At 37.8% G+C, this 72,089-nt stretch overlaps 3 protein-coding genes across 3 annotated transcripts; all 3 read left to right on the top strand.

Annotated features, from left to right (window-relative positions):
* Nucleotides 1-5,566: 5,566 nt before the first annotated feature.
* Nucleotides 5,567-12,814, top strand: si:ch211-132p1.2 (proteinase-activated receptor 4). Its single transcript, XM_036567910.1, has 3 exons — nucleotides 5,567-5,897; nucleotides 10,160-10,428; nucleotides 11,967-12,814. Exons 1-3 carry the CDS (start codon nucleotides 5,792-5,794, stop codon nucleotides 12,774-12,776), a joined length of 1,185 nt encoding a protein of 394 aa, XP_036423803.1. The 5' UTR covers nucleotides 5,567-5,791; the 3' UTR covers nucleotides 12,777-12,814.
* A 9,335-nt stretch (nucleotides 12,815-22,149) lies between these two features.
* Nucleotides 22,150-30,162, top strand: LOC118807306 (cysteine-rich hydrophobic domain-containing protein 1-like). The gene is made up of 4 exons (XM_036569298.1): nucleotides 22,150-22,232; nucleotides 25,326-25,397; nucleotides 27,902-28,080; nucleotides 29,446-30,162. Exons 2-4 carry the CDS (start codon nucleotides 25,370-25,372, stop codon nucleotides 29,530-29,532), a joined length of 294 nt encoding a protein of 97 aa, XP_036425191.1. The 5' UTR covers nucleotides 22,150-22,232; nucleotides 25,326-25,369; the 3' UTR covers nucleotides 29,533-30,162.
* Nucleotides 30,163-33,022: 2,860 nt separating this feature from the next.
* Nucleotides 33,023-36,380, top strand: lect2l (leukocyte cell-derived chemotaxin 2 like). Its single transcript, XM_036569297.1, has 5 exons — nucleotides 33,023-33,129; nucleotides 33,254-33,286; nucleotides 33,519-33,618; nucleotides 34,183-34,334; nucleotides 35,799-36,380. The coding sequence occupies exons 1-5, from the start codon at nucleotides 33,099-33,101 to the stop codon at nucleotides 35,966-35,968; spliced, it is 486 nt and encodes a 161-aa protein (XP_036425190.1). The 5' UTR covers nucleotides 33,023-33,098; the 3' UTR covers nucleotides 35,969-36,380.
* Nucleotides 36,381-72,089: the final 35,709 nt, after the last annotated feature.

Raw genomic sequence — 72,089 nt, forward strand, 5'->3', positions numbered from 1 at the left:
TTAAATTTCAGCATCTTGACCACGTCAAACCTCACACACATTGAGCGCTCCATTCCCTGTTTTTGTGTTTGTCTCCTTTATAACTGATTATAATCTGTCCTTCAGCGTATTTGGTGAGTGTTCATGACCACATTGGTCAGTAAAATGGATCAGCATGTAGAATCGGAGCTACTGTGAGCTACTGTGCTTCCTATCACTATATAGACCAAATCAGAATGTTTGTAAACATGAACGTTGGCTGTACTTCCAGGTGGATAACTCATACAGTCAGTGGAAGAAGCAGCTGGTTTTAAGTAGCAGTAAATACATACAGAACAAACTGAACCCATATATAGCCAATTATGGTTATATATGATGCTAACATAACAGCTAGCATTACATTAGCATTATTACATTAGCATTGTAATAGCAGATAAAATAAAGTCTGCTTATAAAGTTACACTTTTTCCATTAAGCACTGATTTGAAAATGAAAGGCTGGTGCTCATGATTACACGGCACACAGTCCAGTTAATGGTGAAGTTATCTGAGTTGATATCAGTTTAAAACAGAATTTAACAGCACCAGAACAGCTTTATTAGCGCACAGGTTTATGAATATCAACAACGACCACATCAGGAGCATATAGTTTACCAGCATTTATTAACAAATATGTAGAGGTGCACACTAACTCAGAGATGTTTCATCAAAAGATCACTGAAAACGTTCTGTTTTTCACCAATGACTTGGTTAAATAACTCTTAAAAAAGTATCAGGATTGGTACAAAATCCTGTTGTAGCAATGCAGCACTACTAAGTTTTTTGTCGTGACATAAGGCCGAAGTGTTCTATTAAAGATGCTCCATGCTGCCTTTATTGTTGGATGCACTGCGATAGTTTTGAACCGCATTCAGAGCATAATTCACATCACTATGGAAGCACTTGTTATTGATTAGTTTCATCAGAGGAACAATAAAAAGCCACTGAGGTGATAAGTATATTCATGGTGAATTGAAATTAAAACGCAGCTATTTTTAAAAGAACATTTTCTTTTTCTGTCAATGTATCTGCTTCACTGTTGACTCTTCATTGGTGTAAGTGTAAGCATTAGAAGTCTCAGTTAATAAATAATTTTTCATCAAATTTAAATCACAATAGAATAATCCAGGGTGTTTCCTGCCTTTTGCCCAATGAGTGCTGACATAGGCTCCGGCCTCCCCCATGACCCAGGAGGATAAGCAGCTTAGATAATGTTTATGTAGGTGTGTGTGAAATAAACAGGAATGAAACTTCACGAGGGAGCCAGCAGGGGGCGCCACCCACCACATGTACTTAAAATGCCCCTAAACTATTTATGAAGTTCTTTAAATTTGGAACATTATTGGGAAGCAGTCACACACAGTCAAAGTACTCTGAAAGAACCAGTGATTTCTGGCACAGTATGACACACTGTTATCTAAAAGACATCAACCAAATTTAACCTTTGAGGTTACTGCTCTGCTGCTGCTCCTTTTCAGCGATGTTGATGTACTTTAGTCCATGTTATGTGTCAGAAACCACCTAATCAGGTCTGTTACAGATTACCACAATTACCACAGGGTCATATTTGAATTGAAAACATTTAAAACAAAAAAGAATGTACATGTGCAACTGCCTAAATAATATCCTTAAAAAGTCATATTTTATCTTATAGCCAGTTAAGATACAGTGAAATAAATGAATACATAAATAAATAATATGTATTGTCCTATTACAAACCATCCTGTATCATATCCTGTGTTCGTCTGAAGCCAAAACATTCAGCAGCGTCTGAAAATATAGAGATAAAAATGAGACATAGCACAGATTCTGTGACATAACAGGGCGGAAAACATCTCTCAGCAAATGAAGCTAGTGAGGATATGCCAGTATGACCTGGACAAGTAAGAAACAGCATGTGATCATGCTGGACCAAGCAGTTGGATTTTATTGGTCTCAGCAACACAGCCGAAGCTGGCCATGTTTAAAGGTGGACTATGAGTGTCATGTGAAACAGCTTTGACCTAATTTTTTTTTCTGAGCTGTGAATCTGTGGTGGAGTAGGCAGATATGGACTGCCTGGGCTTCTAACAAGCAGATGAACATAAACGTATATATGTATTATATTAGCTCACTTATTGTCAACAACAGAGGATTAATCCAAAAGAACATTAACATAAACAATTTAAAACTTCTGCTCTGTAGGTTTGGCCCAAATTACAGTATCAAACTGATGCTATTTTCCCACCTAACAGCAAATGAATCAACCAAGAGAAGTTTGGTGTTTGAATCTGCTTCTTTGGAAAACTATAAAAATGAAGCAAATTACAAACAAAATTGAGGACTCAAGTTCACTACTACCAGTACTACCATGACATATCATTTGCGATTACCAAAAAATTCTACAGATTTTTAAAAATAATTCCTGCATAATTGAGATGTAAACAGAGTGAGTCAGAGTGGTTTGGTGTGAAATGGTTGATTGTAGAGATTTCTTTACAGTAGTAAAGAGGGTCGCCATGGCTACAACACAAATATAGACAATTTATTAAATGTCCAAACCCACCAGTGAACCTACACAAGTTTTTATATGGAATGTCGATGATGGTAGAATAGTGAAGTAGTGTAAATAGCATCCCTTCACTGAATATGTTTGGTTTACTTCAGAAAATGATCAACCAACTTCTAAGACTGAACTTTGCCCCTGAAATATTCTATAAAAAAAACTAAAAGAGAGTTTTTATTCTTTTATCCTGACACTGAAATAACGTGTACTTACCGTCTGTTTTGACTGGATTTTAAATTAATGAAGGGGGTTCGCTGACTTTTGCACATTACTGCGTAAACAGACATACATACATATGGAACATATTTTTTCATTATATGCTTAAATATATAGAAACTGATTCCAAACAGGTAATGGAAACTTACACCCCAGCAATTATCATGGTGCCAACAGCATTACTTACTTTAAACCGTGTGGAATTGCTCAGTAATCTCTAATAGTGTTGTTTTCTAAAGTATGTTAGCATAGCTAAAAACAGTAGCAGCCATCTTGATGCCTGGATTTAGTCTACGTTTATGGACAGCAGTGTGTCATATTGTGTCAGAAACCACTTAGCTGACAGGTAATGAAAGCTTTTTTTATACAAGTAGACTCAGTTTATTCTCTTGAGGGGAAACAGATCTCACCTGTGACCGATAAAGTTCTCACATCCACACTGGTCAGCACTTACTAGAATAATTCCATCTGTTAAACCCCACAGTCTGACACAAACTTCACCCAAGCGGCCACACTTTCAGGAACTGTCCCATGATTCCATTTTCCACTTCGTCAGTTATGAGCCACATTTAGTGTTTCCAAATGAAACAAAAGGACTAATGTTTCACTTCCTTAAAAAGGTGGCTTCATTTCCTGTCACCTTATTAACTGCTGGCATATTTACAGTATCGTCTGATTTATAGAAGAATGAACTCAATTATATGGATAATTAAAGTAAGACCGAGTAACTAAGAGAAGGAAATAGTGAGTTAATGGCCTGGACCAAGCCGTTTGATTTTATTGGTCTCAGCAACACAGCCAAAGCTGGCCATGCTTAAAGGTGGACTATGAGTGTCATGTGAAACAGCTTTGACCTAATTTTTTTTTTCTGAGCTGTGAATCTGTGGTGGAGAAGTTTAGTATGCGTCATCACATATTTTGTACTTTAGTATGTACAAGTGTGATACATATGGGGCACGATATTAATACATACACATACAGTACTCAGCATTTTTTTTTTATTTCCATGCAAAAAAGCTATTAAGCACGTTATTTATTTTTAGTAGATTAGATATAAGATAAGCCGCATGCATAAAGAGTCTAAGGAAAATTAGTGAAAAAACAGGATGTGACCTGGAAGATCTGGTAGACACCAAAACTGCCCCCATCAGATAAACAGCACTTAAAGCTTTCATCTTTGAGAGAGAGGAGAAAATCAAGCTGCTTCAGATCTGAAAACATCCACAGGTGTTTCTGTCCATCCTTCCACTGTGAAAAGACAACTCAGCGCTGTGGGTCTGAAAGGATGTGTAGCTGCCAAGAAGCCTCACTGAGAAAAGGAGACAGACACATCAAACAAAGAAGCTGAACAATGGACTGACCACCCCAGAGTCCACACCTCAACATCACTGAATGTGTTTGGTTTACTTCAGAAAATGATCAACCAACTTCTAAGAATGAACTTTGCCCCTGAAATATTCTATGAAAAAAACTAAAAGAGAGTTTTTATTCTTTTATCCTGACACTGACATAATGTGTACTTAATGTCTGTTTTCACTGGATTTTAAATAAATGAAGGGGGTTCTCTGACTTTTGCACATTACTGCGTAAACAGACATACATACATATGGAACATTTTTTTTTTCATTATTTGCTTAAATATATAGAAAATGATTCCAAACAAGTTGGGACAGTATGTAAAATGCAAATAAAAACAGAAAGAAGTGATTATGAACTTCATTTTGGGAAACATTGGGACAGGAACAATAGACTAGGAGTGTTGTTAAATGTTCAGAAAACATTTTAAAAGAGGCGATGTAATAATGCTTGAGCAAAAAAGGAGCATCCAGGAAAAGCCAAGCACCAACATCTTCTTAAGTTTTTTCTTAAATCTGTTCACAAGATTCTGTTCTGAACGTCAGAATCTTTGTGAAAACAGCATAAGTGGGTTTTAAGAATAACATCCACAAATAACCACAAATAATTGGGAATAACATCCACAAATGCACAGGGGACGTCACATGTGAACAGCATCCACAAATGCTGCCAACCTCTCTAGACTCAAGCTCATCTGAAATGGACTGATGCTTAGTGGAAACAAGTCAAACTTTTAGATTGTTTAGTGAAATAATGGACATCCAAGAAAAGGTCCATCCAGACTGTTGCCAGTATAAAGTTGCAAATCCAGCATCTATCATGGTATGGGGGGTATTAGTGCTCATGACATGGGTAACATGCTGCCGTTTATTTCAAGTCAATGCTTATTTCAACACAACACCAAGAAACATTCTGCACATTACGTCAGCATGGCTGTGAAATCAGAGGAGAGTGTGGGTGCTAGACTGAGCTGTCTGACACCTATTTTTATGTGTGGTGCACTGTGACCTGCAAAACATGACAATGAAGGCCCTTTCAGTGGTGTAGCTAAAGACTTGTATAACCAAAGACTGGAAAAAGTCTAGTTTTGAAGCTGGATCAGTTTGTGTCCTCAGTGCCATGCCTCAACAATTATTAAGTGCTGTTTAAAGGAAGGGCGATGTAAGGCAGTCATAAACATGACATTATAACACTTATATGTAGTTATTATTCTAGTATAGAATATTTCCTTATTCTATATGCTTCACGATCAGACATACACATAATAATATTCTTTCTTTCCAAACACACTGAGTGTTGTCAGTTTTCCAATGACATTATAGTTTTACGTAGACATAACAAACACACACATACACCCACACACACACACACACATACACACACATACACGCACACACACACACGCACACACACACAGCTGCATGTGTTGCATATCCTGAGAGGAAGAAGCTACGTGAGGTGGAGAGGAGACGGCTGGTACTTATGCACTTACGCAGCAATAGCACAAGCAGAAACGAAAGCAGAATGAAGTGAACATCAGACGAGAATCAGTTTATGAGCAGAAGTTCGTGGATCAGCACTGACGAAGAAACCGGCTTTGGAATCTAAAATTTCAGAATCATCCTCTAAAGCTCCACAGATCTCCTCTTTGAGCAGAATGGCTGCGTCTGGTGTTCATCAACTCTTTCTCCTGTTTTTCCTTTTTTCTCTGTTTTCCATCTCTTCTCCAGCTGCAGAAGAGGACTGTACCACCAGGCCTCCCCGTAAGTGTCTTCATATCATCCTATTTTATCATTATCAGATGTATTTTATTGTACATGCATGTTCACTGAATAAAACAGTAGGCTGGATATTTTTGAATGGATGTTTCCGCATGAATAAAACGTTATATTAATACAATTACAAGCAACATTTTGAAGTACATTAAACACTGTTTATGTTATTTAAACATTACAATTCAGCAATTACTTGGTAACTACTATAAAACGAGACTCTCAAAAAAGTACTTTTCCATATATATCATATATAAATGTACTCAATCCATTAGGTTGAATGAGTAACTGGCTCTAAATGTAGGTATTATGATATAAACTGAGTCTGTTTTACAGTTTCTCATTAGGCTGAATGGGATTTTTACCAGTGTTCTGTAAAGAACACAAGGACATGTTTCTGTGATCTGCTGGTACAGACAGTAATGTGCTTTATCAGTTGCTTAATTGTGTGAGAAAGAATGCACATCCAGAGTGATGTGTGAAGACAGGCTGCGCTATATTATTGTGAGCTGGGGAAGGGATTAGGCTCAGTTGAGTGCTGAACTGGCTGTAATTCCCTGCTGCTAAGGAAACACGGATGAGCAGCAGGCGGCAAGAATGTGAGGCGTGTCTTTGGGGAAATTGGAAAAATGTGCGAGTGCAGCAGGGACTGTGCGTACACTGTGCAAATGACTGGGGGTCGGCCTGACCCTCTGGAATCTTATAGAAAATCAGATCTCAGTTTGAGGGACCTTACTTTGTTAGTACAATTCCAAACGTTAGTCAAGTAAAGCCAATTTGATTTGACATTACCAAATTTTATTTCCATACCGAATAAATCTGCACGTTAACAAAAAATCAGTAGGTTTACTGACATAGTCAGCTAAAACATAAGCACATGTATAAACACTATTGGGGTAGTTTCTCCAAAAAAATCAATGAAGGTTGCATTATTATTCATTTTTATTAGTCACTTAATCATTCAAAAAAGTGGTTGACTAGTCATCACTACTATATATTTTTGAGGGAGGGGAATTTTTTCCAATTTTCTCTCAAATATAGTCATACTGAGGGAGTTAGGACTCCCCAATTACACGATACCACCAGCACTAGGAATGCAAAGGCTAGCACAAGCTCCACTGAGTCCTGTGAAGTGCCACCACATCTTTTTTGAACTGCCAAGCAATGTCATTGGAGAACTGCCAGTTCTGTTACGTCAGCTAACAGATGCCTGCACTGGCTAGCATCGCACTAAGTGATGGAGGGAGAGGAAGGGCCATCCTACCCACCCAGGGAGAGGGAGGCCAGTTTTGCTCTCTTGGACTCCCAGCCATGGATGGCAGTAGCACCACCGGGGATCAAATTCCCTCCTGATGATAGGGCCAACGTGCAAACTCAAATCCATTACCATATGTTATAAAAAGTGTTCAGGATGTGTATGAAAAGCATTTTATTTATAGATTGCTAACAGCGAAGGCAGATGCTGTGGTTTGAGCTGTGAGATGTGACTGCAGAAGAGCTTCTGCTGTATTCTAGTGAGTTTCAGTCTCAGACACTCTGCTCACAGAAGTACATAGACTGCCTGATGTAAACCGCATGCTAAAATCACCAAAGCTCTCAGAATCTCGCCTCTCACTAAGAATTTAACCATGAATCTTAAGTTATTATTAATTTTTTTTTATTTTGCCTTTAAATACTATATTAATAAATATTGACTCTGGCTTTCTGCGCTTCCATGCACTGGTTTTATCAGTTTGATGGGACAAAAAATGATTGTTTATCAAGCTAAAAGCTAGTAACAATAAACTGTATCTCTACAGAGAAGCCTTTCAGAGTGAGATATAGTCGCAGAGAACACATTCCTCACTATCCTGTTTTAAAGGTTACTCCCAAATTTAGTTTGAAACATTAGGTAGCAAGTACATGAAATATCCTTGTGAATTTGCCCGTACTGGCAATTCAAGCTAAATGTTCTGCGATGTCAGTCTTTAGCCTTGTCCTGTAAGAGATGGCAGTTCTCTAAAGCGACCCGGTTTTTCACTAGAGCTACTTTTTTTGTTTGTTTTTAGAAGTAAAATCAGTTTCTGTTTTCTGCTTCTGCCAGTTCATTGCTTTTACCCACCGCTGTGTTTCAGGTGCTCTCCTCAACTAGTTTACTACTGCCCACAGTGCCTACTAGTGGATTTATGAGTCTAGTAGTCTATGTAACCCATATTACAAATGACTAATTACTTTGTTCAAACTGTAATGGGATATAAAGTAATGAAGTAGTCAAATATGTTTTCCAAGAAGTAATAAGTCAATGAAATCTCACTACTCATTACTTTACTTCTGAGTTATTTGAGTTAGTTATCTTTATTTATAAGACAAAGTAGTTAAATTAATGTAAAATAAAAATTACAGGGTATTTAGTATTGGCCAACTAATTTAAGGATCCAATATCATAAAATGGAAAATATTAATTATGTAATATTTATAAAAAAAAAATAACCATGAAACAAATCACTAAACAAAATAATAACCTGATATTGTTTTTATGTTCACAGGCCTCTTAATTAGGTCCACCACCTAGTTACAGACTGTAGTCCATCTGTTTCTCTGCAAACTTTGTTAGACCCCTTTTAGCCTGTTCTTCAATGGTCAGGACCCCCACAGGACCACCACAGAGCAGGTATTATTCGGGTGGTGGATCATTCTCAGCACTGCAGTCGCACTGACATCATACCAATAGGATAAAATGGGCGGGGCTTGCCGTTATTCCCTTAAATTCCCAGGCTTATTATATCCTAAGGTTTAATGTTCGGTGACTACATGAAAAAAAAATTCAGCTGAATAAAATTTAAGTTGTAGAAGTGAAGAATGGAAGCCTGGACTCGCCTGCAGAGGTGGTCCTGAAACTTTTGACAACCAGTTGATTTTGGGTGTTTTGCAAATTTTACATGGTGTACATATTGCTCCTAAAAACTGCACCGTATAGCAGGCTGTGTCTCATCTTCCATTCCATTTTTTTTGTGGTTGAACATTTCCTGGCTCTTTCATAACACTGTACACTTTATCTGGGGTTAAAATAAGTTGCAACATACGTATAAAGATTTGTGCAATCTTTGTGGGCCCCTGTGTCATGCGTGAAATGTAATTTTTGATGCACAAGCATTGCGTTTGTGTTATTGTGCTTGTGGGCTTATGTTTGTTGCAATAACTGCTTACAGATACAGATACTTAAAGATACAGAACTGACCACAAGAAAGTTGACCACAGTCAACACTCTTATAAAGTGGAGTAGTATAAGACATAGTTCATAAACAATGTCAATGAACGTTCCTATATGCTGGAATAGAAGATATTAGTCCACAAACTACCTCTATGAATGTTATTTTTTTATCAAAGCTGTGGACTTGAGTCACGAATTTGATGCCTTGAGCCTGGACAAAATTGAGGAAGACTTGCGACTCGACTTTGACACTGACTTGAGCCTCATACTTCAGAAGGACTTGAGAACCAAAGTGGAAGAAATATGGAGAGAGTCTGACTGCAGCTGCTTACTTTCTTGTTTCCTGCCGTAAATTTGATGTACAACAGCATCGTCAAATGTCTGTTACTGTGTTTACACTTGGCTTCTATTTCAAAAGACCAGAGAAGTGTTAGAGTTCAAGGTCACCTCCATAAGCTGGAAACAAGCAAAACATCAATAAGCCCTCACTCAGTGCTTAAACTCCAGGCTTTCTGGAGAAACTTACCAGGCAAACTGACCATTTTCTTTGGTCATTTTGGTTTCTGTTATCATCTTAATTCAATTCAAACTGTTTTTACTTTGCTGCATAAACAAACCTCAATAAACACTCCTATACACTAAAGTAGGAGATATTAGTCCAAAAACAACCTCAATAAACACTCTTTTGCACTAGAATAGGAGATATCAGTCCATAAACAATCTTAATAAATACTCCTTTGCACTAGAATGGGAGATATTAGTCCATAAATAATCTCAATTAACACTCCTACACACTAGAACAGGAGATATTAGTCCATTAAGAACCTCAATTAACACTCCTAATCACTAGAACAGGAGATATTAGTCCACGAAGAACCTTAATAAACACATTATACAGTAGAATAGGAGATATCAGTCTGTAAACAACCTAATTGAACACTCCTATGTGCTAAAATAAGAGATATTAGTCTGTAAATGACTTCTGTAAGCAGTATGATAGAAGTTATTACTCATTTAGTCAACTATTTAGTTGCTAATCACTCTTTTTTCATCTTTTCCTCAGGAGGGCGTTCCTTCGGGTTTATGCCTGGCTGTAACAAAACTTTGACCGAGAACCAGAAGAAGGTGCTCCAGTCTAAAACCACAGTTTTGCTAGTTCCTCTGCTCTACCTCCTAGCCTTCATTGTGGGCCTCCCTGCTAATCTCCTAGCCTTGTGGGTGCTGCTCTTTCGCACCAAGAAGTTTCCATCCACCATCCTCTTGGTCAACCTCACAAGCTGTGACCTGCTGCTTCTGCTGCTGCTTCCTTTCCGCATCGTCTACCACTTTCAGGTACAAGATACAAGAGCTTTATCAGACTTTCACTGAGGTCAAACGAAATATTTGTAGATTAGAGATTAGAGATACTGATAACATCATTCTATACATAGCTATGTGAGATAACTTGTTCAGTATACTGGTGCTCCTTCTGCATGCTGGAAAATGAGCGGTTGTCTATGTATGTAATATATATTCCCCCCAAAAAAGTCTTGCGGACATTTCATGTATACGTTTCTGTGTAAAAGTTTTATTTAATTGTTGTGAAAGTTACACGTTTCTATATAACCTAATATATTCTAAACTAGGATATCTATGTCATCTTTTCTTGAGTAAACTGACTTTGAATAATGAATGACGTTGGTTATTGAATTTTCCAGATGCACCAGAATACATTTCTAGTGAATTTTAGTTTATTCATGTTAAATACCAGATGCCTTATTGACCCTCGACATCTTACTCATACAAACTCATAAGGAACTACAGGTCATTATGTATTATGGACACACAGGGTATGACACTAAGATTGGTTATATTAATTTTCAAAAGAGAAAATGCATTATAGAGACACTCCAGCATGTTGTAAACATGCTTACTCACATCCTGTGGCGTGGATGCAGTAGTATGATGATGCCTGATTTGGAGACTATAAAAACCTACTAATGACCAATCTTGAAGTTAAAAGGCAATAAGCTAAAAGCTAAAGCTAGCAGGGTAGATACCTAGCTATTTTGACACCTTACCTCAATTTGGTTTAATCTCTCTGGATGAAAGGGTAAAAAACTCATCTCTGGCATTAATGATACGAAACTAGAATCACTGTTTTCTTTATGATTGATACGATATTGATATGATTTTGTTTTATGACTGAAGTAAGAGTTACACTAATGCTAGTTTGGTTGTATTTATTAGCTTGTATATCAGTGGCTAGGCCACACGCTTAAAAATGATAGTTCTTCAAGGGTTCTTTAGTAAGGAAAATGGTTCTGTGCAGAACCTTGAACACTCGAAGAACACTTTGCATGATTAAAGCGTTTTTTGCATTGTGATAGGTTCTTCAGATTGATGGAATATGTGCTATAGATGGTTATATATAGAACCTTTTTTGAAAATGGTTCTATAAAGCACCAAAAATCGTTCCTTTATTGTTAGGGTGTCAGGTTTGTAACAATATAAGAAACTTTTTGGTGCTATATAGAACCTTTTCAAAAAGGTCCTATATAGAACCATCTACACAACATTCTCCATCAATCTGAAGAACACTTTCATGATGCAAAGAACCCTTTAATCATGCAAAGGGTAATTTGAGTGTTCATGGTTATTTATAGAACTAAAAATCAGTGCAAGTCAACGGGGGACACCGTTGGAGTGGCTAGACTGCAGTCTGTCTAGGTCTTTAATAAGTATATTGGTGGTCCAAATGGAGAGGTCATTGGGTTTGAGAGATGCTTCTGTAAGTTGAAAGTCAGGCACATTTTAATATTGATGGTCTAGTTGGATAATACAACACATTTGATGCTGATGTTTTCTTTTGCATTGTCTACCTCTTCCAGGGAAACGACTGGCACTTCGGAGAGCCTTTTTGCCGCCTTGTGATCGCACTCTTCTATGGGAACATGTACGGCTCTGTCCTTTGCCTGACACTAATTGCAGTGGACCGCTATGTAGCCCTTGTGCACCCGTTCGGAGCTAAGACCCTCCGCAGCCAGAAAACGTCAGTGTACATGAGTTTGGCGGTCTGGGCCATGGTGTTGGTTGCAGCTGCACCTCTGCTAGCCTCACAGCAGTCTTATATGCTAAATAACCCATCTATCACAACCTGCCATGATGCACTGCCTAAAAGCGAACAGAAGAGCTACTTCCTGCCTTATTTTGCGACCCTCTTCTTCCTCTGCTTCCTGGTGCCACTGTTGGTAGTGCTGTTCTGCTATGGTGCTGTCCTGAGGACCCTGGTGGCTGCTGGTAGCCGTTACTCCCACGCCGTGAGAGTCACTATTCTAATTCTTGTGGTTTTCATGGGTTGCTTTTTGCCCAGTAATGTCCTTCTGTTGATGCACTACTCTGCATCCTACCTGCTGGAGGGCATGAGTGAGAAAGGTGATGCCCTCTACATGCCCTACATGATCAGCCTGGCTCTCAGCACCTTCAACAGCTGTCTCGACCCTTTCATTTTCTACTACGTGTCTGAGGATTTCAGGGAGAAGGCGCGAAAGGTGCTTTGCCTTGCTTCTGATTCTTATGAGTCCTCTTCCTCAGGGAACCAGGTATCCTACTCCTCAGGGACATCGAGGTCCAAGGTCACTCTGCTGTCCAATTCAAGCAGGACTACGGGAGTTTTAGACAGAGAGGTAGTAAGATCATAACCTGAGGACTAAAAATCCTACACAGTAGAATTACCAAGTAGAGGACTCAGAGAGACTCAGCAGAGGACCAACAACAAGCTCTGAAGGTTGAAGGCAGGATTTGAACCTAGGAGATCTAAAAGTACCAATAACTCATTATTTGACCCTTGACAATAATTAAGGTGTCAGCTAACTCCAAAGCCAAATGAACTAGCAACAGGTTACTGGACTTTTTGGAAACTTTGACCATCGGAAACAGGTACAGCTTGGGACATTGTCCAATACTAATTGCAGTTGATGGCTATATGGCATATCCATTTAGAGCTAACTTCGGGCTGCATGGTGGTGTTAGCCCAAGTTTTCCTGCTGAAGGGCTACAGTGATTAAGATCATGCTCTCTAAATGCTCTATATGATCAGCCTGACTATCAGCACCTTCAACAGCTACATCAACCCTTTCAGTGTCTGAGGACTTCACGGAGAAGGTGTAGGGTGCTGTCCAGTCACCTTGCTTTCCAAGTTAAACAGAACTATGGGAGTTTTAAGTTGTTTTTCCCCTGCACAACTACCAGAACTTTTGGCTTCAGAAAACGGGAACTGTGCTTTTTCTTTTGGCCATCAGGTCAGAACTGAAGGTTTCTGTTTTGTGGTTATCATGGTCAAAATAGTTAAAAACAGGACCTAATGGAGCTCAGTGGTGTTCTCATCTGCCCTCCGTGTTTTTAGCTGAAAGTATTAAGAATTTAGCAAATTATTTACCTTTCTAGGTGATGATCAAGTCACCAAACACTATTACATCCCCAATAAGATCATCTGAATGTAAACTGGAATGGCATGTTGAAATGACAATTGATACTTTTAGAATTTTAACTTTATAAAGATTTTGCTCAGTGTGCAGCTAACAGCTACATAACTAACTGACTAGCCAAATTCTTGATGCCTTTTACACAAATGAAAAATAAACTAGAACTAGAACATGTTTTTTTTTTATCCATTCTTGTGCTTAAATGTTTTGTGTCCCTTTAATGAATGAAGGCAGTAGCTCACCCCAAAGTATAATGGGTAGTCATTGACTTGAACACAGTTACATAACACTGACATAACCATGTAATAAACATGCCATAAGCATGTATAAAGATGCCATGAGTTGTTCAGAAACAATGTCATGAAAACTAGCAGTAATGGTAGAAAAATGTCATATGATAATTTTTGCTGTGTATAGCACAGTTAACCTTTGTGACATCAAAGATTATGTCATCTAGACATGAAAACTACTGGTAATGGTAACATGACACTGTTATGCAACCACTCATAACAACCAATGACATCCATCGTGACATGAATATGGCATGGTTGTGTCAGTGTTATGTAGCAGGTTTCAAGCAAAAATTTACTGCCTAATCAATGCAATGTGGTTATCACGCTTGTCAGTAGAAACATCTACGACTCTGATGCATTGCTCTCGTTCAGGTGTCTCCTCTTCAAAGAAGCAATGATTTTCAAGGAACACAAACAGGATATTCATAATTTGTTTTAGAACATGAAATTAGTGTATCAGAGTGTCTACATGTGTCGGAAAGTTAAATTTAATGCATTCTATGACAGTTTTAGGACAAATCATCTTTTTCGTATTCAAAAAAGCATTGCTGTTTAGGTATAAGGGTCAGTGCTAAATATTTTGTCCAGTGCAGAGGTCAGTTTTATTTAAGAACCATTAGTTTACATTTCCTTTAGCTCAGACAGCAACCAGCTACTGTAATAACCTGTCACAGCAAGTAAGTGTAGCAGGTCAGTCTAAAGGCAGTGTGAGGTTTAGTTTTATATCAGTAATGTGACTCTGATGAGCTAAAATGTCTTATTTTGGGAGAAAGGAAAAAGACAAGATTTTGGCAAAACGGTTGGTCACTTCTAGTCTTCATAACTTCAGAACGGTTTATGCTACAGACATGATCCACATATCAGGGCATTCAGCAGACCTGCCCCTAACTAGTTAGTGTGTATGCCTTTGAGCTGTGATGTCAGCATCAGTCAGTAATTTGGCTTGGAAAATCATCCAAAATCCTGATTCTACTGCTCTGCTTTTTGCCCTTCATATTCCAACAAAGAGTTAAAACAGCGACATGATTCACACATCAGATCACTCAACAGACTCTGCCATTGCCATCCAGAGTGATTTCATCCACCTGTGACCATCCATCAGCCAGCAATCCAGCTCCAAAATCACCCAAAACCCACTCGCTGCTGTTATGTTTCATCTCTGCTTTTAGTCTTCATATTAGAAGCAAAGGGTTAGAAATAGTGACATGATTCACACCTCAGAACACTTAGAGGAACCTGGCATCACTAGCCAGAGTGAGAGAAACCAGCTCTAACACCCCACAACCCAGACATACAGCTCACAACACAGCCATAACCACTGTAACACCTACTATTAGCTCTCTGCTATTTCACTCTCCTTCATTTGGCAACAAATGGGTTGAAAACAGCGACGCATATCACACATCACGTTGACCATCAGGACTTACCCTGTGTGTCCAGAGCAACTCTGTGGAGATTTTATCCATGATCCAGTCAGCAATCCAGTTCAGAAAACCACCGTTCAGATCCTGTGTTTACTTCCATTTAAAAGGCCATTTAAAAGCCCCAGAGCAACGTGTTCGGTATGAAAGTTTCCATCATGACTCAAACAGTCCTCAGACTGACTCAGACTCGGAGTTTAGAGCTGATAATCAGACATTTACAGCTAAATACGCGTAAAAACGACTTGTGTGCACGCTGCTGTACGGAGCTCCGGAGGGGACGGAGGTGAAAAAAAATATATATAATTCGAGCGAACGTTTTGTAGTTCGTACGCACGTTTTCTCTTATTCGTGGTCACGATTTCTTAAATCGTTCCCTCGTTTTCTTTTAATCGTGCGCACGTTTTCTTTACTTAGTGGGTTCATTTTTTTTATTCGTGATCACGATTTCCTAGTTCGTTTTCTCGTTTTCTCTTAACCGTGGTCATGTTTTATTTTTAACTGAACCCACGTTGTTTGTGTTTTGATAACAGCTCCCTGAGACCGTCTGACGGGTTTTGATTGACGAGATAATGGACAGAGGTGCTCATCAGGTCTGATTTTGATTTGGGGGGTTATGAGGAAACTGCAGCTCCTCTTCACAGCGAACGGCCCGCGGTGTTTCTGCTCCCGGTCAAGCTGCGGTGTTAGAGACCATCATACAATTACAGGGCGAAATGATCAGCGTTTCAACATCCTCACATTAATGTATCTACATCTAATCCATAGATCTATTAAACTCTCTCTTCATTTGACCTCATTCCACATGAACGTTTCTGTGTGTGTTTAATTTGAGTTTGTTGAAACGTTGACGCTGACTATTTCTTCCTGTAATTGTGTGATGATCTCTAACACCGCAGCTGGTCGCGGGAGCAGAAACAGCGCTAAGCGGCCGCGCTGCGTCTCTATCTCTGTTAAATATGATCATTAGACAGTGCAGTTTAGTGAAGATTGTGGTTGCAGTTTATTGTCTTCCTTCATTTCACCACCAAACTGCAGCTGCACTGATGAATCTGAGGGCCGTTCGCTGTGAAGAGGAGCTGCAGTTTCCTCTTAACCCCGCAAATCAAAATCAGACCTGATGAGCATCTCTGTCCATTACCTTATCAATCTAACTCATCAAAACCCGTCAGTGTCAGAGAGCTGTTATTTACTTCTGCACCAGACAAAAAACACGACCTGTATCTACAACACTGATTTTGCGCACGAATCCAAAAAATAAACAACGTGCGTTCAGTTAAAAATAAAGCATGACAACGATTAAAAGAAAACGAGAGAACGAATTAGAAAATCGTGATCACGAATAAACAAAAACGTACCAACGAAGTAAAGAAAACGTGCGCACGTTTAAAAGAGAACGAGGGAACGATTTAAGAAATCGTGACCACGAATAAAGGAAAACGTGCGTACGAACTGCAAAACTTTCGCTCGAATTAATTACCTCCGTCCCCTCCGGGGCTCCGTACTACTGCTGACCTGAGGGAATGCGATAAAACACGATAAAACTGCAGTGTCCCATTCAACACAATGAGTGCACTTTCCTTCTTTCCCTCAAAATCACACAAACAGGTCCTAAAACGCATTTTAACAGATAAATAACAATAATTATGACTAAAATTATGATAAAATCAATAGAATTAAGCTCTGTCTTTCAGTTTACATTAATTTTGAGTATTAAAAATATCTGATATTAAATATACAACTCAATTTGTAATTAAAAATAAAGCCTGTCTTGCTGTGTATTACAGTTTTAGCACTCAGCATGAATCGAAGAGAACAGAAAATCAATAAAAAAACATGTCCGTCTTGTGCTAATTGTTTATTTTTGCTCATAATAACCAACAGAATGAATCACCATCAAAATTATTGCACTTTCTGCTCACAGACACAATTTCTGACAAGGTTTCTGAGGTGAAACTTGTTTTCAAGATCTCTATGAGCAAAAAGTTACTAAATTTTTCGGCAAATTTTTGATCAAAAATGACCCAAATTCATAAAGATATCCAATTTCTGTTAGCATTTACATGCCAAACAATGGCATATCTGAGTAGCCCAGGGTCTCCTGAAAATAGCAGCATATGGCATGTGTGACTGTCTCATGTAAATACTGTAATTGACCCAAAATACTCAAAAAATCCCCAAAATCTTAGGGTTCTAAGGGTTAATTACCTTTAATGCTTAATATTTATAACATTTTAGACAGTAAGACTTTTCAAAGATCTGTAAGAAGACAGGCAAAGTTTCAGCAACATGGTTTATTGCTTCATAAAGTTTTATAAACTTTTTCCACAGTCACAGTTGGCTCGCAGAACCTTATAGAGCTAAGTTAGAGTTTGACTTTGAAAGTAGAACCTTTTTTGTTTTCTAGATAAAGAGTTCAAAAATGCTCACAACCTAAAAAACACCTCACATAATGTTAAGATGCTTTCACAGAATAGGAAAATGTGAATGTCTCTGGGAAAAATGTCAGACAGAATCTTATAATTCCAAGGTGGCGAAATGTCACTTAAGCAGGATCCTGCAGGACTGAGCTACTAACATTATCATGTGGAAAATCAAGGGATGTTTTGAACTCCATAAGCTATTATTTGACATCAGCCAACTCTGAAGCCAAGTGAACTGCAGCATGTAGTTTGGCCTCTACTCTTCAGATGTTTAAGGCTGTTTAAGCTTGCTGATGTCATATGTGGTAAACAGTGTGGCCAATCTGTGAAGGTCTATGTCAGACAGGAACGCTATTTCCTGTGTAAACATGGTGTGAGTCTGAGTGTTGTTCCAGAATGTAAGCCAAATTTGAGTAGCTATTTCAACTGATGTTCAACAGTACCTTTTGAGAGACACTGTGAAGTAAATATGTTGAAGCTCATTAAATCAGACAAATCAGATGTAATCAAAAGTAGTATTATTGGGTGCTCCTTTTATGAGGGGTAGAGTTAGCAAAACTTCAAGAGCAGCCAGCATTAAGCAAACAAAAAACACTTGTTTATTAACTGCATAAACAGACCTAAAAGGCTCTGACATGTGAAGGCAGATCTCACAGCTACAAATGTTCGGATTGTATTTGAATTAATAACAGAAAATAAAAGCTTATATATAAGAAACACATTCACTGTCTTCCACTCTAGACTCCACCATAGACTCCACTCTAGCCATGCAAAGACTGACAGCGCATGAATATGCATGTCAGAAGGCAAAAATTTAAATGGTTTTAGACGCTTGACCCGCAGCGTCCGATAGCTTGGCCTCAAACATTCTGACCTTTGAATCTCATGAGTCACATGAGGTGTAATTGTGAAGTAATGTAAATAAGTACAAATCTCAATTTGATCAAGGTTGAGACGACAGTAAACAGCTCATAAAACAGGAAGCTGTGATACTACATTCTGTTTGACTTGTATCAAATTGTAAACAGTACAAAAAACACAAAATCTGATGTACATGCAGTGCTGTGAAAAAGTATTTGCCCCTCTTGGGTTCCTCTGTTTTTGCATATTTGTCAGTTGGTTTAAGCTCCTCATACAAAATGTAATATAAGACAAGGAGAACATTAGTAAACATAAATAATTTTTAATGATCATTTCATTTATTGAAGTTCACCCATTTGAAAAAGTAATTGTCCCCCTCTGCTTAATAATGGGTGGTGCCACCTTTGGCAGAAACCATTGCAAACAAACACCTCCTATAACTGGTTTAACCATTTGGGATTCACAAACTCGCTTGCTTGTCAAATTTAGTGTTTCTATATCTGTTTCTGTATCTTTGTGATGATACAGCACAGAAATATGATTCAAACATTTCCTGAATCTCTAGAGTCGCCCTTTCCATTCCATCTTAACACGAGATTGTATGTACTGTATTTGACTCACATCCACAGTTATGAGGCTATGAAGAGTCATCTGCCTCTCAACATGTGGAACTGGTGGATTCATGTGTCCGTTTACATTTTGTGTGAAACCAAACAATGGACACTAAGGAAATCACTAAGGACTGACCAAACATGCCGGAAACCCTTCATTCTTCATTCAGTCCACATCGGAGACACATGTGAAATGGGGTGCAAGAGAGTGTACAGCTGCTGAAGTTGCTGCAGCGGTTTTGGAAAGTATTGATGAAGATAATGGAGCATTAAGATATGAAACACATGAGTATAAACCATAACCACAACAGGACGCTGAGCCCGAAGCATGAGTCAAAACAATACCCAAACCTCAAACTACACTTTGTGCAAAACGTTTTTATTGCAAATAAGTAAACACATTTTTAACACAATAAGTTAACTTTTTAAAAAAGTTGGGGCAGGAGCAACAAAAGACTGGTAAAGTTGTGTAATGCTAAAAAAACACCTGGTGGTTAATTGGCAACAGGTCCATGACATGATTGGGTATAAAATGAGCATCTCAGAGAGGCTGAGGCTTTCAGAAGTAAAGATGGGGAGGAGTTCACCACTCTGTGAAAGACTGAGTGGGCAAATAGTGCAACAATTCAAGAATAACGTTTCTCAAAATAAAATAGCAAATAACTTTTGCTTTTCATCATCTACAGTACATAATCACATTAAAAGATTCAGAGAATCTGGAGAAATCTCTGTATACAAGAGACAAGGCTGAAAACCAGCATTTGCTGGCCATGATCTTTGGGCACTCAGGTGGCACTGCATTAAAAACAGACATGTTTCTGTAGAGGAAATCACTGCATGGGCTCTTTTTGGAAATCATGGACACTGTGTCCTCTGGGCTGAAGACCACTCAGCTTGTTATCAGTGCTCAGTTCAAAAGCCAGTATTCATGATGGCATAGAGGTGCATTAGTGCACATGGCATGGGTGATGTGCACATCTTTGAAGCCACCATTAATGCTGAATGATATATACATGTTTTGGCAATATATGCTGCCATCCAGATGACGTCTATTTCAGGAAAGGCCTTGATTATTTCAGCAAGACAATATCAAACCACATTCTGCATGTATTACAACATCATTGCTCCATATTAAAAGAGTCTGGGTGCTAAATTGGCCTTTCTGCAGTCCAGACCTGTCACCCTGTCACAACATTTGGTGCATTATGAAATTAAAAATACAACAAAGGAGACCCCGACCTGTGGACCAGCTGAAATCCTATATAAAACAAGAATATAAAACACTTCACTTTCAAAACAACAGCAGTCAGTCTCTTCAGTTCCCAAATGCTTACAGAGTGTTAAAAGAATATGTGATGAAACACAGTGATAAACATGCCCCATTCCAACTTTTTTGGAATATGTTGCTAGCATCAAATTCAAAATGGGCATATATTTGTCTTAAAACAATACAATTTTTCAGTTTCAACATTTGATTTTTTTTTTGTCTTTGTGGTATTTTTAATGAAATATAGGGTTCAAATGATTTTCACATCATTGCATTTTGTTTTTATTTACATTTTGCACAGCGTCCCAACTTTTTTGGAAATGGGTTGTAATTCTACACTCTTAAAAGGTTCTTAAATTGTTCTTCTTGTAGACACACACAGTTCTAGGGAAAAAAGAAACTTGGGTAAAGTACCTTTCTATTATGTGGAGGTCCTATAAATTTAAAAAGTCTTGTCCAATTCAATGAAAGCTTCTTTAGGGAACCAACATGTTTAATTGCTTAATAGCAGGAAAACCACAGTGACAGCATCGACCCCCACCCTGCCCTATGCTGTCAGAGATAATGACGTTTTGAAAAAGTGAACAGCAAAGCCAAAGCAGTCAGGAAAGTACACCCATATGCCCATTCAAACGGAAAAACACACTTCCTGTACATTTATTTGTTTAACAGATGCTTGTACCCAGAGCAGGTCACAAAATGCACTGAAAAAAAATATAGCAAAGAATGTCAGCAGAGAAACTCTATAAGAGGATGTCGATGGAGGAACTCTATAATAGAATAAGAGAATATCAATAGAAATACTCTATGAGAGAATGTCAATAGAGAAACTCTATAAGAGAATAAGAGAATGTCAATGGAAACCTAAATAAGAAAATAAGAGAATGTCAATGGAAAACTCTACAAAAGAATAAGAGAATGTCAACAGAGAAACTCCATAAGAGAAAAAGAGAATGTCAATGGAAACCTAAATAAGAGAATAAGAGAATGTCAATGGAAAACTCTATAAGAGAAAAAAGAGAATGTCAATGGAAAACTCTACAAAAGAATAAGAGAATGTCAGTAGAGAAACTCCATAAGAGAAAAAGAGAATGTCAATGGAAACTTCTATAAGAGAATGTCAGTAGAGAAACTCTATAAGAGAGTAAGAGAATGTCAATGGAAACCTCTATAAGAGAATGTCAGTAGAGAAACTCTATAAGAGAAAAAGAGAATGTCAATGGAAACCTAAATAAGAGAATAAGAGAATGTCAATGGAAAACTCTATAAGAGAAAAAGAGAATGTCAATGGAAAACTCTATAAAAGAATAAGAGAATGTCAACAGAGAAACTCCATAAGAGAAAAAGAGAATGTCAATGGAAACCTAAATAAGAGAATAAGAGAATGTCAATGGAAACTTCTATAAGAGAATGTCAGTAGAGAAACTCTATAAGAGAATAGGAGAATGTCAATGGAAACTTCTATAAGGGAATGTCAGTAGAGAATGTGAGAGTGTGTAACTAAAGTGTGGACCCACATACAGACCCTAAGAGTTGAACAGAAGGGGTTAAATAGACACAGCTACAGTGTGTGTAAAGTCTGTTGTTATTAACACACACATTTGGGTGCCTGAAGCCTGTGTGTGTAATCAAGTGTCTGCATGTGGCGCCTCCAACGCCTTCTCAAAGCCGTTGTTTGGAGAGATAAGCAGGACAATGACACAGCGAACTGAAGAGTGGCCCACCAACAGAGAGGGAAAATTTAAACACTCATAAGTCCCGCCAACGTGCTCACGACCACACTCGGAAATATATACGGTACGTAGCCTTCCTCTAATAATATAAATATCATTTAGATGATCTACTGTAGATCCTTACAAGTGCTCAATATATTAAACTTATTCTTTATTAAACTTTTTTTTTCAGTTCATGTAAAAGTTCATTATTCTTTGAATACGCAAGTTATGTAGTTTCAATAGAAGCATGGATGCACACATCCTTAGGATTTAAGGTGGAATTCCAAAATATCTGCATTATTCAGTGTTTGAGCTGTAAACAGAGTGATTCAGAGTGGTTTGGTATGAAATAGTTGATCGTAGAGACTCAGATTTCTTTACAGTGGTGGTGATAGGAACCAGGGGTCATCATGACAACACAAATATAGACCTTTTATTTACTATCTGAACCACCAGTGAACCTACATGTGTCTTCTGAGTTTTATATGGAATGCTGATGATGGTAAAATGTGGAAAATCTGAAAAAATATGTTTTTTTTGGAGACCATTTTGCCTCACGACACCCTGTATATTTTGTATCCCTCCACCATAAATGGATTTTAAGGCCAAAATCTTCTCAAAGCTATCGCAAAACAATGTCTCAGTCAACAGGCAGCGTTTTCCTAACCATTTAATGTAATAACTTTCTGTGAGGGAGCTGAGGGAGGGAGATGGACATCTGGTTCCTATCACCTCCACTGTGAACAATTCCGATCTTAGCTTTTCCTTTACTCTAAAACTAGCATTACAATCCTAAACTAGTGTCAAATTCTAACCCACATGCTGTTGTGAATGAGCTGTAATCAAGTGAATCAACTCACAACAGCTTGTTAATATTCTAAACATGTGAAGATAAGTATGTCTTTTTTTACCAATATTAACACTATAAAACATTAGAATAAATACAAATAAACATAAATAAAATACAAGGCAACAAGAATGCAAGTTGCATGTTGTTCATTTGTATTCATTCTAATTTTATTATTAATTTTGAAAATAAATGCAAATAAGTGGCTTCATACATTTCTCAGAAGGCCGTTAGCCTAGTATTGTATATAATACTGTATATTTGTGGTAAATATCATTAGCGAGGACTTTTATTTGACCAATTATACAGTTTTAAAACCATCTCAGTCTAAATACTGTGTGAAAATTACATTCACTGTGCTCAGAAAGTGATATTATTGGATGATATAAGAGGATAATATAAATGACAAAAGTTCTCTGTGCTATAAAATCTGAGTATAGTCTAGAGGAGATGGAGATTAATGTAATTCTCATCTCTCTCGTCTGTATTAACTATGTTCAGCCTTCCGTTCCATCCCTCAGGACACAAAAGCTCTCTCTTCAGACGGAGAGCGGGTGGTTTTGGGCTAATGGTCTTACGTACAGGTGCATGCAGACGGCTGATTGTCGGCAAAAGCCAATTATGCTCATATGTCCCCAAACCACTTCTCCCATCACGATCACACGAAAAGGTCTATAAAGGTCTTTTTTCCACTCTCTTTGTTCTGTCAACTAAAGGGGAAGTTTTTACGGCTCTAAAGCACTGTCACATTAACTTTCAGTGGCTTTCGGGTTGAAAACACAGAAGTAAACAATGCAGAGAAGCTTAAGATGTTTAACTTTATCATTAGCAATGCTCCTACTTAAAAGTCCCTGTTCTTAAACAGCAGCATGAATAGATCAATGTCTAAAAACAAAGAAGAATGGCACCATGTCAGTGCATGGAGACATTATAATGCCTTTGTAATACTGTAATTAAGGCTTAACAAGCCTATTAATCTGCTCATTTCTACTTTATTAAGCAATAACTAAAGAGAATCAAGCACACATTTGCTTTATTTCTATATTATGCACCATAATATTTTGTTTATCTGAGCACTGGATCTGCTTATTTGATTATTTCTTTTGATTTACTACTATCTCCAATAATAAATCACCAATTAACACAAAATAAAGTAGTTAAATTGTGGTGTGTAGGTCTGCACTGTGCTTTTTAACAGCTTCTAATCAACACCTAACCTTATAGATCACATCTCATCAGCGTATCTTAGTAAATAGCTCTTTACAAATCTTCATATCAATCGATAAATGCTGTGCAAAAGAGTTGCTGATTTGATAATGCTTAATAACAGTGTCACAAGGGTAAAGTGATGTTCAACTGAACCGAATTAACCAAAAAAGATAAAATTAACCATTAAATGAATGGATTTTTCAATCCTGTCCAGAAGATATTACAGCAAAATTTGGATTTCTGGAGTCCAATCTTCAGTATAAACTGATTTTCAATCTATTATTTAAAGAGACTAAACTCTAAGACTAGACCAGTGTACAGAGAATTAGCTATAAGGTTTAAGATTTAACATCTGTCATACTTAGCACACTTCATTAGCACACATCATTGTAGTTTGATTGAACTGAACCTCCATTACTAAAGCCCAAACTCAGATTCTAAGTAAACAGTGCCGTCATCTTTGTTGAACCTTTCTGCCATCTAGTGGAAGAACTGTGCCTTTACAGCAGAGACAAATAAAAATACTGTATGTAGAACCTTTACATTTACATTTGTGTGTAGTATTTTGTCTGATCCATCGCATGTGCTATGCAGTGAATACAACATTTTCCCTTCAAATAGACGCTTTAGAGAGACCATTTAGATAAGTACACATAGCAACATATACAGTTATTATGCAGTATTAAGGGCAATGAGGAGCACTGTGGAATCTGGTGATGGTGTAAAATGAATTGTCATGGTTTTGCTGCTGTGATGCAAGACAAATTTCTGAGAAATCTGCCAATAAAGTCTATTGTATCTTTATTGTGTATCATCACTGTCCAAAAAAATGTCTCCACTTTTTCCAGTTTGAAGAACCAATAGAAATGCTGGAATAAAACTTCTTTACAATGTACATTAAAAGTAAAGAACATTTTCACCTTGTCCTGTACAGTTACTATTTTTTTGATACTTGGGTTTAGTTTCTATTAACTATTACTATCTGATATCATTATCTAAAAAAATCTCAAATATTATCTTAAACGTCAAAGATTAATTTAAGTTTAAATTTAGTTGCATCGACAAAAAAAATTCTAATTTATGTTTTTATGTTTTTTTGTATGTTCATGTATTTTCTAGCTCCGGCAGTTGACCTTTGACCTCCGTGTCCATCTGATGGCATTATGGACCCTGAAGTGACTCAGACTGAAGGTAAGAGCCGATGAGTTCCTGCATCCATTCACAACTCAGGCAAACCAATCATTCAAAAGTAACACAAGTTCTGCTTGCTTTTCCTAAGAACTTGTTTTTCTGAACTGCTTTGTCCCAATAACAACTGTAAATCTATAGATTCTAAAACATGCATCTTATCACATATTTATTGTCGCTTATTAGTATCTACAAAATGGTAGCTTTATAGGAATAACAAAGATGTTCTTTACTTTAAAGGTAAATCAATGTAAAGAGATTTTATTCAAAGTAATGTCGGAACATTTTTTTTGGTTCATTCATCATGAAATCCTAATGATTGTCTTGATTTTAGCTCTGCTGATCAGGTCGTCCTCAGCTGCATGTTTTATTGCATTTCCTGCTCCAGCATAATAATTAAATGATCAGCTCCTTAACAAATACTTAACGAGGTTAAATTGGGTGTGTTGGAGCAGGATAACATTATGCTGGTCTAATTTGAGGAAATGTGCCCCCATAATTCTAACAAGATGATATCCGGGTAATTGGTTATGTTCCTTTATCAGGATCCTTTTCTGTTTGTTTGCTCTTAACCTGGTACAGTAGCTCAGAGCAACTGTTCTCTTGGAAGTTTCCATGATAGAAGTTAAACCAATGCATATTTGTCATAGATATTTTCATCTTCAAGTGTTTTTTAATAAACAGAATGGCTCTGTTTAGATCCATGAGTTCCATATAAAACCTTTTTTATGCTTAAAAAGTTCTCTGCATGCTGAAATTGTTCTTCAGATTGATGGAGAATGTGTTGTATATGGTTCTATATAGCATCATATATTGTTACAAGTTTTATATAGTAAAAATATATACTTTTTATTGCTTTGTAGAACCATTTTCAAAAAACGTTCTGTTTAGAGCCATAAACAACACATTCTCTATTGATCTGAAGAACAATTTAACCATACAAAGAGCCATTTAAGCATGAAATGGTTCTATTTAGAATTCATTGTTCTAAATACAACGATTCCAGTTACTAGAACCAATTTTTAAGAATGTATGCTTAAGTTTATGCAATTTGTTTTTAACAAGAATAAAAATAGTGCTGTCATATAAACGTAAAAATGTATAAATTTATGCTAATTGAAGTTCTTTAAGTTCTAGATATTATCCAGGTAAAAGTGGGGTATAAACACTAAAGTACTATGTAATTATTTTGGGTAACATGATAGCAAGTTCCAAGGCAGTTTAACTGGATTACACTGAAATGCCTAAACAGGTTCTAGATATTAACTGGGTAAGCTGGTACAAGCTCCACAGTGTTTTGTGATTATCTTAGTAGTTATATAATGTAAAAGATTGTAGATAAATAAAGTTTAGAGTCTTATACAGTATGTATTTCTTTATTAACTGTAAACTGAATCTGGGCTGTAAAAGAAAGCAATGGTTCTTACTGTGGTTCTACTGGGTTCTTACTGTTAACATAACTGACCCGCTACTTGGAGGAGGTTCTAATTTACTTTCCTGCTTAAACATTCAACATTACAGTGAAACTTGGCACTTGTTTGTATTTATCATTTTATTACTCCAAATAATGATGAGAAATTTTTTTGTGTACTTTATAAGTTTAATAGCCACAGCCTGCTAGTAAATTTGGTGTAATTTAGTCAGATTGTTTTGGTACTTATAAATATTTTATTCAAAATACAGATTGATTTTTGGAATAAAATTTTAAATGTAAAAAAATATTTTGTGTAGTGAATCTGTTTATGAGAATGTTAAGAGCGTTTAAAGCTGCATCAATAGAGAGTTTAAATACAGTCTAAAATAGAAAATAGCTTGGATTATTTTGGTTACTGTGCAATTCAATACAGAGCTTTATAGATTTGATCAAATCTTTATAATTCTAAATCAATAAAAAACAAAGATAAAAATAGGTAAAACTCTTCATGACAAACATGTAGCACTTTTTCAAGGTAAGACGTACATGGAATGCAATAATACATTATGAGGAAGATATTTTGACTGGTACTGTTTGTTGCTGTCATAATAATTATTATGGTGCTTCATTTGAAAACACCAGCTGCACTTATCAATAGAAGTGTCAGGAACAGTTAAGATCATTTTTTCTTTCTCTTTTCAAATTACCAGTTAAAATTGTCTGACAATGAGTTTTTCAGTAATACTGATTAATCTGGTAAGCCTCTGGCTGAGTGAGTAGGCTATTAGCATTAGCAGGTTAGTAGTAAAAGTATAAGTAGGATGTTGATATCAGAATTTTATGGCTATAGGACCAAAACTTTCTATTAACAAAAAAGTAAATTTACAGGATAAGCAAAAAATTTAGAATTTTGAAAAAACATTTTGACACTGTGTAAACACAGCTGAGATTTTAAATACTGTAAAGGGAAAAAAAGGTTCTGTTCCGACAGCAACATATTGTAAGTTTTTAGATTTTATTTTTGTTTGTCTTAGGATGTCAGCAGTGTTAGCTATTATTGCTAATAATGGCCTGTGTATGTGTGTGTGTTTAGAGTTGCCGCTGCTGGTGGTGGTCAGTAGTCTGATCACTCTATGTGTGCTGGTGATCACCACAATGTGGATGTGCTGGAGGGTGAAACGTGCAATAAGCAGACAATCAGAGGAGAGCAATGAGACCGATGAGTTTATACTGCCTGAAAACACACCGTCCACACAAACACAGAACACAGAGGTAAACACACACACACACACACACACACACACACACACACACACACACACACACATGCACTCACTCACTCCAAACATGAAACACAGAAACACATAGGTAAACACACACACACACACACATACACACACACACATGCCCTCACTCACTCCAAACACAGAACACATAGGTAAACACATACATGCACACCAAATGCAGAACACACAGGTAAACACACACACACACACACACACACACACACATAATCTGAATGTTTCCTTTAGGGAATAAATTAAGTTTGATGTTTTAACATTAAATTGGCACTCACATTTCTCTATGTCCTCATCATGACCCAACAGTCAACAGTTATTTGATTTCTTCTACTCTCTTGCAACTCGTTCCTTTTTTATTCACTTCCTCTCTGTAAAAACACACTGTCCACATACACTCCAAAGACAGAACACACCTCAGGCACAGAACAAACTGGTAAACAACCCTAAGCCTAACGTTAACCTCAGTATCCAAACCTTAACCTAACCAAACCCTAACCTTAACCTCAGTATCCAAACCTAACCCTATCCTTAACATCACTTTCCAAACCTAAACCTAACCTTGACTTCAGTATCCAAACCTAAACCTAACCTTAACCTTGGTATCCAAACCTAACCCTAACCTTGACATCACTTTCCAATCCTAAACCTAACCTTAACCTCAGTATCCAAACCTAAACCTAACCTTAACCTCAGTATCTAAACCTAACTCTAATCTTAACCTCACTTTCCAAACCTAAACCTAACCCTAACCTAAATTTAACCTAAACCTCAGTATCCAAACCTAAACCTTACCTTAACCTTAGTATCGAAATCTAAACCCAACCTTAACCTCAGTATCCAAACCTAAACCTAACCTTAACCTCAGTATCCAAACCTAAACCTAACCCTAACCTAAATTTAACCTAAACCTCAGTATCCAAACCTAAACCTTACCTTAACCTTAGTATCGAAATCTAAACCCAACCTTAACCTCAGTATCCAAACCTAAACCTAACCTTAACCTCAGTATCCAAACCTAAACCTAACCTTAACCTCAGTATCCAAACCTAAACCTAACCCTAACCTAACCCTTTGCTCACTTAAGTAAAAACATCATGTTGTAGCTCTTCTTGTGAGGACATGTAGTTAGCTAGATGGGTACACACACACACACACACACACACACACACATAAATTAAATTTCTCTTTAAGGGAGTAAATTAAGTTTGATATTTTAACAGTTAACAGGCCCTTATTGCACTTATGTCCTCATCATGACCCAACAGTCAACAGTTAATTTATTTCATCTTCTCTCTCGCAACCTTTTTTCCTCACTTCCTTTCTGTGTTTATTACAGCCAGCACAGGATGACCCCCCCGATGAAGAGAATGAAGAGGATGAAGAGGATGAAGAGGATGAAACTGAGGAAAGAGACGACAGTTAAAGCAGCTTTGTGGTTAACCTCAAACTGTTCACTTTGTCTTTGTTTTCACTTTTTATGGTTGAAACCCTTCCCCACTGATCACTCTTCAGTTTGGGATCACCTAGCTTTTCTATTTTTTTTTATGTAAACAGCTGGCCATGTTTTCTTTATCGTTTTGCTTGCCTTATTAAACTTACTTATAACGTGTACCTTAATAAATAGAAAGCTGTTTAGATTTTTTTTTTTTTCCAAAGGAGCTGAAGCCCTAGCTTGTAAAAAATGATACAGCACTCAAACCTGTCAGGTGTTTAAACCACCTTAGAGGCCGAAAGAGTTTCAATATGAGCTTTTAACAATAGTTAGGAAAAGTAAACTGTCAAATTATTATTTAGACAAATGAAGCTGAGTGCTGAAGACAAATATGCACAAAGGATTAGCACAGAGCAGCTCTGTGAGCAAATAAACCTTTGCCTTGCTTAAGAAGTATGATTGCAAATAAAACTAGGAAATTTAAAAAAGATAAAAGTGTCCTCTACTTTTTGATGTGCAGTGTATATACAGCACATGATTGTGTTTGCTCGTTTCTGTAAGTGCTTACTTACTTTGTTTGGTGTGACGGTCTGTGATAGTAAAATAAAGATATTGATTAGAGACTTTTGTCTTGATTTATAACCCCAGCAAATATCAAATGAAATGGCAATATGAAAAATGTAAAGACCAAATATAAACTCAATGAGCACTTTATTAGAAACCATGGGCACCACCAGGGATTTGGGCCCCACAGAAAGATGTCACATTGGGCCCCACCACCCCAGGCCATGCCAAACCTGAAAATATGACACTGTGCAGACATGCATGGAACATTCTGCATACAGTGGAATTTACTATTTGGTGCAGGACTGATACCCGCTATAAGAAATGTGCTCAAGGTGCTCACCTCCTTCAGAGACAGGGCTGGTTCATTGGTCGGGGTATGAGGATGGGGTAACAGGGCTGGTTCATCAGTAGGGGTATGGGGAGGGGGAAAAAGGGGGTTGATTCATCCTTAGAGGTATGGGGATGGGGTAACAGGGCTGGTTCATCCTTAGGGGTATGGGGATGGGGAGGCAGGGCTGGATCATTGGTAGGGGTATGGGGATGAGGAGACAGGGCTGGTTTATTGGTAAGGGTATGAGGATGAGGAGACAGGGCTGATTCATTAGTAGGGGTATGGGGATGGGGAGACAGGGCTGATTCATTAGTAGGGGTATGGGGATGAGGAGACAGGGCTGGTTCATTGGAAGGGCTATGGGGATGGGGAGACAGGACTGGGTTATTGGTAAGGGTAGGGGTATGGGGAGACAGGGCTGGTACATTGGTAGGGGTAGGGGGATAAGGAGACAGGGCTGGTTCATTAGTAGGGGTATGGGGATGAGGAGACAGGGCTGGTTTATTAGTACAGGCATGGGGATGGGACATTGACGGCATTTGGCAGGTGCTGTCATCCAGAACGATTTACAATTTGATCATTTTTACACAGGTAGTCGAAGGTAGTGTTAGGAGTCTTGCCCAAGGACTCTTATTGGTGTAGTGTAGGGTGCACACCCAGGCGGGGATAGTCTACAGCGTAGAAGGTAAAGGTGTTACCCACCGCATCACACCAAGGGTATGGGCATTTATTAAATGTCGGCCAAAAGAGAAGAGAAATATAAACACTCCTATGGAGAATCTTTGGTTCCACAGTAAACACAAACAAGCTCTGCAATGTTTTTCAGCTGTTTGAAGCCATCATCAATGAATCAATGCTCAAAAAAGAGTTGAAAAATACTGACTCTTCTTTCTGTAAAAGTCTGTCTGCAAATGTACACACAAAGCTTCAACATTTAAAGAAATCAAAGAAAAAGCTCACATATTACTTACTGCATCTATTTGTTTATTGATTTATTGCTAAGATCATTAAAAGCTTAATGTTTTGTCAATTGAAGCTTGGCCTATTTTTTGCCCACAAATGTGTAGTTATTCTATTATTCTATTTAAGAATTTCACAGAACGATTCCCTGTTATTTACTTGCTTTTTACAGAGATTATAGTAACAAAAACTTGGTAAAAAACTTAGTAGTAAGGTAGTAGTAGTAGTAAGAGTAAGGAGAATTGCCCTCTGGGTTGGTCAAAGAGTCCAACACCAAAAAAAAGTGTTTTGTATTAACTTGGTTCAAATGTATAGAGTGGTTTAATAAAATATGTTACATTAACAAAATTGTTGACAAAAGTAAATAAACTGAATGGCAGTAGTGTATTCTCATTACATAATTAATTGATGTGGAACCAGCATACACATTTAAATTGTGTAAATCCCAAGCAACACTTTTTTAAGGTGTACCACACCTTATATTGTACACAAAATTGTTGCTATTCTAGCATACATATTTACCTTACTAACTATAAAATGGCTTAAATTACCTTCGTTATAAAAAATAATTGCAAATTTATTCTTGCTTGCATGCATCACTGAGATACAGTTGTGTACAAATGTTTGAACACTCCTTATCTTGCTATGTGGATTTTCTAAATGAAAATAAGCCACATTCTCTAAACTCAAATATGGCATTTTTCTGCCATTTATTGCACATTTTCTATTTATGTGCTTGAGTTTAACATATTTGAATAAAATAGTTAAACATAAAATGTGCCATGACTTTTGCACAGGCTTTATTTTTAGATTTTGTTGTTTTGCCCACTATCAGTAAACTCAGTAAATAAACAGTAATTGTCTATTAAAATTTGCAGAAATGTGAGGTCAGAAACTTATTTACACTTAGAAAATCAACAGCTGCATGGAATCTGACCGGGAAGTCCAAACTTTTGCATATGACTGGGATATATATGGGACATATTCTTATTATACTGCAGTGATGAAATAAATCAGATGTTGATTTTTTTGGATATGTCTCACTGATATTGTCTCACGGACAAATCCAGTATTACACAGCACAAAGTACAGAGTGTCCTCCTGACTTTCTCTTAAACATACAATCAACACGGCTAAAGCTCTCCTTTGATAATCGCCTATTTTTGCCAGCACCGCAATCACCAGTGTGCCAGTGATTGTGTGGCTTTGAGCCACTGTCGGCCACGTACCGCTACAAGGTGGTGAATGACGTTTTTAGTGCATATGTGTGAATGCAACATTACTAATATTTTACCTATAATCATAATCATGTTCTTGTTCTACTTTGACTGCAAAACACTGCAGAACACACAATATTAAACAAGACCTAACTTGAACAAACATGGTGGAATGTACAGCAATGTTAACTAAATTATCACAATCCCACTGTGGATCATTTAAAATAATCTATCTTTTGAATAAAACAATAGAATACAATTCAGCAAACAACCTATGAGTGTGCAGATTGACTGGAAAAGTTAACTTCCTTGTGTGTGTGTGTGTGTGTGTGTGTGTGTGTGTGTGTGTTTGTGTGTGTGTGTGTTGAAACGTGGGCCTTTCCCAAATCTGTCTATAAAAGGCTCCAGTTTCACTGAGCTCTCGCTGGTCTGAGTGAGGAGGTCTCTGAAAAAACATTTACTGAAGAGAACAAATAACAAACATGAAGCTCACCGTCCTTCTGCTTACTGTGGGTAAGAAAGTTCAGTTCCACTTCATTCTGGTGGTTCCCTTGGGGTTTCAGATTCAGATTTCCTGAGGCCATTAGCCATTATCTGGTGAATTCGCAAAACTTTTTTTCTGTTTCTTTAATTTCAGTGCTGTGCAGCCTGCAAGTGGAGGCGGAACAAGGTAAGATATACACAGAAAGCAACAAAGAAAAACTTTTAACATACACATATAAACTCACCATTTTAAAAGAATATTATCAAATAATATTAAACAATGATCCCCTGACCGACAGCAGAACATAACTCACCTGAAAGATACTGAAAATTATAAGCAGACAGAAAGAGACAGATGACTAAAACATGCCTGTACATTCTCTTCTGAACTAATATTTCTGTTTTTCTCTTTAATAAAGTGAAATTTGGTGCACTCTGTAGTGGAAATCCTGGAAACACCAAGAGAGGCTGTGATATAAGATGGGGTTGTGGAAACTACGGAGCAAGCCGGAAAAGAAAGTATGTGTGTGTGTTCTACCTTAGAGGACCAACACAATGTTTCTGACTGTAAGAAGTGCTTCAGTTTATATATATATATATATATATATATATATATATATATATATATATATATATATATATATATATGTATACAGCTGCTTTCATATCAATGCTGTTCCGATAGCAGCGATATATATGTATCCAAATAACTAAAGCACAGTAATATTTCTTTGTGAAGATCAACAAAATGTTCCCACGATGACAAAATCCTTTTATTTACATCATCTTGGGGATATACATAACCAAATCCCCCAAGATTATGAAAAAAATAGTATTTTGTCATTGTGGGGACATTTTTCTGATCTTTACATTGAAGAATTGTTTCCTTTGGTTTTATTCCTAATATAATACTATGGACGCTTTCTTTTCCTGTAAATAAACCTGTTTTTGCTTTAATATGGAACGTTATTGCAAAGCTACTAAGAAAACATGATCATTTAATTCAGTCCTAACATTGAAACATTTTGACTGCTACTGTAGTGTGTGTGACTGTATTCTCTGTGTGTTGTGTGTGTCTCACAGGGACGGATCTACTTATAAACACTTGGGTTTGGATATCGTGTGCAAAGACGGTGCCACAGTCTACGCTCCATTTGACGTGATCCTCAGGGGAAAAGCGGTCCCGTACAGAGTAAACAATGCTATCAACGATGGAGTCACTCTCAGTGGGGGAGGTTGGTGTCCAAACACTTCTGATTCTGTCATTATTTAGAGACGTTTTACAACTGCAGCTATTCATCCATTATTAATCTGCTCACTTAGCAGAAGTAGTAATATAACTAGTTACAGTTGAGAACACAAAGGTTTCTAAAAGGTTCTCAGTTCTAAGGAAAAGCTTTAATTGCTCACTGAAAAACTAAATGAGGTATAAGGAGATAATTAGGGCATCGTTAGGCATTTGGGGGTTAAAAATTAGGCACATTCTTTGTATATTTTTACTGCAAAGCGGAGAGTCTAAAACTCTCTTCCCTGTGATAAAACTGCAGTAACGCACTGACTCAAGTGACTTATTGCTATGTAAAATGGCGGCCAACATAAAATATGATAAAATACACATTTTTTTCAGGAAAACATAAACAAATATTCCGCCTAGAAATATAGTTCCTTTAGAGTACGGTATCGTTGCGAGGCAACCATGGATTGCTGAATGAGGAGAAGCACATTCGGTCACCACCGCTGTACATTGCGGTCATTTCATGAATTGTTTAACTTTTCTGTCGCATAACAATGAACATATGATAACACAGCACTGTTTAATGCAAAAACCTTCACTTTATAAGAACTTTTTGGTCACCAAATTAACACCGCAAAGCCTATTTAGCACCAATCCAGCGGCACCCCTCTTCTCACTCTCAAATGGTCCCTGCTCCCTACATAGTGCACTACATAGAAATTTAAATACTGGATTCTGCAGCCCAACAGTGCAAAATATGATCGGTTGCTTGGTAACAGGCTTGGTAATCCATTCAAGTGACAATTTTAAGCTTTTATACTGCCATTTTACAGTTAATCATACAATAAGTATTTTAATTAAGCCTGTGAAAGTAATGATGGAGTTGTTTAGGCTCTCATCTTTTAGCCTGTAAGCTAGCTGACCAGCCTAGTTCTAGTTAAGAATATAAGTTGTCAGCCCCTCAGTTTAAACAAAAAACGGCTTCTTACTTCATCAATTTACCCGGTGGTTCATGCGAGCAGCATGACAGTCAAAGATTATTCATTAACGGCACAAGGGTTTTTTCGCGCCTTAGTGTAGTAATATACAATTCAGTTGTTGTGAGGTGGTCATAGGTGTGCATATATTGTGGGTTTTACAATATCTTTGATTGCAGCTCAGCCAATCAGATTTTAGAACCAGAACCATCTGTTTTATAAAGTTACTTATGATACCAGTTTTTGCATCACTTACTTTGTTAACATCACTTATGATACCAATTACTGTCTTGACTTTTCTCATGGTGTCACTTTCTCATTCATGTTTTATGCTGCAGTTTATAGTTTATTAATGTAAATAATGAACCAAGACTGTAAGCTATGGGAATCTTAACTCACAATGTGAACAATATTAGGTTGGATACTGGGGGGCCAAAAGAGAAGAGACTGAAGCTCAGTGGTGTTTCCACTTCTTTGTGTTGTTTTAGGTTTGTGCTTTAAGCTGTTCTACCTGCACCCGGATAAATACACCGGGACGGTGAAGAAGGGTCAGAAGCTGGGCAAACTGCTGCCCATGCAGAAGGTCTATCCTGGAATCACCTCGCACATCCACGTCCAAATGTGTAACCCAAACGTCAACCCCACCCAATACTTCTGAACCAAACAAACAGGACCTTCAGAAGAAGTCCTTATCAAGCCACATTTACAAATCTTAAAGTGAAAATTTGCTGAAAAATCTGCATTACACAATACATTTGCTGTGTTTGATGTCCAACATTTGCTTGTCGCTCATGGCATGGAAGCTATTAGGGTAATGTAGTTAACAAGCATTATTGCTAGTAAATTGCTATTACGGTTTTCAGCTATGCTAATACACTTTAGTCCATGTTTATTATTGTATTACAACATATATATGATGTGTATTACAATGTCAGAAGCCACATAATCAAGTGCATTAGAGATGAGTCTATTTGTATGATGCTAATTGCATAATTTCACAATAAGGGGGTATGTGTAACAGCATTATGTAATCAAAATAAAAACTGCCACTGTATCACAGAAACTTCCTATCTTTTTGTCAAATTCATCTTACAGAAGCAAATCTGACCTTAATGTAGAAATTTTATCTTGTCTTACTGCCTTTTATCTTAACTTAAGAAATCTTAACCTACTCGATTGAAGTCGTCAATAAACTGCATCATTAATTGTCATTAATATCACAGGCTTGAATTAAAGAACTTACTGTATGATCAACTGTAAAATGGCAGTATAAAAGTCTGAAAATGTCCTTTGAATATGTGAAACCATATGTGCACAGCTGAAATGTAAACACCTAATCAAAATAATGTTAAAAATATAAATTACAGCTACTGTTCAAAACAAAGATAAAATGTGATAAACTGTAAGTTGTCAATACTGCGAGAGCACCCCCTGCTGTTTGTCAGAGTCGCTACTCCCCAGTTTCAGTCTCCATTTCCTAAGCACTTTAGCTGGCCGCATTAACGTTGTTCCTCCTAATGAACAAACATACATTCAGCTCTGTATCCTCATTATTCACCACCATCACTATTTCATCATCAACATTAACACTCAAAGGTAATAAGAGGGGATGGTGGTATAAATAAATGTAGAGTCATTATGCTATTAGTGAACTATGCTGCCTGACACAGCTGCCTAAAAACAACAGAAACGGACAGTTAAACAGAACTTAGGACACTGTTTATCCTAAATTTAGGACAGTATTTAGGAGATTTAGTCTAGTCAGGATGTTTGTGTAATACCGTTTTCTTATCTGAAGTTAATGATAAGATTATGAAGTTAGGAACTGTTGTTCTGGAATAGCTACTTCCCTAAATTCAGTCTGTACTGAAGTCGTCATGGAGACTAAACAGATCAGGTTTCAGAATTATGATCCTTCTGTAATACAACCCCTGATTTGGCAAACGTTCACGGATGACATGAACTCACTCTACTACTCACTGATGTCTCTGTGGTTGGCATAGCAACAGCCAAGCTCAATGAGTTGCATAGTGAAATGATTCTCTAGAATAATAGAGAATGTGTTGTTTATGATACTGTACAGATCCTTTTTGAAAATAGTTCTATATAGCACCAAAAAGGTTTAGCTATTGTTATAAGCTTGACATCATAGCTGTAGAAGAACCCTTTTTGGTGCCATATAGAACCATATATGTACATGCATTCTCCATCAATTTGAGGAACTATTTCAACATGCAAAGAGCCATTTAAGCATGCAAAAGGTTCTTTGAGTGTTCATGGTTCTATATAGAACCATTTTCTTTGCTACACTTTTAAAAAGATGTTTCTTCAAAGGTTCTTTATTAAAGACAGTAATAAAATAAAATCATGAACACTCAAAGATTGATTTGAGTCATGAAAGCGTTCTTTAGATCGATGGAGAATGTGTTGTAGATGGTTCTATTTACCACCTTTTTGAAAAGGGTTCTATATAGCACCAAAAAGAGTTCTTCTCTTGTCTCAAGCTTGACATCGTAACAATAGCAGAACCTTTTATGGTGCTATATAGAACCATATACAACACATTCTCCTTCAATCTGAAAAAAAACATTTCTCCATGCAAAGAACCCTTAAAGCAAGCAAAGGGTTCTTTGAGTATTCATAGTTCTGTGTAGAACCTTTTACAAAAGAACCTGTAAAGAAGCATCTTTTTAAAAAGTGTAATAGAAAATAGCTATGAAACAGTTTTGAAACAGATTGATATATAAGTTATATAAGATATATAAGTTTGTAATAAGCTTTATTTCTGTAGCATATTTTAGTTTCACAAACAGAAAAAAGGAAAAGAAACCAAGAACCAGTAAAGTGACTGCACTCTGACCAGGACCTGGTACAGTTAACTATCCACTAAGAATCAAAAACAGGTGAGACCAGAGCAGAATAGCTACGTTAGCATCGTAGCCTCAGTGCTAAAACTAAAGAAACAGACTTCAGACAGCAAACATGTCTATGTGTTGAGTAAGAGTTAAAACTGTATACAGTTCATATTTCACCAAACTATTGCTTAAAACTGCCTGAGCCTTTTTCTGCTGAAGTCGTAACGCTGCTTCTTTGCACTCTGAGATGCATTAGCGTGAGAGAAAAGACATGATGGGGGAAAAAATGTACGTTTTGCTAAGCATCTCCTCCGAGATTCCACTTTCTGCAGACTCCACAATCTAATAAAGCTTTGGAGGTGGAATGTGTGTTTGTTTTTTTTTGTGGATTTTGTGACGGAGCTGTCGACTCAACCTCACAAATTTGCATCTTCTGCTTTTCCTCCTTTCTCTCTCTCTTTCTTTTTTTTCTCTCTCTCTCTCTCTGTTTCTCTCTGTATATCTCCCACTGTATCTCTCTCTCTGTATATCTCTGTCTGTATCTCTCTCTCTTTATATATGGTGATATATGTGGTGAGGGGCGAATTCTCTCCATTTTATGTGAAAATTTAACTTAAATTCTGTAACAATCCTGATATTGTTTTCCATGCATTTTCAAACTTTCAGAGGGCTGGGTCCACTATTTGAGCTCCTGGACAGAATGCCCAGGGTGCTGGGTCTCTGTTCAAGCTCCTAGACACAGTGCTCAGAGGGCTGGGTCCTCTAATTGAGCTCACGGACAGAGCGCTCAGAGGGCTGGGTCCCCTGTTCAAGCTCCTGGACAGAGCACTCAGAGGGCTGGGTCATCTGTTTGGGCTTCTGGACAGAGTACCCAGAGGGCTGGGGTTTCTGTTCACCCAGAATATATTTGTTTGTAGCTGTAAATACTCTAAAACTCATTGTTCTAAATGAACATTGGCTAATTTCTTAGTGGGACAAGCAAAGTTAGCAGTTTGGAAGTCCTTCAGGTTGGTGTCTGAAGGGCAGGAGGTGGATGTTTTAAAATAGTTCTGAGCTTTAGTGGAATCATGCATTAGAGTTGAATTTGTTTTTTATCAAAGTGCTCATAATATTTCCCGCTTTGAGAAAAAGTGGTGTGCTGGTTAAAGTGTTGCATCTGTTAGTGACACAGGGGTGATATCATTTCATTGGTGCACCGTTAAAAATGAGAGGTCAGCTCAACTCAAAATGATATAGTAACTGATTTCATGACTCAACTTGAGGACACACCAGTTCACACAACTCAAACTTCTTAGGTTCTCTTAATTATTTTAGTTCTACTCAACTTCCCCACTAGCCAGGACTCTTTCCATCGCACAATCCTGCTGGACATTTTTCCTCTTAGGTACCCACTTATGCATAGCTATGGCATTGCTGGGGCTCAACCTCACAACCATCTGTTGGAGTGATGGCTTAGTCCACTGAACCACTCACAAACATATGAAGCAGCTCAGATTTTGAGTCTACAAATGTTTAAAACACTGGGGAGATTATTCATTGCTTTAACTTTAAAGCAAGGTGTAGTCTCACGTTGTGCAACTGTCTAATAATTCATCCCAACATCAGGCGTCACAGCTGTCCATATCCAGAAGCCCAAGAGGAAAATATGCCAGGTGGGACTGTGTGATAGTAGGAGTGCCCGCTAGTGGGGAAACTGAGTGAAAACAAAAATGCAAATCTTATTTTGTTTATCTAACTTAGACACAGACATAAAAACAGTAGCTCAGAGAGTTTTTGACTTAACTAAGAAGTTTGAGTTTGGTGAAATCTGGTGTCCTCAAGTTGTGTGAACTCAAGAAAAGCCGTGTGATCAGTTACTACATCATATTAAGTTGAGCTGACGTCTTAGTTTTTACAGTGTGAATCATTATTATTAATATGACTATTAGCTTTCTCTTTAACATGTAAAATCTCTTAATCAATAAAGCTTTAATAAAGGAGTTTGAAAGTTAACGTCTCTCCATCTCTTTCTCTGTATCGCTCTCTGTATCTCTCTCTCTCTCTCTCTCTCTCTCTCTCTCTCTCTCTCTCTCTCTTTCTGTATCAGGCTGATGTTCAGGTTGGTGTCATATGGAGTGGTCAGTGATGAGGAAAGTAGAGTCGCTGCGTTTTTTTGTGCTGCTGTATTTTAAACTATGTGTCTGCATAAACAGCTAATTAGCTCACTGTGGCCCATACAGCAAAAAAAAATAAAAAAAAAAAAAAACACTGCAAAAAAGAGAGAGAAGCAAACAAACAATGCTGAGTGTTCAATAGTGTCAACAGCACATACAGAGAGAGAGAGTGAGAGAAAGAGAGAGAAGAGAGAAAAAGAGAGAGCAAGAGAAAAGAGAGTGAAGACAGAAATAAAGACAGAAAGAATGTGAAAGAAAAGATAGCAAGAAAGATAGAAAGACAGAGAAAGGGAAAGAAAAGACATAAAAAGAGAGACAGAGAATAAAGGGGAGGGAGAGAGAAGGTAAAGAAAGAGGGACAAAGAAGAGGTAGAGAGACAGAAACAGATAAGATAAAGAGATAGAAAGCAAAAGAAAGAGGGAGAAAGAGAGCATAAGAAGAGAACAAGAGAAAAGGAGGAGAGAATGAAAGATAGACTCAAACAGGAGACAGAAAAAAGATACAAAGTAAGAAGGGAAGAGAGAGAGAGAGAAAGATAGGGGAAAACTGATATTGTTCCTTTTTAAAAGCTGTGATGTCATATGGAGGTGATGTCAAAATAGCTGTGGTGTGAAAGTGTTCAGCGTTTAACATTAATTATCAACACAAACACAAAACTCTACATTAGTAATGATAACTGAGAGCCCCTCAGAACTTACTAGACCGAGCAGAACAGCTTCCTCTCACTGAGGATGAAGGGTAGGACAATTAGTAGGTGGCATTTAAACATAAGAATAGAAAAGTAGAATAAATAATTAATAGAAGAGAAAGACAGGTGAAAGAAAAGCAGAGACAGTGAAAACATAAAGTCAGGCTGTTCTTAGTGTATCAATACAGAAAGCAAAAATGGAAAAATACAGAATAAGCCCCGTAGAGGGCGGCAAAGCACAACAAAACACGAGCATGTATGATACGATCATATTCATCACTGCTTCCAAGGATATAGCTTACTGCACATACAACACAGCATCAAAGGAGCCTCACACACACAGGCACACACACACACATGCACACACACACACACACACACACACACACATACACATACACACCACCTACACATAAATAAAGAGAAAAAATGAGATTAAAGAATGAAAAGGGCTTTTATAAAGCTCGTTTGATCAAATCACTTAAACATGATTATATTTTCAGCCTTTGAAGCTGTTGTTTTTCAAAATGTGCATAAGGGAGGTTTGAAAGGGAAAGAAAGTATAGAATGGAGCGTAAGGATGAGAGAGAGAGAGCGAGTGATAGAGAGAGAGAGAGGTTAGAGAAGTGCATGGTGGGTAAAGGGGGCAGCAGAAGGATAATCTGTTTATCGAGTGCAAGTGAGCTTGTTAAAGTGCCTGGATATTTACGTCCCCCATCCGGAGCAGAGATAAATGGTTATTCCTCCAAAACCAATTTTAGAGCAGCTCAGCAGAAAACACACACACACAGCTTGTTTTTATATCTTGTCAGGACACAAGTCCCATATGCACTATATATATGGAGGTCCCCATATGTAAGAATAACATGTCCCATATGTTTTAACGTGTGAAAATACCTATATATGTAAAATGTCTCATATGTTACCTATATGTAATAATAATGAATCATGTATTTTACATACCTAAGAAGCTATATGTAATGACTATGTCTTGTGTGTTTTATATATACTTACATATATAAATATATGTACATGTAAGTAGCTCCATATAGTAGTAACATATGTCATGTGTTTTATATACTTATGCATCTATATGTAATTATAATGTCCCATATATATATATATATATATATATATATATATATATATATATATATAACACATACAAGACCTTATTATATTACGTATGTATAATACATGAGGCAGTGGAGATTTTTCATTGAACAAAAAAATCAGTCCAGAACTATGACCCTGTTTACACCTTACTTTAACATGTGTTACATATACAGATAAATCTTTTTTGCTATAGTGTGTCCCCTGTGTGTCCAGGACCATTTCACTTCTTCAGTGTGAGAAGCACATCAACACATGTACTGTTTCTATTTTACTTTTGTTTCCTTTTCCCCCCAGTTACCATATGAGTCAATAAGCTTAGCTTCGACACTGAGAGTGTGAGAAGGTATTTGGTTTGGGGCTCTAATTCAGCTTCACTTGTCCTCCATCTTCCCTATCCTTGTTTTTACTCACTTTGCCACAGACAAAGAAAGCTCATTTCTTTTGCTCTTCTGTTCAATGTGGTGAAAATGCTTCTCTGAATGTGTTTTAAGTGATAGGATCATGGTCTGGTCACAGTGCGTCCTGCGGGGTTTAAACATGGCTTTTTGGTAATGCTTTCTTTTACAGCCTCTTAATACTGTAGATATTAACCAGTTGAGGTACGTGAGGTACAAACTCCAAAGTGCTAGTTAATTATTTTGGGCAACATGATGGTAAGTTAAAGGAAGTTTAACTAAACTACACTGAAATACCAAAGAGGTTCTAGATTTTGACAGGTAAAGAATGTGACATAAACTCCACAGCACTGTGTAATTATTCTGGGTAAAAAGACTATGAATAAAATACAAAAAGCTTCAGACAGTACGCACCTCTGTGTTACATATAATTGACAGCAAATGACTTTGAATCTGGGCTGTAAAGGTAAGTAAAGATTTTTACTGTGGTTTTACTGGGTTCTTTCTGTTTATGCTGTCATTTTCCTTTCTTACCTGCAGTTTAAAGGTTTTTCTGATTTACTTTCTTGCTTAAATGTATGACATTACATTGAAATATATTTGTATGTTTGTACTTTTTACTCCAAATATTTATGAGATATTTTACTGTCACTTTCGTCAGCATCATAGCTAGAAACTGTTACTCATTTCAGTGTAATTTAGCTAGAATGTTTTGGTACTTATCACTATTTTACTCTACAACTCTTTGTACCAAAAACTTATATTGTTGATGTCTAGAACTTAGGGGACATATAATATCTAGAACCTGTTGGGCATTTTGGTGTAATTTGTCTCAGAGCTTAACATCACATTACCTAAGATAATTACCAAGAACTTTAGAGTTTATGCTTCACACTTAACTGGCTAATGCCTAGAACATTAGAGACTGTAAAAGGAAATGATTTTTTCATGTGTTGATTGAAATCTGAACCAAATCTGAATAATAAAAATGCATGCTGATGTGACGTGTAAACAAGGCCTTCATGTAATAAAAAATATACTAAATCTAGCTTTGATCTTAACCTCAGTTTGAGCTTTAGTTTTTGGGAACACTACTGCTGTTTATCTCTGATTGTAATGCAAAGTAAAGACATTTTTGATCCTGAAAAAGTATAAATACAAACACACACACACACACACACACACACATACACACACACACACATGCACACACACACACACACACACACACACACACACACAGAGAGAGAGAGAGAGACTGTAATGCTCAGATTCAGTGGGGAAGATGAGGGCTGGCTGGGAAACTCTACCATTTACTTTGACTCCAAACATTTATCACTTCTTTATTCCTGGAGGCTTGTAGCTGTGTTTTGGTGTTTTCAGGGTTTACGACAGGTTCAGCATACTTTGTCTCACAAAGCCACCCAGATACACTGCTGATCCTGTGACATATCCTTCCTGACCAGGCCAGCGGTCACTGACTGGAGGACTGTGGTGAAGGAAACCTCCTCTAAACCTCTATTATCAATTTATTATTGATTTTAGATAAAATTATATATTATTCAGTTAATCGACTAATTTAAATAATCTATTTGGATCATCTCTTTTTATATATTTATTTATTTATTTTTTATTTATTTATTTATTTATTTTTCTTTCTTTATACTGTACATGAATAGGATGCCAAAAACTCCTGGTGGATGAACTTTAACAAATGAAAGAAAAACAAAACACAATAATTTTACATGGCTGAAATGTAGAAAATAAGCACAACTGGATCTTACGCACACATCTTTGGGCGGATGGTGGGATTTTACCAGCTCTGTATCTCATGCATCACTGGGTAAAAAGCTACTGTTGTGGATGATTTGTGCTGCACTGCAATATTAACTGAACCACTTCAGTCAATTTTTATAGACTTTTCATTCATGTTAAAAGTGAAAACTCCACTACTGCCATAAAACCAAATCTACACTGCTAGAAGGTACCAAGTGAACACTAGAAGGACACAATGAGCTTTTAGTTCATTAACAACCTCAATAAACACTCCTATACACCAGAATAGGAGATATTAGTCCCACAACAACCTCAATAAATGCTCCTATACACAGTATAGGAGATACTAGTCCATAAGCGACCTCAAAAACACTGCTATAAACCATAATAGTAGATATTAGTCCATAAACAACCTCAATAAACACTCCTATACACAGCATAGGAGATATTAGTCCATGAGCGACCTCAAAAACACTCCCATACAAAGCATAGGAGATATTAGTCCCTAAGCAACCTCAATAAATGCTCCTATACATAGCATAGCAGATACTAGCTTATAAGTGACCTCAAAAACACTCATATGCACTATAATAGGAGATATGAGTCCATAAACAACATCAATAAACACTCCTATACACTAGAATAGGAGATATCAGTCCTTAAACAACCTCAATAATCACTTCTATACACAGCATAGGAGATATTAGTCCCTAAACAACCTGAGTAAACACTCCTATACACAGCATAGGAGATATTAGTCCTTAAGCAACCTCAATAGATGTTCCTTTACACAGCATAAGAGATATCAGTCCATAAATGCCTTCAATAAACACTCCTATACACCAGTATAGGAAATATTGGTCCATAAATAACTTCCATAAACACTCCTATACAATAGAGTAGTAAATATTAGTTCATGAATGACTTATAATAAATAAACACACTTATACTCTAGAGTAGGCGATATAAGTCCATAAAGAACTTCAATAAACTAAAACTATTTTTCTACAAATTTTATCTGTAGTTTGAGTGAAAGAAATGGTCCACATTGCCACCTGGATCTTGTTAGCCCAGTATCTCTTTTTTCACTCAAAGAATGGAGAAAAAGCAAAGCTCTAATGATAATGGGGAATTTTGTCCCAATGGTGGGAAATAGACAAAAAATAGTCTCGGAAGACAAATCATTAGGGCCTGAAAGATGAAAACCAACGTCAGGAGTACTGTTTTAAAGAACATTTAAGAGCCAATGGGACATGAAAGAGCATAAACTGTGGTAATGACTCCCAGAACACAGAGAGAGGAGAGAACTGGGCTTTCCTGTAAAAGCTTTGGGTTTAAACAGCACTTTAAGAGAATCATCTGCTACAGCGATTTCCAAACATACAGTAGGTCTGTCAGAGAGAGAAGGGAAAACTAATTGGATCTCAGCAGACCAACCAGACATGAAAATGCAATAATACTAATAACAAAGGCCCTCTACTGTACTACATCTAGAGGAGCACATGGTGTAGTGTAACGTAAGACACATAATTAGATGCCATGCTAGAAACTTCTTCCAAAACTAGTCACAATCAGTGATAATGCAAGAAAACCATGGAACACTCTCAAATATGCTTCGGATAACTTCATTGGTAGGTATGACCGAACACTGACTTGTATATGAAGGAAAATCTATAAATAATTCCCTGTCCAGGCTCCGCCCACAAACCGTTCTTTCACACTCTCTTAAAAAATAGTTATTCAAGGATACATTGGTAAAGACAATGGTTCTGTATAGAAAAAAATACTTCAAACACGTAAAGAACCACTTTTAAAATGGTTCTTTACTGGTTATTTAGTAAAGACAATCGTTCAATATATATAACCATAAACACTCAAATGTAGGTATTGTGATATAAACTGAGTCTGTTCTACAGTTTCTCATAAGTTTGAATGGGATTTTACCACTGTTCTCTAAAGCTTGTCCAACCTCAGCACAGTAGCTATGGAAGAACACCTTTGTGGGCGGAGCTTAAGAGCCATGAAACAGAAAGTTAGAAATTATTCATATCATGAATGTCTCTCTTGATTCTGCATTTCACCCCCGTCTCACTTCGTTTCCATTATCGCTGATCAAAACTGGGGACGCATTTCCTGCGGACAGTGTGAGTTCATTTAGAGCGCATTGCTCCCATTGACCGCAGGCCGATGGGCCGGTTTTGATTTCACACTCTGCTCATTTCGCCAGCAAATCATAAATGTCCATCTCTACTGATTACACACTAAAATTCCTGCGAGCTCAGGAGCCGTTACTCACCACCACCACCCCTCCCAAATCCCATCACACTGAAATGAGATAATAATAATCTATTTTGTGGCCAGAGGATATCGAAGAATTCAACTCCTCATTCAGAGAGATTCATTTGATCTGCTTAAAACGTCTGCGGAAATTTCCATCATCCTCTCTCCATTCTCTCTCTCTCTCTCTCTCTCCATTCTCTCTCTCTTCATTCTCTCTCTCTTGCTTTCTCTCTCCCCATTTTTCTCTCCTTTTTTCTCCCTTTCTCTCTCTCTTTTGCTTTCACTTTTCTCTCTTTCTCCCTACCTTCATTCTCACTTCTTTCTCTTGTTCTTTGTCCTTTCTCTTTTCTCTTGTTTTTTCTTTCCCTCCTTCTTTCTCTTGCTCTCCATTGTCTCTCTCTTTCCGTCTACCTTCTTTCTCTTTCACTTCTCTTTCTTGTTCTCTGTCCTTTCTCTTTCCCACTCTCACTTTGTCTCTCCTCCTTCTCTTCCTCTCTATTTTCTTTTTCTTTCTCTCTCTCTCCCTTTGTCTCTCCTTTTTTGCCTCTACTTTTTTCTTTCCCTCTTCCTTTCTCTCGCTCTCTGTTGCTTCTCTCTCTTTCTCTTTATTGTCTCTCTCTCCTTTCTTCCTCTCATTCTCTCTCTCTCTCCTTTCTCTATCTCTCCATTCCCTCTTTCTCTCCATCCTCTCTCTTTTTTTCTCTTTGTCTCTCTCTCCCTTTTTCTCTTTCCTTTCTCCTTCTTTTTTCTCCCTTTCCCTCTTTCTTCCTCTCACCCTCTTCACTTCTCCCTCTCATTCTCTCTCCATTCTCCCTCTCTCCCTCTCTCTCTATTCTTTCTTCATTCTCCCTTTGTTTCTCTTCTTTTTTCTCCCGTTCCCTCTCTCTTGCTTGCTTTCACTTTTCTCTCTCTTTCTCTCTACATTCTTTCTTTCTTGCTTCTCTCTCTTGTTTTCTATCCGTTCTCTTTCTCACTCTCACTTTCTCTCTCATTCTTTTTTCTCTCCATTCTCTCTGTCTCTCTCCCTCCTTTCGTCTCTCTCCTTTCTGCCTCTTCTTTTTTCTTTCCCTCGTTCTTTCTCTCACTTTCTGTTGCTTTTCTCTCTTTCTCTCCACTGTCTATCTCTCCTTTCACCCTCTCATTCTGTCTCTCTTCTCGCTCTCCCATTCGCTCTCTCTTTCCATTCTCCATCTCCCCATTCCCTTTCTTTGTCTTAACATCCTCTCTCTCTTTCTCTCTACCTTCTTTCTCTCTCGATTCATTCTCTTGTTCTCTGTCCTTTCTCTTTTCCACTCTCACTTTCTCTCTCCTTCTCTCTATTCTCTTTTCTCTTTCTCCCCCTTTGTCTCTTTCTTTCTCTCACTCTCTCTTGCTTCTCGCTCTCTCTCTTCTTTCTCCCTCTCATTCTCTCTCACCTCCCACTCTCCCAGTCTTTCTCTCTTTCTCTCTCTCTCCATTCTCTATTTTCTCTTCCTCTCCATTCTCTTCATCTCTCCCTTTTTCTCTTTCCTTTCTCCTTCTTTTTTCTCTTTCCCTCCGTCCTGCTCTCACTCTCCCTTGCTGCTCTCTCTCATTCTATCCCTTCTCTTTCACTCTCTTTCTCTATCTTTTTTCTGACTTTGCTCTCTTTTCTCAGCAGAAAGGTAAGAATATGTAATGAAGTGTGAAAGATGGAGGTGTTGTGTGTCTGGATGCGTAACGTATGATTAAGAGTAGAGAGTGCAGTGTAAGGGCTATTGAATAAGTGCAATGTGTATGTTTTCACTTTGGATAATCTGTGGAGAAAAGCTCAGCCCCTCTCTTACTTATTCTGCCATTTTTTAACCACACCAATCTTCTCCATTTAAAATATGTGCTTATTTCTGCCGGCGTGGTGCCTAATCTCACACCCCATCCTGATTTCACTTCCCTTGGTTTCCAGTCGCGATTTTCATAATGTTATTGAATGAATCATACATATCACAGCCATCAATCAACAACTCTGTCAGGAACCTCAAAAGGCCTATGCAGATATTCATGTGCCTGACTTTTTGTGAACTTGAATATATTCAAAACACATCAAAGCTAGCACATGACTAACTTAAATCAGTAAAGTTTTACAGGTAACTGCATGGCTTACATGATAATTAAAACATGCTAACTTGCTCACTCTGGCCAAGGGTCCTTGGGAAGTGAAAGCAGGACGGAGAAATGAGGGGGGCTTCACACAGGACTGCATGGCGGGCTGGCCAAAACTCCTCCAGTACAACCAAAACCCCTCCCAGTACAACCGGAACTCTTCCCAGTATAACCAAAACCCCTCTGAGTACAAACAAAACCTCTCCTAGTACATCCAAAACTCCTCCAGTACAACCAAAACTCCTCCAAGTACAACCACAACACCTCACAGTACAACCAAAACTCCTCCAGTACAACCAAAACTCATCCCAGTACAAACAAAACCACTTCCTGTACAACAAAAACCTCTCCCAGTACAATCAAAACTCCCCCAGTACAACCAAAACCCCTTCCCGTACAACCAACACTCCTCCAGTACAACCAAAACCCCTCCAGGTACAACCAAAACCCCTTCCAGAACAACCAAAACCCCTTCCAGAACAACCAAAACTCTTCCAGTACAACCAAAACACCTCTAAGTACAACCAAAACCCCTCCACATACAACCAAAACTGCCTCATGTACAACCAAAACACCTCCAAGTACAACCAAAACTCCTCCAGTACAACCAAAACCCCTCCATGTGCAGCCAAAACACCTCAAAGTACAACCAAATCTGCTCCATGTACAATCAAAATACCTCCAAGTACAACTAAAACACCTGCACATACAACCAAGTCTCCTCCAGTACAACCAAAACCGCTCCATGTACAACCAAAACACCTCCATGTACAACCAAAACACCTCCACGTACAACCAAATCTCTTCCAGTACAACCAAAACCCCTCCATGTGCAGCCAAAACACCTCCCAGTACAACTAAAACTCCTCCCAGTACCCATCCAAGAGCTGAAACTCCACCACCGAAAGTCACGTAGCTAGCGTTAGCTTGCAGACAGTGTAGCAAGGGCAGCTGCAGAGATAAGAGGCAGTGTTACATCAGTTGGACGCCACAGCTTTAGTGGACTGGTTTGTCAGTTCTACTGCAAGTAAGAAGTTTTGAACAGCATTTTACCCTGAAAGTGTTTTTCTGATCTCCAAAATACACTTAATGTCCAAAGGTTTGTAGACTCCAGTGTTTCTTCTGAAATGAAGGGTATTAATAGTGAGTTTGTCCTCCTTTGTTGCAGTAACAGCCTCTACTCTTCTGGGAAGGTGTGTTGGAACATTGCTGTGAGGATCTGACTGCATTTGTGAGGCATCCACCGAACTCCCTTGTGGATTCAGACTCAATCTCCCAGAATCCTCTGGGAGATCACATGACTTCCAAGCTTCCAGTAGGCAACAACACTGAGACGGACTCAATATCCCAAGAACCTCTGAGGAATCACATGACTTCTCACATGACTCCGCGCTCCTATCAGCGCTCTAGATCTCCGGAGTATTGATGTGAATCACCTGTGTTATTTGTCATATGACACAGTTAGTTTAGTATATAAGCCCGGGCTTTAGCTTAGTAAAGTTGTGAGGTATTGTATCCACTATTGTGATCTACTGAGCATTTTTCTATTGTTGTGTATTCTGTGTATGATTTTTGTCACAAGAACATTAACCAGAGCAACATCTAATACTTAGTGAACAGTCTGCCTTAGCTACATGTTTGCAAGTCTTTAAGGACATTAATTTGTTCTTAAACTGTGAGTTGTGTTGTGTTTTATATTTATATATTTATATGTGTTTTTATATTTAACATTTTCCAAATCGCAAAATAGACACAACAAAAGTCATTGAGACAAGCAAGATCTCGCAGGCGTGATGGGTCAGTCCTTAGTCATTTCCTGAGTGTCCATTGGTCAGTTTCACATAAAATGTAGACGGACACACGAATCCACCAGTTCCACATGGTGAGAGGCAGATGACATGTATCTCAGCCCCTCTTCATAGCCTCAGAACTCTGGATTTGAGCCGCACACAGTCTTGTGATAAGATGGATTGGAAAGGGCGACTCTACAGATTCAGGAAATATTTAAACTGTATTTCTGTGCTGGATTATCACAAAGAGAGAAACAGATATAGAAACATCAAATTTGAAGTTGTGGACCTGGGTTAAAATTAATATTTAAAAAATTAATATTAATTTTAATATTAATATTAAAATTACAAAGCTCCAAAGACAGTGCTATGTGATTAAGGCAACTTTTCAGTAATATATTGTCGGAGTCAACAATTTTTTTGGTTTCTGCATAATCAGTTCAGTAGGTGTCCTTTACCTTGTGTGAAAATTAAGGTGAAGAACGTTTGGATATCGCTGTTGTTGGAAGAATCGTATCTCCAAAATGGTAACTTTACAGGAGAAGGAAAAAAAGCACTTTACTTTTAATGTAAGTCAATGGAACCAGACATTTTTTCCAAGTAATTTGGGGTCTTTCTTTTAGTCAATTCATCAAGAAATTTGCATACAATGTAAAGGGCAACAGGTATTTTCAAATTATTTCAAAAACTGAAAAACGTCAAAAATGGAGATACAAGGTTTTCTTCCGGCAACAGCGATATGCTTGTTTTTCTTAGGACGGTGACGATATGGCAAATAGTGCAAGACAACAACAAAAGTCTAAAAGACAGTGATTGACACACTAATCAATAAATCAGTACAAATAACAGTCATAAATGAATGAATGCTAAAGTCAGGAGAGGAAGTTGAGCCAGTTGTAAGAAAAGCAGTACAGAAGTGACATAAATAACAGTGAAAACGTCAGTCGATTACAGAAAAAACGTTTATGGATAGATGGCAGGGGAAAGGAAGCGGAGGAACTTGAGAAAAGAAAGAGTCAGAAAGCGAACGAGAGCGAGAGAGAATGAAGGAAAGAGTGAAGAGGAGGTGGAGGAGTATTCCCTTGCTTTTCGCTCCGCTGTGCGTGTGCAGCAGCGGACGGATATGAGATAAGTCTCTGCGCTGGCTAATGGATTTATGCGCTGCAATAAGCAGCAGTGAAAGGCAGCAGGGCCGCGTGTCTGCCAGCTCTGCAGAAAAGCCATAATCCATCTCCTGCTTTATTACAAGATGGATTTGCTATCCGGCCCTGGCCGCTGAATGGAGCTGCCTAATCAGGTATCGCCCCCACCGCCACCACTTCAATTAAGGCTGTAAAAAAGAGGGAGAGAAAGAAAGGAGGGGGCAAGAGAGGTAGGCAGAGAAAAGGGAAGAGGGGAGAAAAGGAGAAAAAGGGGAAATCTTGTTATCAATGGATAGGAGCAATCACTCTTTTTAAAGGAGGCAGCGTTGGTGTTAATTGCAGGAGCGTGATGGATTGATCTCTGAGGACGGTGGTCCGTTAATGTTGGCATAGATACATTCAGTTAAATCACTGAGGATATGTGAGGACATTAACAATTAGAAGACTGAAATTATTATTGTCATTTTGCTCTGTGCATGTTAATTGCTATGGAATGACATAATTACCTACATGGATAGTAACATAATGATGCCATAACGTAATTTACATTCAATTAACAACCTGTAAAGTTTCAAGTCTACAATTCTGACTTCTTTCTGTTTGTTTCAATGGCAAAAATGTGACTGTTTTTCTTTCTGTTTGTTTCAATGGCAAAAATGTGACTGTTTTTCTTTCTGCAAAACAAAACTTTATATCAAATTCAAATCATAAAATTCAAAATATCGCCTTTTTCAACTTACAAACACTAATGTGGTCCTAATGTGGATGTAAAGTTGCACTCTCCACACAATTTCTCGATTATTTCAATCAGAAATAATGTAATCAAATGTAAGAAGAGTCATTTTAAGGTGTATGTACCATGAGGGACATAAATTTTATATTTAAATATACAAACAGTGTAAAATAAGTCAGATATTAGGACTGGAATTATGAATCAAGACAACGCTTCATTTACTAAAAGAAGATGCTCTGTAATGAAATACAGGTTGTAATACACTATGGCTTATAACTATATGGCTCTATAATGCTCTATAGTGTTCATACAGTCATTCTGACAGAGTGTAATACACTACAGGAAGTGTAGAGGGCGACATGACTTCAATTGTTTCATTTAAAAAGCACTCTATAATGTTCATATGATCCACACAGTCATTCTGACAGAGTGTAATACACTACAGGAAGTGTAGAGGGCGACATGACTTCAATTGTTTCATTTAAAAAGCACTCTGTAGAGGCTCCCGAGTGGCGCAACCATCTGAGCGTTGGCCCTATCATCAGGAGATCGTGAGTTCGATCCCTGGTGATGCTACAGCCATCCGTAGCCGGGAGTCCGAGAGAGCACAATTGGCCTCGCTCTCTCTGGGTGGGTGGGATGGCTGCCCTTCTCCCCCCATCACTCACTCAGCGCGATGCTAGTCAGCGCAGGCGTCTGTAAGCTGACGTAGCAGATCTGGCGGCTGGCGCTTTCCTCTGAGCGCATTCAGCTGTCCAATGACGTTGCGTGAGCGGCAGCTCACAGGTCTCGGAGGAAGCCTGTGTTAGCTTTCACCCTCCTAGCGTTGATAGCATCGTGTGATTGGGGGAGTCCGACTAAATTGGGGAGAAAATCGGGGTAAAAATTAAAAAAAAAAAAAGCACTCTGTAATGTTCATATGATCCACACAGTCATTCTGACAGACTGTAATATACTACAGGAAGTGTAGGGGGCAACATGACTTCTATTGTTTAATGTAAAAAATGCTCTACAATGCCTATATGATCCACACACTTCATACTGACGGACTGTAATACACTACAGGAAGTGTCGGGGGGATATGGCTTCTATTGTTTTATTTAAAAAGCACTCTATAATGTTCATATGATCCACACAGTCATTCTGACAGATTGCAATACACTACAGGAAGTGTAGGGGGCGATACAACGTCTACTGTTTAACTGCACTATTACCACATTGCTTTGAAAGGCACTTTGAATGATAGTGGTAGTAAAAGCAGAAGAAGTATAGTTAGATTAGTCAGTTAATTCAAAAACAGTCAATAAATTAACCAATTACAGAAATAACCATGAATTCTGCCTCACTCAAAGTGGGACAACGGTGAACATAAGGCAGCAAAAAGGCAAAAAAACATCTCCAGACATCTACACAAGGGGAGAAATGGTTTATTATATAACAGGGAGTTTTTATTGTGAGTGCTATAACAGTTTTTTTTATCTTCTGTCTGGTTCCTGTGGGGGTCTCAGTGCGATTGCTCATAAAGAGGGTTATGCTTCTGCAATATTCAAGACAGCGTGTATGAGTGTTTGTATGTGCGCTTTCTCTTAGATGCCCCATCGCTCATAAATCGCAGCCCTTTTCTCGCTGTATCTCTGACCCTCCGCTTACTCTTCCCAGCAGTCATTAATTACGCATTTAGCTGAAGTCCATTTGTGTGTGTCAGAGTAGCACTCTCATTACCCAACCCACCAGAGAGAGAGAGAGAGAAAGAGAGAGGGGGAGAGTTTATAGAGCAAATATATATGTATATGTCTACATACACCAACATTCAAATGTTTGGAATCACTGTTTTCAACAATATAAGTCCAATTTGGTTGCGGATGAATGTTTAAAATGGCTCTAGAGTGCTAGATTAACATGACGGTAAGATGTAAGATAATCAATTGAAACAAAACTGAAATGCCAAATGGAGTTTGGGTATTAAGAAGGAACAAAATCCACAGTACTGTGATATTATTTTAAATAAAATGATTGAAAAGTACCAAGACAGTCCAAATAAATTACACTGAAGTGACTAAAGGGTTCTAGATATTAAGCTGATAAAATACACAATAAATTAACTCATGAATATTTGGAATAATAAGGTGATAAACATAAACATGAACAACTCTGCTAAGTAGGTGGTCGGTTATATAGAGTAAAATGCTACACAAAATACGAAGATAGTTTTGTGAAGTAAATGGTAAGAACCCAGTAGAACCACAATAAAAAACCTCTGCTTTCGTTTACAGTGCAGATTCAGTTTAGTTTATAGCTAATAAACAGGTACATACTATAACAACTCTGAACTTTATTTATCTACCAACTTTAATGCCGTATAAAATCTGCTACTTTTTACCAGTTTGCCTCTTCAGTGTAATTTAGTAAAGACTTTCCATCACGTTACCAATCACATAATTACCTACTGTTTGTATATCACATTTACCTGGTTAACACCTGGAACTTAAGGGACTGTGAAAGTGCAAAAGTGTTAACAAATAATCCATAAGCTGTAAAAAAGTTTATGTTAGATGTGTCCAGAATGATAAACAGAGCTGTAGAAGATTCACAAATGGCTGAGAAAGCTGCAAAAGATCAAGAATGAAGGTTGTAATAAAAATAATTTGCATAATTCATCATATTTCAAAAGCAGAGATCAAATCCTACGAGAAAAAATATATTAAAAAATGATTAAAGAATGTTACAATCAGAGCAAAATGTAGTATCTTAATGTTTGTCTCTTTTTTAACATCATTAAAAACTGCCAGCTGCTGCTTACGCTGTGCCAAATGTTCATAATGAACAGACCAATAAAAAGTGTGGCTTTACTGTTGTGCTCTACAATGCTCATATGATCCACACAGTCATTCTGACAGACTGTAATACACTACAGGAAGTGTAGGGGGCGATATGAATTCTATTGCTTCATTTAAAAAGTGCTCTATAATGTTCATATGATCCACACAGTCATTCTGACAGACTGTAATACACTACAGGAAGTGTAGAGGGCAATATGACTTCTATTGTTTCACATAAAAGCGCTCTATAATGTTCTATAATGTTGAGCTAGAAGGCAAAAGCCCTCACCAGACATCTATTCAAGAAGACAAGTAGAAAAATGCTTTATTGTATTTCAGCGAGGTTTTGTGTTGTGATGTAGTATTTTTTTTTCCTTTTGTCTGGTTCTTGTGAGGTATTATCTTGTTTTGTATTCTGTGTTGTGGGGTTGTATATTAATATCACTAGTGGTGAATTACTTGAGTCCCACCACAAGCAGCGTACGAATAACTTTTACATATTGTACATATGATAAATAAAAGACTTTGACTTGAATTTAGAGCTTGAGTTTGATTTATATATATAAATGAGAGAGAGAGAGAGAGAGAGAGAGAGAGAGAGAGTTACAGACTGGGAGAACTGAAAATACTGTAATGCTTAAAAATTATTCACCCAGTTACTCAGTGAGCAGTAAGATAAAGTGAGTGGTTAGTGCTGGATAAGAAAAGAACAGAGAGAGAGGGATAGAGAGAGTTGGAGAGAAGGAGGAAGGAGGGCAGGAGAGAGCAGTGGTAGTCATTGTTCAGTGTCAGTAGGTAGCTGTAATGATGCCTTGAAGCTCCTGACTCTCTGCTGCAGTCTGTGGGCGCTGCATTAGAACATACTTTAATAGCAGTAATAATGTAAAAGCTCACAAAGCCATATTCCCCTCCGCAAGCTTCTCTGCTTTAAGGGCAAGGCCCACACACATACACTTGTTTAGGTACATTGTAAGGATGTGAGTCACATATAGACGTGTGACAAATTAAAGGAAAAACCTGAATAAATTGGAGAAACAAAAAGAGTGCTGATGATTCTAGACAGGTGTATTGCATGATATAAATAAGCAGTTAACCCTTTTCTTATCTTCTGTTATCTTCCAATTTACTAATATCTTTTACTCTTAACGTCAGTTTGACCCCAGCAATTTAAACATCTGGGAAACATCAAAGTTTTGGTGGAAATTGTGTTTTTCTCTCCCTCACATGATATAAACTATAGTTATTCTCACACTACTACAGGCATGGTTTTGTTAGGTTAGGTATGTCACAGGTGTGTTTATGTTAGGTACGTTACAGATGTGGCTAAGTTAGGTTAGATATGCTACAGATGTGCTTATGTTAGGTTAGGTATGTTACAGGTGTGGTTCTGTTAGGTTAGGCATGGTACATGTGTGGTTAGGTTTGGTATGTTACAGGTGTGGTTATGTTAGGTATATTACAGATGTGTTTATGTTAGGTGTGTTACAGGTGTGGTTAGGTTAGGTTAGGCATATAACAGATGTGCTTTTGTTAGGTATGTTACAGGCGTGGTTAGGTTAGGTATGTTACAGGTGTTGTTATGTTAAGTTAGGTATGTTACAGACGTGGTTATGTTATGTTAGGTATGCTTCAGATGTGTTTGTGTTAGCTATGTTACAGATGTGGTTATGTTATATTAGATGTGTTACAGGTGTGATTATGTTATTATGTTATGTTATTATGAGCTATGTTACACGTGTGGTTATATTAGGTTAGTTATGTTACAGGTGTAGTTATGTTATGTTAGGTGTGTTACAAGTTTGATTATGTTAAGTATGTTACAGGTGTGATTATGCTAGGTTAGGTAGGTTAGGTATGTCGCAGGAGTGGTTATGTTAGGTTAGGTATGGTGCAAGTGTGGTTATGTTAGATTAGGTATGTTGCAGGTGTGGTTATGTTAGGTATGTTATAGGTGTGGTCACGTTAGCTATAATACAGGTGTGATTGTGTTAAGCGAGTGTATGTAATAACATGACCTATATGGGTTATACATGTTAAATGGAACCAAAAAGAAATGTTTTTTTGCTTTTTTTTAGTATCAAAAAATGAAACGTAGTTTCTGAAAAAGCACCCAGGAGCTTTTTGCTGGCTCTGTAGGATACCCCTGATTGACTTTGGTTTTACTGCAAAGTGAGGATCCCGTTGTCCTGTAAATGTATGAAAACAAACAATCACACACACACCACAAACCCCATCTCCAGTCGTTTGGCTGCCCACAGACTGCAGAGCCCGCAGCGCTGGGTGATTAGGAGTGTGTCTCCTCTTTATTCTTTTCATACACACACACAGATGCGGTTTGACACTCGCTTCATTGCCGAACATGAGCATGAGACAGAACTGAAAAGGCTGGATTGAAACGTAATGATACCAATATGACTGGAATGAAATATTATGAGAACGAAAGTGCTTTAACAAATGCAATTTGCTCATGAAAAAGAAGCCGTTAGGAAGCTATTTTCATGTAAATGATCGCAAACTGCTTCAAATGCGCTGCACTTGTCACTTCTCATAGCTTACGTTAGAGATATAATCTGTATCTAAAGCACCAGTCAAAAGTCTGGACACTTCTGAAAGGATTTTTCTTTTCTTTTTTTTACTTTCTGAAGTCATCAAAACAGCAAAATCACACAAACTACATTACACAGAGACCGAGGAAAGGACAGATACACTTAAGCTTAATTGTTTTGGAAATAAATGCATACACAGGCATCAACTTCACTATTTGTATTTGCTTTAGAAAGAACTTCAAGTCTAAGACTTATGTTGTGGAATGCACACATTTAAATCAAAATTTTTTGAATTTACATTATTGCCTGTAGTAACAAAATTATTTGCATATAATATCATTATTTTATAGCTCATTGAAACAAATGTGGAAAGTGCAAATTCTGGTGCAATTTGATGACAAGCTATTGTTGCTTGTCTTGATTTGCATTAAAAAAATACTTTTTTGTAATTTTTGTAATTTTTTGACATCAAAACAAAGATGAAAGTCAGAAATTTATTGATGTAAAAAGTAAATTGATTGTAAATGTTACTACAGCATAACTGATTGTGTAATTACCCTATAATGGTATAGCAAACAGGCAACATCTCTAGACTTGTAAGGGTTAACGTTTTCCAAATGTCATAATCTTTTCAACCAAACGGAAATGATTATTTCTTATGCAGCTCTGTCTAATCAGGCCCCAGTCCAGTCCCGCACAGTGGCTGGAGCTGGACCAGGCCGGACCCAGAGCCTGATGATGGAAACTGGGGGAAAACATTGAGGAAAATGAGCTGGTGCTGTGGGTCCAGCGCTTGGCATGACCCACCATTACCAATGCCAAAACCATGACTGGCTGCCCGGTAACATGAACAGCTAATCTCTCTTTTCCTCCATCCCTCTTTTTTGTCTCCTACACATACAGACCATTTATTTCACCAAGCCAAACCCTTCCTTCCACTCAGACATATGTATTAAAGCTATAATTCAGGTAAATTTTACATTTCTAGTGTAAGCTAAAGGCTTGTTTGAATCACTCGTTGAGTAAATCTCTGACCTTCTCATGCTACAGGACTCGAGTCACTTCCAAATGAGCCCCCAACCTGGAAAATTGCTTTTGATTGTGAAAGTTTGTCATGAGGGGCAAATCGGGCTTAATATCAGGCAAAAAATCAGGTAGTGTGTTTTTTCATTAACTTGATTGGGTGATTTCTGACACTGTACAACACACTGTTATCTATAAACATGGACTACAGTATTAGCCCCGTAGCTCCACAGCTAAAACTAAAAAAGCAAACTTCAGACACCACATGTCTTGGCTGATCCATGACATTTCAGGTAATGGAAAAACTGTATAAACTAGAAAATATGTCTATAAAGTTCAGACACTTTAAACTGTAAACTGTGCAGGGTAATTCATTTCAAAAGAAAAGCCAATACTTATCTACACTGGTACATGTAGCTGTGTGAATGAGTAAGAATGCCGTTTGGCTCCCTGCACACCCCTGCACATCCATGTTTGTTTAGACTGAAGGTTAGTATAGATTTAACCTGGATCACCTCGTTTTAACATTTCTGCTGGTTTTGTTGCTAACCCAGGGCTGTTATTAGCCCGGCACGCGGCCACGCTCTGCCTCAGCCGCTTCGGTTCAATAGCCACCGGCTCTCCAGCAGGCCAGGACCTCCCAGCCGAATCAATAGCAACACTGTAAACATCAGCGTCTCTGTCTGCTCTACAGCCATTCACCACACAGAGAGAAAACAGCACAACAGGCCATGACCATGAAGGCTGCGAATGCTGCTCTCAGAATCAAAACACAGCCTGGATAATGATGGTGCAGCTGGGGACAGCTGGAAGGCTTTCTGCCTTCCCTTGCTTGTCTGCCTTTACTTGTCTGTAGTTGTGCCTTTGTATGGTCTGTCTGGTGCACAGAAAGTGTGTGATTGCAAAAGAGGTGGAATATGGTTCATGATTTTTGTGCATGAGTCACTTTCGGAGCAACAGTAATGTAGTTATTTAAGTTTTCTCAATGTGACTTGTCAATCTTAGGTCATACTTATAAACCACAGAGTTATTTCCCTACCATAAAGGTATAATGGCCACTTCTTAGCAGTGAACTGTAGGACTAAGTGGCTACAGTTTTCTGTCTTTAAGCTGAAGTGTAGTTTTACCCTTACAGTGTCAGAAAAAAGGGCAATGTGCAGGTATATATTTGTTTATCAAGGTACAAACAATGTAAATGTACCCTCAAAGGTGCAGAAATGGTCCAAATGTGACCGCTTCTACCCTAATGGGGTAAACAGCAAGCAGAGAGAGCTCTGAGAATTCAGAATTTGGAAATTTACATGAATTCAAAGCAACCAATCCACTTAATAAGCATAAACAAACTTAAAGAAATCTGAAAAAGATACTGACTGGCATGGAGCAAGATTCAAACTAAAGAAAAATATCAAAAGCTCCACAAACCTCAAAACATCAGAGGTCAGCAAGCACAAGACAACTCAGGTCCGAACTGCAGTCGTACACAGAAGATTTGGAAGCAATAGGAGACCTTTGATCACTATGCGACAAACTGACTCAAGACTAACTGCACTGAAAAAGGCCGAGACTATACCAAGACTATCCCAAGACTATACCAAGACTTTTCCGAGACTATACCAAGAATTTCCTGAGACTATACCAAGACTGTCCCTAGACTATACCAAGAGTATCCCGAGACTATACCAAGACTTTCTCGAGACTATACCAAGACTTTCTCGAGACTATACCAAGACTTTCTTGATACTATACCAAGACTTTCCTGAAACTATACCAAGACTTTCTCAAGACTATACCAAGACTTTCCTGAAACTATACCAAGACTGTCCTGAGACTATACCAAGACTTTCCTGAAACTATACCAAGACTGTCCTGAGACTATACCAAGACTTTCTCGAGACTATACCAAGACTTTCCCAAGACTATACCAAGACTGTCCCGAGACTATACCAAGACTGTCCCGAGACTATACCAAGACTTTCTTGAGACTATACCAAGACTTTCCTGAAACTATACCAAGACTTTCCTGAGACTATACCAAGACTTTCTCGAGGCTATACCAAGACTTTCCCAAGACTATACCAAGACTGTCCCGAGACTATACCAAGACTTTCCAATGGCAAAAGAATGCAAGATAATACATGAGAAGTGCGTATATCTGGAAAACTGAAGCCAAAGACAGAATTTGGGGATAGTCGGCATTGCAGTAGGGACTGAAGCAGGCAACTCAGTCCATTTTGCCACAGAATTCTCCTCGAAGTTGCTCTGCACAGAGCATTTTAGCAACTCAATGATCATTATAGAGTGAGCACACCAGACTCTATCCTCAAAACCCAGGAAGGCGAGAAGCCACAAGTGATAATAGCTTGCCTTCAATACTACTTGGATAAAAAAGAAGATTCTTAAATTATCCAGAAAGGTCGTCTGCTCTTAAAAGAAACTCTCATGCACATTTTTCCAGATATGAGTTCCAAAGTCAGAAAGCTATGAGCTGCATTCAACATGGTGAAAGCTAAACTTTGAGATGCAGGAATAACTATTGCTTTTTTTTACCTGGCCAGACCGACATTCACCATAGACGACTCCAGGTACAAATTCAACAGCCTATGAGAAGCCAAGGATTTCATCAATAAGGAGCTTTCACCTTCAAACAGAATAAGCTAAGACACTGTATTGGCTAAGATTAAAAGTGAGCAGTATCTGTTTGCAACAAACACCATATGATGGATTGCAGGTGAGTATCAGACTACTTAAACAGTCCTTCAGCTTTCCAAAGTAAGACATTTTTTAGTTTATGTCTTAAAATGAAATACACTGACTGAATACAGCCATATCTGCCTTTTCTTCTCTCTTTATATTGACTACATAATGATCATGCACAAGATATGTTCAGAGGTTAACGCATAGGTATGTTTAAACTTGTCTGGATATAATAAGACATCTGGTTGACATAGTTACATTAATAGGAGTTTGGTACAGAGAAAAATATTATATCATTTTCAGAGGAGCTTACTGGCAAGTCTAACACCTTTACCTCTCTGAATCTTGTTTTTGTGTGGGGAAAGGCAGAGGGGGAGTTAGGTTGAATTTGAATGGGATAGTCTTTATTTCTGATTTATCCTGGTTAAAATTTGAATCTCGCTATCTCAAATAAATATTACACTAAAACAAGACATTGTAATTTGGTTCAGTATGTGTGCTGCAATTGTAAAGAGTCAAATGGAGCTATGAAGTCAGACATTGTAATGGCACATCTTAAAAAAACTAGGGGGCGATATTATTAAGAAACACCTTTGAAAAATCATGCATCCATGCTGCAAATGGGTAAATATTTAATTCCAGTTTCATTCTTAAATCCAGAGGCACAGCTGTACTTATAAAGAAAAATACACCTTTTACCTCATCCCAAGTTTTTTCACACCCTCATCAAAGCTATGTAATAGCAGCTGGACAGCTTTATTACACCCCAGTTGTTCTAGTTGGCATATATGCCCCTAACTTAGATGACAAACATTTAATTACATCTTTTTTGAATGTTCTACCTAATTTGGACATTTATTAGATAATAATCGCTGGAGATTTTAACCCAGTATTTAGATAGATCATCAAAAAAGCCATCACTGCTCTCTAAATCAGCGAGAATAATTCACACATTTTGGAAACAAATCAACGCAAATATTCATTCACAGTGAAAAACTGGATTATGAAGCAATTGTACTGTCGGATCACATTCCTTTGATGATACAGCAGACATTTAGCAATGAACATATATATTCAAGATGTGGAGATTCAATAATAACCTATTTCCAGATAAAACTTATGTTGAGCAGATTAAAACTCACATTGAATTATACCTATTAATAACACAGACATTTCAAGATCTACTCTTTGGGAAGTGCTCAAAGCGCTAACGTACTTTATACCACAAAGACAAATAAACTGCTGACTCAAGCAAGGCATAGATTATATAAACATTGTGAGAGAACGGGCAAAATTCTACCATACCATATTAAGGATAAAACTGTATCAAGGCTAACCACAAATACATATGGATTCTGGACAATTTTTAATAGAATCACAAGAGATACACTCATTTTAAAATGTATTATAGAAAGTTGTACTACTCTGAGTCTACTGGAGACCCATTAGTTTTAGTTTTAGTTTTAGAGGACCTTTTTGATGACTTAAATGTTCCCATGATGACCTCAGATCAGAGGGATTTCCTGGATAAAAAACCTTAACTAAAGAGGAAATGATCCAGGCCATAAATAACATGCAGGGCACTAAGGCACCTGGACGAGACAGCTATATTTCAGAATTGTATAAAACCTTTGGAGATCAAATATCACCACTGTTACTTGAATTATTTAAAGAATCATCTGGTCTTCCACCAACTTTTTTACAAAGCTAGCACTTTCTCTGCCACATACGGTGTAAAAAGACCCATTGTGGACCGAGTGTCATACAGACCAGTGAGTGTGCTCGATGTAGATGATAAAATATTGGCTAAGGTACTTGCCTACTGTGCAGAAGATCAAAAGGGGTTTATTAAAAATAGATTGTTATCCTTCAATATTTGATGACTATTAAAGTTATTTATACTTCCAGCTCTAACTCTAATTGGCCAGAGATGTGTATCTCAATAGATGTAGAGAAAGCCTTTGACAGGGTTGAGGATTATCCCTTCTTGACCCTGTCAAGATATGGGTTGATCACTACGTTTATTCCTTTAACTAACCCCTTAAAACCCCAGGCTTATTACATACTAGGGCTAATTATTCAGTAACTACAGGGACTTTAGTGCAAACCGGTGGAGCTAATCATAGGTTATAGAAGTGTGTAATAAACCTTTGGGCCCGCCATTGGGCTCTGGTCTTTTAGGGGTTAAATTCCTTGATGCCCACCCCAAGCTTCAGTACAAGCAAATGACATTAGGTCAGATTATTTGCACCTCAACCGTTTGACCACACAAGATTGCCCTCTTTCACACTATTGTTCTCTTTAGCAAGAGAACAACTGGCAATTTTCTTGCAGGCAGAAAAATCTTACTCTAAATGTAGGTATTGTGATATAAACTGAGTCTGTTCTACAGTTTCTGATTAAGTTGGATTTTATTCTTACCAGCATTTCGAAAAGCTTGTATAACCTCAAAACACAAGCTACACAAGAACACATTTGTGGGCAGATGGTAGTCCATTCCCTGGCTGAAGTTCTAAAGAGGTTAGTTGAGGGTCTCATGGAAATTTTCGAGCTTACACGTCAACTAAACCTACACTAAAAACACAATGCAATCTACAATTCATCAGCCATCACCGTGGAGACAGCGCACTCTATTTTCCCAAGCTGCCATCCACAAGCGTCCTTCAAGAGCTTTTGAGATCCTTTAGATAAGTGCTTCTGCTTCATGTGTAGATCAGTGGGACCCTTCAGTGAAGAGAAATGAGTTTGTAGCTTTAACTCTGACCAGGCTGTTCAGCCTGAATACCCAGAAGCCTCTCTTTCTCTGCTGTTCCTGCATCCAGCGCACCCGCTCGCTAATGGGGTCCTGAAAACTTAATTAAAGCCGGAACGAGGGAGGCACTGCTGCCCGACAGAGGAGAAACGAAGGAGCGAGAGGGAACGAGAGAGAGAGAGAAGGATGGAGTAGACACTCTGGCCGTACATTAGGGAGAGAAGCCTTAGGCCCTGAATGTGAAACTACTGATTAGATTAATGAATGCTCCTCTCCCAACACAGACCACAGCGGATATACACATCGCTTCCTCTGGTTAAAGCTCAGTCACGGAGAGTTTATGGCCATGAGAGCCAAGAGAGACTTCACCAGACGGATTCTTGAGGATTTCATAGAGACACGTACAGATGATACCAGTCAAAAGTTTGGACCCACCTGATTGAGCAGACACGTAGAGGGGAACAGGGCAAAATCTAATGTTGGACAAAATGTTTCACTCTCAAGAATAAAGATACTAAACTGTCACTGGGGGGAGCCCTCAAGGGTACATCTCAGTACCTTTAGTCAGGGAACATAATTGTATCATACTCCATTGAAATCATATTTTCTAAGTTGTGTTGACTCCGCACACCCCGTCTCGTCTCCAGACTTTTTATTTCATTGTCCTATTTTAAAATATTAGTTTATGAAAAGGTACAAATACGTACTTTTCACCTGGAAAAACTTATTTAAGGTTCACAGTTGGACCTTAAACCCACTGTTGTACCTTTGAGGGAACATTTACATTGTTTTTGTACCTTGATGAACGAAAAATGTACCTGCACAGAACCTTTATTTCTAACAGTGTACAGGGACATTTCCAAGCAGAATATGTTTTTGGTCATCATCTAGTGCTTCTATAGAAACATCATCTGTGCATTTTCACAGCAGGATTCACGCTGAAGGCTGTTTTATACCATGAAAGTACTTATTTTTCAACATGAAATGCTGTGCAAAAGTCAAAACAGTCCAAAAAAGGAGAAAAGGAAAATAATGTAATATCAGATTTTTCAGTATTTAGTGTGTCCACTCTTTATTAAAGCTTCAATTTTTTCAGTTTGAGTTTTTCAAAGAAATCTGCAGACACACCTCCAAAGTTCAGTCTTAGAAGTTGGTTGATCATTTTCTGAAGTAATCCAAACACATTCAGTGATGTTGAGGTCTGGACTTTGGGGTGGTCAGTCCATTGTTCAGCTTCTTTGTTTGATGTGTTTGTCTCCTTTTCTCAGTGAGGTTCTTCTTGACAGCTACACATCCTTTCAGACCCACAGCGCTGAGTTGTCTTCTCACAGTGGAAGGATGGACAGAAACACCTGTGGATGTTTTCAGATCTGAAGCAGCTTGATTTTCTCCTCTCTCTCAAAGATGAAAGCTTTAAGTGCCTTTTATCTGATGGGGGCAGTTTTGGTGTCTACCACGTCTTCCAGGTGGATGTTAGGAGACAATTTATCTGTAGCCTTTAATCATTTTTGAACTCCAGTTCAGTTGAGTGTTTAATTCACAGAATTCACTCCTATATTATTTGAATCTCCTCTTGGTGTCTGTAATATGGTAGCATTTAGAAGCAGATAAGTAGCTCACAGTGAGAGCTAGCCAGGCTAAAGTACAGCCTCCACAAGGAAGGATTAGTTTAAAACATGCACCCAAACCAGAAATAAGCAAGCAGTGTTGCCGCTTTGGCAGCAAACACTTTTCAAGCGAGGCTGAAACCAGCTACATTCTTGATGAAACGAAGGATTGAAATATTTTTCATCTTCTAGATGATGTTTGTTGTATGTTCATATTTTTAGGTAAAGTGGTGCAACATAAAAAAAAAAACGCTGTGGCATGAAGTTTGAGTTTACATTATGTTTACGTCACGTCTTCTTCTGTGAGTTTATTGGCTGGTTGCGAAGCAGAAATCCGAGTACTGTCTGACTCATGTAGACGCAGAGTTTTCCCATTATCTAATTACTCAAGTGCATGTAAACATGTTGATCGGATTACTGACAAAATCTAATTTTCTGCAGTTATCGGATTATTAAGTGCATGTAAACACACTCAATGTTACCAAGAAGAGCCCCAAAGTAAACAATTAGAGAACTCCTTATGTAGATCGTTTTCAAACTCAGTGTTTTTTTTTTCACACATTTATCAAAAACATGAAAAGTATTTATAAATGTTTGTCATGCTGATATTTGCTGTTCTAGCTCAGAAATCTTTCGAAATCTTGTCTTGTTCAAAAAATAGAACTGTATTAAATTAAAAGTTTTATTTTCTAGACTTTTTCATGACTTACAGCTTGTCCCACAATCTGCATAGTCTGTTTCAATTAACGCAGCCTATGGGGTAACTGATTTGCACTCATGGCACTCATTGCATTTTCAGCTGAACATATATACGCATATATATATATATATATATATATGTTCCCTCATGACTTTTCTTTGCAATATGGAACTAGGAGGTTCTTTTTTTATTTCACTTGTATAAAGCTCTCTTAGAGGGGTTTTCAGCAGTGCTTGACACAAAATGAGAGCGATAAAGGATGTGCTTCAATTTATTAAGACGACAATTCAAAAAGGGAAAGTACAAATGCAGAGGCCCAACAATAAAGTACTGCTCCTCCAGTGTTACTTCTAAAATGAAGGCTATTAATAGTGAGTTTGTCCCTCTTTGCTGCAGTAATGGCCTCTACTCCTCCGGGAAGGCTTCACACTAAATGTTGGAGCATTGATATGAGGATTTGAAGGCAGCCACAAGAGCATGAGTGAGGTCAGGTGCTGAGGTCAGTTCTGGATCACTCCAACTCATCCCAAAGATATTGGATGGAGCTCCTTAACTCCGGAGAATGCAGCTCTGGACACTTTTGGACAAACAGTGTTTCTTCTTGTTTGCTCCTGTTGGCAAGAGTGTTGATGTAATAGCTTTATTCCTGTGCAACCAAAGTCCTGTTTCTTGTGTCTAAACTTTTGTATGCTACTGTAGATACATTGCAGCTCACTGCTGCCCACGACAGTGCTGTTTTTCCATTTGGAGCGTGTACAAGTGTTCTTAGAAGTGCACCTGCGCTTTGACATTTTGAATCGTGGGTATTTCTATGTGGAGTGTGTGTGTAAGGGGCTGGCGTAGGTTTCTGTGTGTGTTGGTGTACAGAGGTTGCAGCTGTACAGATTCAGGAACATCAAAGCCGAGAGAAACACTGAGAGACAGGCTGCCGTGGGCAATACACCTGCTGAAACCTCACACAGACAGGCTGGTTTTCATACAGAGTCAGAACGCTGGGTCATGCATACGTCCTCTATAGAACTCTCAAACTGTAAGTTTACAGGAGTAGGTAAAAATGTTGGAAAGTGTACATTACTGTAACAAGATGCTTTCAAACTCATTTCGGGCTATTTTTATTGGTCCATTCACCCTGAACGCTCACACAATGTAAATGAAATCTGGAGTTTTCAAATAGTGTAGAAATATAGATGTAAGTGTCTAAATGTAACAATAACATTTCACATATCACTGCTGTCGATACAAAACCTTGTATCTCCATTTTTGTTGTTTTTCTGTTTGTGACATCATTTGAAAATGACTGTTGCCATTTACACTGTATGTAAATTTCATGATGAATGCACCAAAAGAAAAAGCCCAAAATTACTTGCAAATACATCTGGTTCCATTGACATATTAAAGTAAATAAGTTTTTTTTTCCTTCTCCTGTAAAGTTATCATTTTGGAGATACAAAGTTTTGTTCCAACAGCAGCGATATGTATTTATATGTAATCTCTATGGAAATAAAACCATTATTTACAGAGAACACACTTAAATATATATATATATATATGTGTGTGTGTGTGTGTGTGTGTGTGTGTGTGTGTGTGTGTTTAATTTAGTGCACAGTTTCTATTTATTTAGTGTATTTAACAAATTGGACAAAGATAAAACTAAAAATATAACACTTGCTCATTAGTTTTGTACGGGTGAAATTTTATGTTTTATTTTGTTTCCCAATATGTTAAACTCACCAAATAAATAGAAACTGTACATTAAATTATTCACTGTATATATCAAGTGTATACACTAACTGAGTACTTTATTAGGAGCACCTATCTTGTACCTACATTTACTGTCCATTTTATCAGCTCTATTGACCATATAGGAGGAATTTGTAGTTCTACAGTTACAGAATGTAGTCCATCTGTTTCTCTGCATACTTTGTTACCCTGTTCTTCAATGGTCAGGACCCCCACAGGACCCCTACAGAGCAGCTATTATTTGGGTGGTGTGTGTCACTCTTTACCTTTGTTACAGCTTCCACCCTTTTCAGGAGACTCACCTCCAAAGTTCAGTCTTAGAAGTTGGTTGATCATTTTCTGAAGTAATCCAAACACATTCAGCGATGTTGAGGTCTGGACTCTGGGGTGGTCAGTCCATTGTTCAGCTTCTTTGTTTGATGTGTCTGTCTCCTTTTCTCAGTATGGCTTCTTGACAGCTACACATCCTTTCAGACCCATAGCACTGAGTTGTCTTCTCATAGTGGAAGAATGGACAGAAACACCTGTGGGTGTTTTCAGATCTGAAGCAGGTGGTTGTTAGGAGTCACATTTTTTCTGTAGCTTTTAATCAGTTTTTGAACTCCAGTTTTGTAAACTCTTTTTTTTTATTCAGTTAACTTTCCTTTGACTTTTTATGCAAGCTGATTATCTTATGTGTAATCATCTCAGGAATATCTACTGACAAAATAATAACTTGTACATAATAGGTGTTTTGATTGAATTAAACATATGATGGGGTCTTTGGCTTTTGCACTGTACTGCACACACAGTCACACACACATAGAAAAGATGACTGTGGTGTGTGTGATGCAACAGTACAGGGAAATTACACATTGTATTCTCAGTTTGTTTATTTATTTATTTATTTATTTATTTATTTATCTCCTGCAGAAAGTTTCACTGTGTTTATGGAGCCTCATGCTGCAAGCGGCCACCAAGCGTCACCTCCCAAAACTCACATCTGCGTTTTCAGAGCATTGCACACAGAGCAAAAAAAAAATAGACAAACAAACAAACAACCCAGCATTCAGCAGACATAACCTGCAGGTAGACAGAGAGAGAGAGAGAGAGAGAGAGAGAGAGAGAGAGACCGTGAAAGTGAAAAACAGACAGGAGAAAGAATGACAGAGAGACTGTGAAGGAGAAAGAGATAAGAAAGATATAGACAGAGAGGAGAAAGAATGAGAGAGAGATGATTGGAGTGAAGAGAATGATAGAGCCTGTGAAAGAGAAAGAGATAAGAAATATAGGAATAGGGAGGAGAAAGATACAGAATTAGAAAGAGAGAGAGAATTTGAGAAAAAAGAAAAAGACAGAGGGCTGTGAAAAAGAAAGAGAAGAGAAAGATAGACAGGAGAAAGAATGAGAGAGATAATGAGAGAGAGAGAGAACGAGAGAGAATGATAAAGAGACTGTCAAAGAGAAAGTGATAAGAAAGAGAAACATAGGAGAAAGAGAGAAAATGAGAAAGAGAGAGAGAATTAGAGAAAAGAGAATAAGAGAAGGAATGAGAAGAGAAGAGAAGAGAAGAGAAGAGAAAGCTGCGGGTGTTTGGATTTTTATTAAAATGGCCGATGAGACCTTCCACCTTTTGGCATTTTGTTCTCCATCGTTCTCTCCTGCTGTGTTATTAAAATAACAGAACGCTGGACGGAGTCTATTGGTGCTGGACGAGCGAGCTGCTGAACCCATTAGAGGGGTTAATTAGTACAAAGGGCCGGGGCTGGACTCCCAGAAGTCTCCGTGGTGACCTCAGAAACCTTTTAGCCATCACGCATTCACACTCCCACCCAAACCTGCACACTGTTCCTCACACAGTTTCCTCTAGTGTTCCTCAACAACAAAATGCCAGCTGTCAATCAGAAGAGCAGCATCATAACCTGTGGTACGGACATGACTTTAATCATCGTTCATGAATATCATTTAGATCATCATACAAATTAGTAACTAAGAAAATGAGACTCTAAAGTGGATCAAAGAGCAACTCAGTATAATTACTCATATTCTAGTGTTTAACAGAGTTTATTAAGGTCATTTATGAACTAATATTTCAAATTCTAGCGTACAAGCGTCTTTATTGAGGTCACTTATGGACTAATATATCCTCTTCTAGTGTAAAGGAGTGTTTACTGAGGTTGTTTCTGGACTCATATCTCCTCATCTAGTGTATAGGAGTGTTTATTAAGGTAGTTTATTGACTAATATTTTCTATTCTAGTGTATTTGAGTGTTTATAGAGGTTGTTTATGGACTAATATCTCATATTCTAGTGTATAGGAGTGGTTATTGAGGTTTCTTATGGAGTAATATCTCTTATTCTAGTGTAGGGGTGTTTGTTGAGGTTGTGTATGGACTTATATCTCCTATTCTAGTGTAAAGAAGTGTTTATTAAGGTTGTTTGTGGACTAATATCGCCTACTGTAGTGTATACGAGTGTTTATTTAGGTTGTTTATGGACTAATGTCTCCAGACATTAGTCCATAAACATATTGTTATAAACATATTGTTTATTGAGACTGTGTATTGATTCATATCTCCTATTCTAGTGTATAGGAGTGTTTATAGAGCTTTTTTATGGGCTAATATCTCCTATTCTAGTGTATAGGATTGTTTATTTAGGTTGTTAATGGACTAATATCTTCTATTCTAGTGTATAAGTGTTGGGTTTATTAAGCTTGCTTTTGGACTAACATCACCTCTTCTAGTGTACAGGAGTGTTTATTGAGGTTGTTTATTGACTAATATCTCAGATTCTAGTGTATAGAAGTGTTCACTGAGCTCGTTTATGGACTAATATCTCCTATCCTAGTGTACAGGAGTATATACATATGTTGTCTATGGACTAATATCTCCTATGCAAGTGTATAGGAGCTTTTATTGAGGATGTTTATTATCTTTTGTCTCCTAGCATATAGGAGCATTTATTGTGATTGTTTATGGATGAATTTCACTTATTGTAGTGGATTGGCATGTGTATTGCAATTGTTTATCAACTAATATCTCCTATTCTGGTGAATAGGAGCATTGATTGCAGTCATTTATGGACTTCTGTGTTTTAGTATATGAAGCTTTATTCAGGGTTATCTTTTGGTTGAACTGTCATTTGAATAATGAGACCCACATCATCTAGTAGCTCAACAGCATTGATAAATGGCATTATGATCTCCAGAAGAAGCAATATTCCCAACTGATTTATTTATTTTTACATTGTTCTTAATACATCAGGTTAATGTTTCACACTTCAGTGTCAAGAACATTGCATAATGGATACATTTCCTCTACATTGCCAAACCGTGGAACATTAGGTGTTATTATTGCCTGCTGTGCATCAGATGAGGCTTTGTTTCAAATGATCTTCGTGCTAAATGAAACATTTGGCAGGCAGAGCAGAACTGACAGCATTGACTTTTTTTTCTTTACCGTAAGAGTTCCAAGACTGAAAACATCTCTGTACTTGTTGTAAATAAGTGACTTTAAACTTCCCTCAACTGGGGTCTCCACGCCAAAACAGCAATCCTTCATTGGCAGTAGAGGTCAGTGCGATGTTAGAATAACCTTGATTCGCTGTGATGGATGTGGGGATGTTTGACATTGTTATGCGTCCAATGCTACTGTGCAGGAAGATGGAGTTTAGCTCATTAACGTCAACACACGGCTTCCACCAGTGCTGCAAGGTGTTCTTCAGTCCGTCCTCTGTGAAGGTAAAAACAGTGGAATCAATTTAACTAAAGTACTATTTGGATGAGATTATGTTTACATGAGTAGGTGCAGTGATTATAATCAGGTCAATCCATCATGCCGGTAATTTTATGCTTGTTTTTCTGTAATAGA

Source organism: Colossoma macropomum, unplaced genomic scaffold, assembly GCF_904425465.1.
Source record: "Colossoma macropomum unplaced genomic scaffold, Colossoma_macropomum, whole genome shotgun sequence".
NCBI lineage: Eukaryota > Metazoa > Chordata > Actinopteri > Characiformes > Serrasalmidae > Colossoma > Colossoma macropomum.

Bases quoted from the DNA above. Each gene is read 5' to 3' on its own strand.
- si:ch211-132p1.2 (XM_036567910.1), top strand. From the start codon at position 5,792: ATGGCTGCGTCTGGTGTTCATCAACTCTTTCTCCTGTTTTTCCTTTTT. The intron at 5,898-10,159 runs GTAAGTGTCTTC...TCTTTTCCTCAG, and splicing joins CTGTACCACCAGGCCTCCCC to GAGGGCGTTCCTTCGGGTTT. The intron at 10,429-11,966 runs GTACAAGATACA...TACCTCTTCCAG, and splicing joins GCATCGTCTACCACTTTCAG to GGAAACGACTGGCACTTCGG.
- LOC118807306 (XM_036569298.1), top strand. From the start codon at position 25,370: ATGGACCCTGAAGTGACTCAGACTGAAG. The intron at 25,398-27,901 runs GTAAGAGCCGAT...GTGTGTGTTTAG, and splicing joins TGAAGTGACTCAGACTGAAG to AGTTGCCGCTGCTGGTGGTG. The intron at 28,081-29,445 runs GTAAACACACAC...TGTTTATTACAG, and splicing joins CACAAACACAGAACACAGAG to CCAGCACAGGATGACCCCCC.
- lect2l (XM_036569297.1), top strand. From the start codon at position 33,099: ATGAAGCTCACCGTCCTTCTGCTTACTGTGG. The intron at 33,130-33,253 runs GTAAGAAAGTTC...CTTTAATTTCAG, and splicing joins CGTCCTTCTGCTTACTGTGG to TGCTGTGCAGCCTGCAAGTG. The intron at 34,335-35,798 runs GTTGGTGTCCAA...GTGTTGTTTTAG, and splicing joins AGTCACTCTCAGTGGGGGAG to GTTTGTGCTTTAAGCTGTTC.